Consider the following 72,089-nt stretch of genomic DNA (forward strand, 5'->3'; position numbering starts at 1 on the left):
ATAGGAAGCTCATGACATCTATGAGTATATAAGCAAAATCTAATCCTAACTAGCAATCAAACAAACAATCAATCAAGAAGAAAATGCAAATATTCACATATTAACATATTCACACTAACCAATAGAATGACACACATAAGGAAATCCCCGGCAACGACGCCATTTTGATGAACCGAATATTCTTATGCCGGTTAGAAATTAGTAATGAATTCAATCGTGAGTATAGTCTAACCAACACGCAAACATTGCATCAAAAAATTCTAAAATCTATGATTGAGAGTGTTGATCCCGGGTCGTTCTCCCTAGAAATTGCCTTAAAATGCACATCATTGATTAGGAAAGCTTTTATGGTTTTGAGAGTTAGTGCAAGAATTCAAGCTAACAAAAGCAAACAACAATTAATTGAGATAAAGGCCTTGGCTAAGGGTGAGCATTGGAAGTTCCATCATTATAGTTTCCTTCAATTATGATAAGAATTCATTATTGCTTCACTTAGTTAACCCCCTAACAATGGAGGAAAGTCAAGTGAAAGTAACTAACTTAAGTCACAAGTCCTAGTCTCACCCTAGGAAAGTCTAGCTTTAGTGCACTCCAAGTCAATTAGCAACTCTCAATTCATAATCTACAATTGATATCCACTATTCAAGTGTCTCCAATAACTCAACCCCTAAGCCAAGTAAGGGAAATCTACTCCATAGCTAGGGTTATCATTATCACAAACAATTGGTAGGCAATCATAGAAGACATGATGTAATTGAGATAAGAAAATTAAATCAAAGCTACCTAATCCACACAATCATCAACAATCAAGCAATTGAATGAAATGACACAATTCATTAATCCAAAATCAAAGTAACAAAGTCAAACAAATCTAGATCTAAGAGATTGAATCAAAAGAGCATCAATTAAGAGGAAAAGAAGAGTAGATCTACAACTTGTATCAAAGCAAAAGTGAATTAGCAATGGATCTCACCAAGAATTCAAAGAAAACTTGCAATGGAGGAAGTGAAAACCTAGAGAGAAGTTGGAGTTTCTCTCTCTAAAAACAAAATGTAACTAATTTTCTAAAAAAATCTAGAATTATGACTAATTGTCCTAACACCCCTAACCCTTGGTCTTCTTAAGCTTTTTTGTCCAAAATTCTGCTCCAAAACAGGGCCTGGGACTCCTTGAAATCGTTGGTCATGTATTTTGATTAAAAAATCACGTGCGTTCATCGACGCGTACGCGCACAGCACGCGTACGCGCCCCTAGGGTCTTTTGCTATCTGCGCGCAGGCGCACCCGAGCATCTGATGATCGGACTTTTGTGTGGTTTAGAATTCACAAATGAATCCTCGTTGTAAAGATAGTTTCTAAACCAACATTAATCCTTTCATACAAAAATTTGTTTGTCACAAGTAACAAACCCCTAAAATATATAAACCGAAGTATTAAACCTCGGGTCATTCTCCCTAGGAATTGCAATAAAGTGTCTTGTTATTGGTTATGAGTTGTATTTTGGGGTTTTTGGGATAAGAGACATGAAATGTAAATGGCAATAAAAATAAACTAACAACTAAAAAGCTCTTGGAAATGTTGTGAGAATTAGAAGTCCTATCCTAGTTATCCTCCTCAATTGTGACCACAATTATCCATTGCTACCACTTAGTTAACCTCTAACTATGAAGGAAAGTCAAGTGGATGAATCAACTTGATTCCACAAGTCCTAGCCAACACCCAAGGGAAAGACTAGCTTTAGTGGTATCCAAATCAATTAGCAACTTCTAATTATCAATCAACAAGGGAATTAGATAACTCAAACATCACTAATTACTCTACCATAGCCAAGAGGGACAAAATCTACTCTAAAATCCAACCAAGCATTTTATCAAACACTTGGAAGGCATAAAAGGAAAACATAGTAAAAAGTGCAAGGAAAGTAAATCTACACTACTCAATTGCAAGAAATTAAACAACAACAAATCAAATGAAAAATAAAGGAACATGAATCATAAATTGCATTGAAATGAAAATAGAAGAAACAAAAGTGCATGAACATAAAAGTAGAGAATTACAAGAACTAAATGCTAAACTAGAGAGAAGAGATGTAGAAGAAGAAGAATTGCAAAGAGAAAAGTAAATCAAAGCATGAATTAAACCTAGATCTAAGAAATTCTAAACTAGATCTAACCTAATCCCAATCCTAGAGAGAAGTGAGAGCTTCTCTCTCTAAAACTAACTAAAGCATTTGAAAACTAACATAAAACTAAACTAATGGCTAGATGTCTCATCCCTATTCAATCCTTGGGTCAAATAGTATCAGAAATGAGTTGGATTGGGCCCACAAGGCTTTATAAGTCGCTGGCCACGTATTGCTTTAAGTGGATCATATGGCAGCAACGATGCGTGAGCATACAATGCGCGTACGCATCACCATACGTATAGCAACTATGGCAAATCTTATATCGTTTCGAAGCCACGGATGTTAGCTTTCTAACTCAACTGGAACCGCATCATTTGGACCTCTGTATCTCAAGTTATGGTCGTTTATGTGCGAAGAGGTCGGCTTGACAGCTTTTGCGATTCCTTCATTTCTTCATGAGTTCTCCATTTTTACATGCTTTTCCTTCATTCTCTTGATCCAATCTTTGCCTCCTAAATCTGAAATCACTTAACAAACATATCAAGGCATCTAATGGAATCAAAGTGAATTAAATTTAGCTATTTTAAGTCCTAAAAAGCATGTGTTCACTCTTAAGCACAATTAAAGGAGAATTTATAAAACCATGCTATTTCATTGAATAAATGTGGGTAAAAGGTTATAAAATCCCTTAAATGATGCATAAGATAAACCCTACAAATGGGGTTTATCAGCGTCACAGGAGATATGGCCTAGCCATATAAGTGCGCCGGCTCCTCGCTCGGCTCCACTGCGCTGGCTCTGGGTGTACGCATCCACGCGTACGCGCACGGTGCGCGTGCGCGTGCATGTGCAAACTTTAAATCTTTAATTTATTCCATGCTCCCTCTATTCATGCATGCTTCCTTCACTCCTCTTAGCCATTTTTGCCCTGTAACTTCTGAAACCACTTAACAAACGGATCAAGGCATCGAATGGTAATAGAAGGAAATTACAATATATCAATTTTGATGTAAAAGAAGCATATTTTCATCTATGAGACAAAATGGGGAAAGGAACACAAAATCACGCAGTTTTATATGAATAAGTATGGAAGATTATCGATAAAACTCTTGACTCTATGCATGATAAACCCTAAAAAGGGGTTTATCAAAGCTGCACAAAGATTTTTATTAATTTTGATTAAAACTTTATTTTATTTTAAAATTGGAAAATATATTATTTAGTTTTAGAAAATATATTTTACATTAATTAGGATTAGATATAAAAGGGAAAAGAATTAGCCCTTTGGGCTCAATCTCTTTTCTCATACCTCATTCCGCACTTTACAGTTTTACGGAACCCTAGTTTTCTCTCAGAACAATGAGCAGCTAAACCTCCACTGTTAAGGTTAGGAGTTCTGTTTATTCTATGGATTAATACTATTACTGTTCTATTTTAATTCATGTATTGATTTCAGTTTCAAGAATTGTTTTCGTTCTTTATCTTATGAGTCTGGGTGGAACGGAAGTATGACCCTTGTTCTAATTGAGTTCTTGTAAAACTTGGAAAAGCTCTTTGCTTGAACAATAGCTTGAAAACAATTTCTCCTAGATTTCTAATTATCTGGACTTAACGGGATACGTGACATATCATCCTCTTATATTTGGATAATTAAGATTTCTGTGGCATATAAACTAGAATTGAACTTAACCCTCTAATTGGAATCGAGTGACCAAGGAATTGGTGGTTGATGAAGGTTAGAGGAGACTAAAAAGGTCTAAGGAATTAGGGTTTAGTCACATACAGTTTGCCATGAATTGAATCTTTCATGATTAAAGTAGTTGGTAAGAAAAGTTAATCCAAAAAATAAATATCTCTGAAGCCTTAACTGTTTTCTCCATATATTTCACAAATTATTTACTACTCACTTTCTGATATTCTGAATTTACTATTTGATGCAATTGAGACCTAAACACTATTTTCTATTTGTCTGACTAGGTAAATTACTTTATCATTGTTGCTTAATCCATCATTCCTCGTGGAATCAACCCTCATTCACTTGAGGTACTACTTAGTACGACCTGGTGCACTTACCGGTTAGTTTGTGGTATTTAAATTCCACACCAAGTTTTTGGCGCCGTTACCGGGGACTAACTGTGATTGACAATTATAGGTTGTTTGATTTCTTACATTAGGCGTTTTTGCTTAAATTTTATTTAACTTATTTCTTTAAATTTAAAAAAAAATATTTTGATTTATTTGATTTAATTTTTTTTCCTCTTAATTTCTGAAATTAAGTTTAGTGTCCCCTTAGTTGTTTTATTCTTCCTAGTTATTTCACTTATTGAGTTTGAATTTTATACTCCTTTTTGCTTATTAGTTGTTTTATTTTCTTAATTATTCAGTTTATTTTTTTTATTTTATTTTTCTTTTATTTTTGTTTTTTATATTTTATTTTATTTTTATTTTTATTTTTTTTTTATTTTTCTTTATGTTCTTTCTTCTTTGCTTGCCTGTTTACTACATGGTGCGTTTAATTCTGTTTGGTGTTTTGTGCTAAGGAAAAATAATGCAAAGAGATCACATGGATTACTACTCACACCCAATGAGTGATTCATATTATTGTGGATGGAGGAACTACACGAATTTTGGTTAGGAAAATCAAGACCAAAGAAACTTCAGTGCTCCATGTTCCATCTATCAAGAACCACCATCTCTATATTCATATCAATAACCACCACCTCTCTATTCATATCAAGAACCACCATCTCCATATACATACCAAGAACCATGCTCCTCTTTTTATTCATATCAAGAGCCACCATCTCCTTATTCATATGAAGAATCATCTTCTTTTTACTCATATCAAGAGCCACCATATCCTTATTCATATCAAGAACCATCAGCTCTTGAGCTTCTTATGAAAGAATGCATACATGATATGAGGATGAGTGTCAAAAATATAGAGACACATGCGGAGTTTATAATCAAGCACCTGGACAAAATACAAGTAAATTCCTTCCCAAGAGATACAATGCAAGATCCTATGGAAGAAAGTGAGAAAATCAATCAAAAGAGTTCTTTGATGAGTCCATATTTGATGGTATATTTTGACTCAATTTGGATGGATGCTAGCACATGAACTCACACTTAAGCACCAAAATAGCATACTTTTGTGTTTTGTCCCCAATTTGATCCTAAATGTGAAAACATACAATTTTGTGCTTGAAATGAGCAATTTAATTCTACTTTTATTCCATTCGATGCCATGACATGTTTGCTGAGTGTTTTCAGGCCTTAGAGGCAAGAATGGATAGCCAAAAGTGGAAGAAAGCATGTACAAGGGAGAAAACATAAAGAAAACAAGGAAAAGCACACACAGCAAAGTGTGCGTGCGCACAAGCAAGCGTGCGTACGCACAAGATCGAATCAGCCAAGTGTGCGTGCGCACAAGCCAGCATGCGTACGTAGAAGAGGAAATTACCATGTGTGTGTGCGCACAAGTACCTGTGCATATGCACAGGAGCCAAAACAGCAAAGTGTGCGGACGCGCACATCTGTGCATCCACACAGGTCCCTGCACGTGATTTTATTAATGAAACGCGTGCTATGCATTTTCTGAGGGCTTTTAGCCCATTTTGGAAGACTTGGATGCTGATTTTGGAGTGCTATATAAGGGGAATTCAACACATATGAGAGGAAGCTTTCATTAGGGTAGATTAGGTAGAAAATGCATTAGGAGTAGGAGTAGAGTAGAGAATGCTCTCTTAGGGTTTAATTTTCATTTCCATTGTAGCATTTTATAGCAAGCTTTTCTTTGGATTTTTGCTTCTTTTATTGTAAGTACTCTTGATCTTCTCTTTAATTACATTGCTTTTGCCTTTATTTTCTTATGGTTCAAGTTACTTTGTTTATAATTGCAATTTTGAGTTTCTTGAAGTTTTGTTTGATGAATTTAATGTTTCATGCTTTCTTTATGTTTGTTTGGATGTTTATTGTTGATTTTGTACATAGTTGGTTATAGCTTTCTATTTTACTTTGCAATTTTCCATGTTTTAGTTTTATGCACACAAGGTGTTTGTAAAAATGCCAAATATGAGTTTTGAGTAGATTTTTCCACCTTGGCTTGTGGTTTGAGTTCATAGGATACTAGAGTCATAATGTCCGACATTTAGTGGTAATTCTTGGGTAGTTAGTTGACTCTTGTTTCCATTGACGCTAGCTTTTTATCAACTAGTTTGGTAAGTTAGCTAGGACCTATGGATTAAGGTCAATTATGCTTGCTTGACTTACTCCTCGATGGTTGGGGTTGACTAGGCGAGATTGACTCATCATAATTACCATAGTTGTGGTTATGGCGATGATAGGATTCCTTGGATCTTCATTCCCAAGTCAAGGCTCTTTCATTGCATTTATAGCATTTTCCCTAGTTTTGATCTTGTTTTCTCTTTACTCGCATTAATTCACAATTTTGCTCATTCCTTAGTTCTTTGATTTCTTAGTTTCTTTAATCTTTCGTTCTTTAATTTAAAACACTTTTGTCCTCTTAACTACCGAAAGAGAAACATTCCAATTGCGTCCTAGGGAGAACGACCCGAGGTTGAAGTACTCTTGATCTCGGTTATTTGATTTGAATTTAAACATTTGATTTGGGGAATCAATTGTTGGTCTAAACTATACTTGCAACGAACATATTCTATTTTGAGAAATTCTGGATCGACAATAGTTCTTCTCATCAAATTTGGCGCTGTTTCCGGGGATGCAATTGCGTGCTATCTTTTAGTTGTTGTAAATATGTTGATAGTGTAAATATCTTCCTTTTTGGTTGTTCGGTTATTTTTGTTAATGGTTAGGTTCTTGTTTTTCTTGTTTGTTAATGTCTTTTATTTTTATTTCCTACTTTCTTTATGAGCTATCACCCTTGTTGCTTGGAGCTTCGTTGTAAGTATTTTGTAGGGTATGATGAATTCAAATTGGAATTGCTTCATGGAATGGGAGAACCAATTTAGGGAGGAACCAATTGCGTTTGAGCAACACTCATGGCAAACACCCCCCTCATGCTACAACAAGCCAAATCCTCCCCTATGTGAATACCAAATCCAAAGATATGAAGGATACCCCATACAAAACCCTCAACCACCAAACTTTCAAGTACTACACCCTCCACCTCCATGGAATCAACATGTCTATGCACCTTGTTACCAACCATATGAACCATCACCACATTATACACCACCTCAAGACCCTTACCCACATGACACACCTCCCACTTATACAACCTTCATCCCAACTTTTGAACCTTCTCTTCCACCTCAATGCGAAGTTTTCAAACTATTTCCCCAAGAAGAACAAGATCTTCAAGCATTCTTCCAAGAGCAAGAAGGATTCCGAAGGAAGCAAGGGGATTTTATGGCTACCATAGCCAAAGCGGTAAACCGCTTAGCCTCACTACGCTCAAGCAATCAAGACATTCCCCTTGAGGAATGTGGAGGAGAAACGAAGGAGTGTAGTGAAGAGGAGAACATGGAGCTTCAAGGGAAAGAAGAAAAGCTAGAACAAGAGTTGCAACATGAGGAGGAAGGTAGAGCTAGTGAACCGGAAGAGTTAAATGGAGAATTGAGGGAGTTTGATCAAGAAGTGGATTGCATCATCAATGATTTTTTGTCCACCTTGGTCAACCCCCTCAATGACTTTGAGGAAGCTTTCCCCTTAGAGTTTGCGAGAGAAGGGGAAGAGCTAGAAAAGTGTGGTGAGGAAGAGGTGATCACCCATGAAGTGGAAGCAAGAGTGCAAGAGCTTAATAGGATAACTCCACCCCAAGGACAAATTGAGTGGGTAACAATTTCTTCAATGAGCTTCATAGGCCCACATCAATTTTCTCTCTTGGAAATGGATTATCAACTTAAAGTGCTTCTTGGAGTGTTGAATGGTGAAAGATTGGGTGTTGGTTGTCAAAGAAGTTCAAATCATAAGTGGTGCAAGGTTCAATTTGGAAGGATCCAAGGTTCAAGTGGGTGCTTCAAAGGTACTTGGGAAGGTTGTTCATCCAAGGGTACAAGTGAAAATCAACAAGAGGGTGATAGAGAAACCAAAATGCAGGATCCGGGCATACATCTTTATAACCAACAATTATGGATCCCAATATCTCGCTTGAGGTTGCTTGGGAGCTTAATGCACTTTGTTTGGGATCCCGGGGGATTTTTGAAGAACAAAGATGGGTGGCAACTCAAGGATGAGTGGAAGCATAAGCCACCATGACACAAGCTTTACTCAAAAGTCCAACTTGAGGACTTAAAACCAAAGTGCTAGGTGGGAGACACCCCACCATGGTAATATCCTTCTAGATTTCTCTCTTTTACCTTTTGTTTCATGAATAATTGGCTATATTGCTTGATTGGTTAGATTTATGTTGATGTTTGTTAGGTAATTCTAGTAGAATAATGTGTCTTTGGGAGTTTTATGATGATTTGGGACTTGAAAACCTATTTTGGATGTCATGTTTGATGCCTTAGAGGAAAAGTTTTTGTTGCAAAAATAGAGACCTGTGTGTACGCACAGCCTTGTGCGTCCGCACAGTTCCCCTGTTTTTCGGTTCTTGTGCGTGCACACAGCTACGTGAGCACGCACACCCTTAAACACTCCCTCTGTTCCTAGCATGCGCACAGCTTGGGCGTGGGAACACTACCCCCCTCTCTCTCCTTCTGTGCGTCCGCACACCCTGCGTGCGCCCGCACACCTCCCCTTTCTAAAAAAAAAAAAACCTCTGTGCATGCGTGCAGTCCCGTGCACATGCACACGTCTTGACATCCCCCCTGCTCGTAGCCCACGCACCTCTTGTGCGTGGGCATAACCCACTTTATCTCTCTTGTGCGCGCGCACACCACTTTGTGCGCCCGCACAGTCTGCAACACCTCTTCTGGTCGCAGTGCTCGCACGCTGCAATGTGCTTGCATACCCTCTTTTTTCCCTAGTATGCGTACGCATACTACCCTATGCGTTCGCACATATCAAATTCTGGGCGATAATGTGAAAGAGTGCCTTGTTTTACCGTTCTCTTTCTTCTCTCTTTTTTCTTCTCTTTTCTTCTTCTTTCTTCTTCTTACTTCTTTCTTCTTTCTTTTTCTTCTCTTATTCTTCTCTTCTCCAGCGAAGCACCACCACCGTGAGCTTCGCAGTGGCTAACACAAGTGCCACTGTTGCCTATTCCTCTCTTTTCTATTCTTCATCTTTTTAATTTTCTTGTTTTAATCTTCTTTGTTATGTTTAGTTGCTTGCTTAATTTTTGGTTTCTTTATTTAACTTTGGTTATTTAGCTTAACTTTTGCTTAAGCGCTTGTTTGTTGCATTGCAAGTGTTCAAATTTTTCATTTATGGGTTGTTGATGTTTGAATTTTTGCTTGAATCAATGAATATGTGCACTGCACTCCATGTGTTTGACATAATGCCTACATGAACTTTTTGTTTAATGCATGTGTTGTCGCGACCATGTGTGTTGGACTATATCCTTGTTTGGCATTCTAATCATGATTATGAAGATATCTTGGATTGGAATTTCAATAATGTACTTGTTGTTTGTTGCTTTGAGTTGCTAACACCAAATGAATATGGACATTGATATTTATTTTCTTGTTTGGTGAAATTTTTAACAAGTATATATTGAATTCAGTGAATTGAATGGAATTGCCTGTTCATCATGATTTTTAAGTCAATATAATCACATCACAAAGTATTTGCTCCTTGTTAATGCTTTGCATTTGTTTGAGTTGACTTGACTTGTTTCTTATCAAGACTTGTCACTTTTTGTCGCAAGCACCTTCCCATGTGATTATTTGATTATTCTTAAGGATGAATAGGTAGTTTTCTTCATCATTGCATTGGTTATTGTTGGTTATGCTATTTTATATTAATGTTGCACTTTCATTTGCACAATTTCAATATCCAATAATTTCTACATTCAATTCACTCTTGTTGCAATTGCCTAAGCTTGCTTGTGTTTTAATTGATGCTCATCTCTTAGTTGTATCTTAGGCCATTTAGTTGAGGAACTTGATGAGAGAACTTTTACGTGGTCTAGAAATTTATGGATAAATCCTCGTTGCAAGTATAGTTTCTAAACCTTCAAAAGTCATTTCATACAAACGTTTTGGTTGTCACAAGTAACAAATCCCTTTAAAATTGATAACCGAGTATTTAAACCTCGGGTCGTCTTCTCAAGGAATTGCAGGGAGGTGTTCTTATTGTTGGTTATGAGTTTGTAAATTGGGGGGTTTTAATGTATAAGATAAAAAGCAAGAATAGTAAATGGCAAGAAAGTAATATTGTATGAAATTAAATAAATAATAAAACTCTTGGCGAGGTATAAGAACTGGATGTCCTATTCTTGTCAATTGCGATGAGAATTGGGTTTTAATCCCACTTTGTTAACCTCTAACTATGAAGGTAAATCAAGTGGATTAATTAGCTTAATCCTCAGGTCCTAGTCAATCCCTATGGAAAGACTAGAGTTATTGGAGCAACTCCCAATTTCAATCACTGCTTTATTTGACAGCTTAAGCGTTACCAATAAATCAACCAAAGCCAAAAGGGAAAAATCCAAATTATTTATATAATAAAAAGGAGCAATCATAAGTCTGAAATACCTCAAGATATATTAAATAGAAAATCAATCTAAACATAGAGAGTCATAAACAAAAGTGAGAAAATAAATAAAAATAAAGAACCTGGGATTGAGAGTCACTCCTAAAACTAAGAGAAATCCTAAATCCTAATCCTAAGAGAGAGGAGAGAACCTCTCTCTCTAAAAACTACATCTACTCCTAAAATTGTGAATGTGAGAGCCCCTTTTGAATGGATGCAATCCCCCACTTTATAGCCTCTAATCTGTGTTTTCTGGGTCGCAAACTGGGTCAGAAATAGTCCAGAATTCGCTGGTTTCGAATTTTAATGCGCTGATTTCTGTCACTGCGACGCAGCCGCATGAATCACGCAATCGCGTCACCTAGCATCAGAGGAACTATAACATATTATATATCAAATCGAAGTTCCGGATGTTAGCTTTCCAACGCAACTGGAACCGCGTCGTTTGGACCTCTGTAGCTAAAGTTATAGCCGTTTGAGTGCAGAGAGGTCAGGCTAGACAGCTTAGCAATTTCTCCAACTTCTTGCATTCCTTCCACTTTTGCATGCTTTCTTCCCATCCTCCAAGCCATTCCTGCTTTATAATATCTGAAAACACTTAACACACACATCAAGGCATCTAATGGTAATAAGAGAGGATTAGTAATAAGCAAATATAAGATCAAAGAAGCATGTTTTCAATCAAAGCACAGAATTCGGAAGGCAAATGTAAAACCATGCAAATAATACGAATAAGTGGGTAAAGAGTTAATAAAAACCACTCAAATGAGCACAAGATAAACCATGAAATAGAGGTTTATCAACCTCCCCACACTTAATCATTAGCATGTCCTCATGCTAAGCTCAAGAGAAACTATAAAGATGAAGAGGAATGGTAGGATGTATGAAATGCAGCCTATCTATATGAATGCAACTATATACAAAAAAATGTTTCTACCTACTTGGTTAAAAGTAAATAAATTCTCCAAGACAAATATGAATCAAATTCCACTAATTCAAATCATACAGTGAAAACAAATAAACTTGTAAGAAGATAGCATATGAAAGCAGGGAACATAGAATTAAGCACTGAACCCTCACTGGTAGTGTATATCACTCTAATCTCTCAAGTGTATAGGGTAATTCACTCTACTCTTCCCTAATCATGCTTTCTAAACCTTGTTCTTCATCTAACCAATCAACAAAAATTTAGTGTACCAATGCAAACATCATGAGGCCTTTTTCAAGGTTGTAATGGGGCTAAGGTAAGGGTAAAGGTATATATATGGCTAAGTGAGCTTTATAAATTGAATCTTTAATTAACCTAAGCTCTCACCTAATATACATATACTCTATATAATTTTAAATTCATGCCTAGCTACCCATAATTCCCACTTTTGTATAATTCCCATACTCATGTACCAAATTTTCTTTAATTTTTATCACATGTGCATTGATCTTTTCTTAAACTTAATATTTGGGGTAATTTTGTCCCCTTATTTATTTATTTATATATATTTTTTTTCTTTCTCTCTCTCTCTTTTTTTTTTCGTAGAGAAATAAACATAACTTATCAATGCACATGGATTTTTCTATTATTTTTCTATTTTGGTTTTTCATGAGTAGGTTTCCAAATTCCTAATATTCAAATAAATTAGAAACATGTTACATTCCCTTATCAACCCATGTTCCCAAAATTTCCCCACACTTATTTGCTACACAATCTCTATTTTAAGCTAACCAAAGATTCAATTGGGATAATTAATTTGTTTTCCGCTTAAGGCTAGTGATGTGGTTATAGAACAGAAGGGGATTAAAAACTCAAGGGGCTAACAAAGGTGATGTAAAAGGTAGGCTTATTTGGGGTAAGTGAGTTGATAATCAAATATGGCCTCAATCATACGCAAGCATGTAAATATACTAAACAAAGGACATATAGACTAGAACAAAATACAGATTACAATCATAGAGAAGGAAATACACAGGAATAAAATATTTATGGTTAAATAATGTAACCATGTAAATAAGCTCAAAGTCTCACAGGTTGTGTGTTCTTTAGCTCAAAAGCCATGTTCCAAGTACAACTTCCAAACAAGTTTAACACATAAAAATTTTTAAAATATTTTTTTATTTAAATTAGTGAAATTTTTTAAAAAATAGGATCTTAAAAAGAGATTTATTATTTTAACCAAGTAGTAACTAAATGCACAAAATCAAATAAATATGCAATCAAATATGCAGATGCAGTAATGAACAAATAAAGAAAATAAGATTATTGGTGTTGAAAAAAAAGTACTAACCCACGGAGATCGGTATCGACCTCCCCACACTTAAAGGTTGCACCGTCCTCGGTGCATGCTAAGATGTACAAGTGGACGGCCTGTTCCAACTGATGCTTTTCGTCAAGGATTGTGCAGATGGGCTTGTTTGTCTCTCCCATTAAGAAGCTTTTCCTCTCCCTTTGTGGTGGCCATCCTGAAAGAAGAGGGAAAAGAAAAAGTAATCCAAAAATAAAGATAGAAAATAAATAAAATATGGGTGTTAATGCCAGATAATAAGGGTCTCAATTACATGGTAGCTACAACATGTAAGTGAGAAAACAATAGAAGTACATGGCAGATCAAGAGTGCAAATAAAACATTTGCAACAATGGGGAAGGAGAGTGGGTAATGAAAGGCAATGTAAGTTCATGGCAATGCAAATGAAGTTCATGTATTATAAAAGATTGGCATTGGCAGATAATCAATATCATCCCACAGTGTAAAACAAGTTACCAAAATAAATTCAAGAAAAGATGCAACAGTTGAAATTTTTTTTAACACCAATAGAAAAATAAAAAAAATTCAGAAAAGAAAAATAAAAATATGCAAAAATTCAATGAATGAAAATATGTAAATAAATTAAAAAAAATAGAATGGAGGTGAAAGAAAATAAGAAAGGAAGAAGAAAGAAATAAGAAAAGATATGAAGAATACGGATTCGGAGAAGAAAAGATAAGAAAATTGGCTGATTTGGATATTCTGTGCGCTGCCTGTGACGCGGACGCGTGAGTGACGCGGTCGCGTGGTGCGTGATAAGGTCAGGTGACGTGGACGCGTGGGTCAAGCGATCGCGTGGCCTGTTTTGTGCGATTGGCGCGAGTGCAGCCTCGTGGTCGCGCAACTCTCTGTTCGAAACTCTTTTTGCCAAAATTCTGGGCGATGCGATCGCGTGGGGCATGCGATCGCGTGAGTGACCATCATGGGGATATGATGTGGACGCATGGGGCACGCGTTCGCGTGGTGAGGCTTGGGCTACCAGCACGAGTCCAGCCCAACTTCAGCTCAACTTTCGGCCATACACCCTTTTTACGCCGATTTAAGGTCACGCGGCCGCGTGGGTCACGCGGTCGCGTGGGAGGCCAGTATTCCCCTGCGACGCGGACGCATCAGCGATGTGGTCGTGTGGGACGAATTGTGCCACTGGCACGCCTCCAGCCTTGCTCCAGCGTGACTCTCTGTTCATTTTTATTTTCTCTTCTCTCCTTGCGACGCGGACGCGTCGCTGATGCGGTCGCGTCGCGTGCTCGCTTTTTTTTTTCTTAATCTGAAAAATGCAGAATGTAGTGTTAATATGAATGTGATGCAAAACTCCAGGTTCAATATAACAAAATAAAATAAAATTCAAAAATAAATAAAACTAATTAATGAAAAGGGAACGATCATACCATGGTGGGTTGTTTCCCACCTAGCACTTTTAGTTAAAGTCCTTAAGTTGGACATTTGATGAGCTTCCTGTTATGGTGGCTTATGCTTGAACTCATCTAGGAATCTCCACCAGTGTTTGTGATTCCAGTAACCTCTGGGGTCCCAAACTAGGCATGTAAAACCCTTGAGCAGCTTCAAAAAGATTCTTAGGCTCCCGGGGTGTTGGATGTCAGAACAGATTCCAGGATCCCAAACCTTGCTTTTACACCCATTTTTGTCGGGATCTGTATTTTTCCAACTGGGTGATAAGTGATTTGAATTCTCACTGCAGCTACCAAACAGCGTCCTAGACCCATTCAATTGAGCTCTACACCAACCTTTGCATTTAAATTTAAAGCTTCCAACCATAATGAACCTTGCAGGACAATTCTTACCACTAGCCATCTTCCTCTTACTCTTAATGCCACAAAGAGCTCTAAGTTGACCATCCGTCTCCAGTAGCCCATATTCAAATGGGATTAGAAAGCTATGGGAGATGAATTTTACCCACTTGAATGTTGTGAAGGATGATGGCAACTTAGGGGGAGGGGTTTCCAATAACTTTGGCAAGGTAATTTCAAGCTCCACTCCCTTATGCTCTTCTTTGACATCTTCTACCTCTTGATCAACCTCTACAAAATCTCCAACCGTGATCTGCCTTGGAGGTTGTACGCTCTTCTCAACATCAACATCAAACACCGTGGAAGGAGGCTCTGTGACTGGACTTTCCAATGGAGGTACAGCATCTCTTAAGTCTGCAACCACTTCTTCTTTTTTAATAATTGCTGCTTTGTCCAGTTGTTTAAGTATAAAATCGTATTCATCCTCGATGTTTTTCTTTCTATGACAACTCCTTTCAACTATTCTTTCATCTTCAAGGGTCTCTCCTACCCTTACCCGTAGGGCCTCCTCTAGCTCTTTATGAAGTATGGATTCGCGAAGATGATTCCTTCTTTCCTAATCCATATCAATAGCATAATTGGGATCATCTTGCTTTTGGATTGATGGAGGTGGGTGCTCTTCCATGGATGGTGGTGATGGGATGGAGAGATTATTCTGTGGTTGACAAGGAAGTGCACTAGAGCTTGAGGGTTGATTGTTGAAGGTATTTGGTGGTCTGATTTAGGTGAAGAGAGCTTGTATAGTAGAGTTTAGATCGGCAAGTGCTTTCTCCATGTAGGTTTGGAGTGGATAGGAGGGTTCATTTGGCTCATAAGATGGTTGGTATGGTGGATATGGGTTAGGGTCATATGGAGGTGAATGGTGTAAAGGGGCTTGTGAGTATGGTGGTCCCAAGTTGTATTGAGGAGGTTCATAGGCATATGATGGTGGTTGTTGATAGTCCATTGGGGGTGGTTGTTACCATGAGGGTTGATCAAATCCTTGTGGCTCCTCCCATCTTTGATTGTTCCAACCTTGATGCCTGTTCTCATTGTAATTTCTTCTTCCTGCAACATAATTTTAACCAGACTCATAGCCAAAGGGGTGAGAGTTCATAGTAGCAAAATAAAAATTAAAAATGAAAATAAATTTAAATTAAAAGGTTATTTAAATTTTGAATTTGAAAATTTGAAAATTGAAAATTTTTAAATTTAAATTTTGAAAATTTTTAAATTTGAATTTTGAAATTTGATTTTTGAAATAAGATAAGATAAGATAAAAAATTTAAAAATAAAAATCTGAAATTTTTTTTTCGAAAAAATTAATTAAAAATATTTTTGAATTTAATGAGGAAAGAGAAAAACAATAAAATGACACTCAAATAATTTAATTAGTATTTCCGCCTGTCACGTGGACGACTCGGGTTCGATCCCCGGCAACGGCGCCATTTTGATGAGAGAACTTTTGCGTGGTCTAGAAATTTGCGGATAAATCCTCGTTGCAAGTATAGTTTCTAAACCTTTAAAAGTCCTTTCATACAAACGTTTTGGTTGTCACAAGTAACAAACCCCTTTAAAATTGATAACCGAGTATTTAAACCTCGGGTCGTCTTCTCAAGGAATTGCAGGGAGGTGTTCTTATTGTTGGTTATGAGTTTGTAAATTGGGGGGTTTTAATGTATAAGATAAAAAGCAAGAATAGTAAATGGCAAGAAAGTAATATTGTATGAAATTAAATAAATAATAAAACTCTTGGCGAGGTATAAGAACTGGATGTCCTATTCTTGTCAATTGCGATGAGAATTGGGTTTTAATCCCACTTTGTTAACCTCTAACTATGAAGGTAAATCAAGTGGATTAATTAGCTTAATTCTCAGGTCCTAGTCAATTCCTATGGAAAGACTAGAGTTATTGGAGCAACTCCCAATTTCAATCACTGCTTTATTTGACAGCTTAAGCGTTACCAATAAATCACCCAAAGCCAAAAGGGAAAAATCCAAATTATTTATATAATAAAAAGGAGCAATCATAAGTCTGAAATACCTCAAGATATATTAAATAGAAAATCAATCTAAACATAGAGAGTCATAAACAAAAGTGAGAAAATAAATAAAAATAAAGAACCTGGGATTGAGAGTCACTCATAAAACTAAGAGAAATCCTAAATCCTAATCCTAAGAGATAGGAGAGAACCTCTCTCTCTAAATACTACATCTACTCCTAAAATTGTGAATGTGAGAGCCCATTTTGAATGGATGCAATCCCCCACTTTATAGCCTCTAATCTGTGTTTTCTGGGCCGCAAACTGGGTCAGAAACAGTCTAGAATTCGCTGGTTTCGAATTTTAATGCGCTGATTTCCGTCACTGCGACGCGGCCGCATGGATCACGCGGTCGCATCACCTAGAATCAGGGGAACAATAGCATATTATATATCAAATCGAAGCCCCGGACGTTAGCTTTCCAACGCAACTAGAACCGCATCGTTTGGACCTCTGTAGCTAAAGTTATAGCTGTTTGAGTACAGAGAGGTCAGGCTGGACAGCTTAGCAATTTCTCCAACTTCTTGCATTCCTTCCACTTTTGCGTGCTTTCTTCCCATCCTCCAAGCCATTCCTGCTTTATAATATCTGAAAACACTTAACACACACATCAAGACATCTAATGGTAATAAGAGAGGATTAATAATAAGCAAATATAAGATCAAAGAAGCATGTTTTCAATCAAAGCACAGAATTAGGAAGGCAAATGTAAAACCATGCAAATAATATGAATAAGTGGGTAAAGAGTTAATAAAAACCACTCAAATGAGCACAAGATAAACCATGAAATAGAGGTTTATCAGAACTCATGCTTACTTTTTCATTGTGTGGATGCCACTTTAACCGGCCGTTGTGTGTATTCCACACTACTATGCAAAATTCCTCAATTAGATGCTTATTTACTCTCTCTTTTACCTTTTTGTCCTACTTGCGTTATGATTCCTGATTATAATTTATTCATTCTTTTTGAGGATGAGCCGTGAAGTCAAAGAGCCGGTAGAGAAGAAGGACACCGAGGATGGAGATGCCGAGCATGCTTTGGACTTGGCAATCCCCACACAACCCAAGCCCCCACATCTACCAACCGAGGATGGAGGAACTTAGAGACATTCTCCCCGGATCGTGTTCGTGCACGGAGTACCATGCAATGCTTAAGTGTGGGGGAGGATTCATCATATTGGGGTGTAAACTTTCTTTTTCGAACACTTCACACTTTATTTTTGTTTCTTTTTATTAGGTTTTTTGTATATATTTGGAGTGCTTTTAACTGTTGCATTGCATTCTCTTTTGGTATATATATCATAGTTATATCTATTGCATTTTGCATCTTTTGCATGATATATAGCTTATAGATAGAAGCTGCGATTGGATGATATGAATAGCATAGCACCTAGTTCAATTATATCCTAATTGTTCATGTTAATTTTTGCTTGTTAAAAATTAGAAAAAGAACTAGAAAATTTTGAAAAAATTTTGCATCCATAACAAACATACATACATATAGGAATTAATTTTGGTGAAAAACAAGAAGGATTTTCAAGAATTCTGTTTAAGGGAATTCTATTGAATTGATTGAAAAATTATTTTTCAAACTTGTTTGAATGATTATTTTGGAACATAGATGAGTAAAGAACAAATACCTTGTGAGTTTCTGAGCTTGAATAAGTGGTTACATCTTTTAACCACTAATTTTGTTCATTGTGTGATATCTCTCTTCTATGATTATAATCTTGGTTTTGCTTGATTCTTCATTTCCAATGATTGATGTTTTGAATTGCATTGAGCATGATTGAGGCCATCTTTGAATTAAGCTTACTCACCCATATAGCCTTACCCTTGCATCTACCCTTGTTAACCACTTTTGAGCTTTTTAATCCCTTTTGTTCTAATCATTAGCACATCACAATCCTAAGCGAAAAACTATGAACTACCTTGGATTGCATCTTTGATTAGCTTAGGTTGAGATGTGTGTGTCATTTAAGTGTGGGGGGAAATTTTGGGAAGCATTGGGTAGAGAAAAATTCTGTTTTGGGTACTTATTGAAAAATTTAGAAAAATGGGTGCACATTCATGTTTTAATTTGCTTCAACCATATGCATTTGTCATAGAGAAAAAATAAATAGAAAAGAAAAAAATATGAAATGAAAGAAAAATATAGTAATAAGATGGGACAGAAGTTATCCCAAAGAAAAAGAAAAAAAAAAGAAATGAATAAGAAATGCATACGTGTTTTGAATAGAAACTAAGGCATGAATGTGTGTGAAAAGAAGTAATAGGTGGTTAGAATGCATTTTTGTGATTTGGTTGATATAGGTTGAGTGAGATACTTGAGCTAATCAAAGATCCAATTCTTTAGTCCACCTAGCCATATCTATCCCACCTTAACCCTAGCTCTATTACAACCCTAATAAGTCCTCATGATAATTACATTCATTCATCATATGTTTGTTGATTGTTAGACGAAAGACAAATCCTTGAAAGCATGATTAGGAGGAGACTTGAGTGATTAAACCCAAAACACCGAGTGATGAGAGTGTATACACACCAAGTGAGGGTTCGATCACTCAATTCTATGTTTCCACTTCACTCATCATGTATTCTTGTAAGTTGCTTCATGTTGAAACTTGAATTAATTCTCTAGATTTTGCTTGCATCGAATTATCTCTTTGCCTTGCCCAAATTGTCTATACTTGCTTGGGAATTTGATTGTTTGTTTTCACCAATTTCATATAGATACTATAGACAGATATATAGATATAGATAGTATATAATATACTTGCATGCATATAGATAGTTGCATTTAATAAGTTGAACCCCTCTTGATTATTTTCCTTGTTGGTTTAGTATGATGACATGCTATTGTTTAAGTGTGTGTGAATTGATGAGTCCATATTTGATGGTATACTTTGACTCAATTTGGATGGATTCTAGCACATGAACTCACACTTAAGCACCAAAATAGCATACTTTTATGTTTTGTCCCCAATTTGATCCTTGATGAGCGAATAATTTATACAGTTTTTGACATTGTTTTTAGTATATTTTAGTTAGTTTTTATTATGTTTTTATTAGTTTTTATTCAAAAATCACATTTCTGGACTTTACTATGAGTTTGTGTATTTTTCTGTGATTTCAGGTATTTTTTGGCTGAAATTAAGGGACCTAAGCAAAAATCTGATTCAGAGGCTGAAAAAGAACTGCAGATGCTGTTGGATTCTGACCTCCCTGCACTTGAAGTAGATTTTCTGGAGCTAAAGAAGCCCCATTGGCGCGCTCTCAATTGCGTTGGAAAGTAGACATCCTGGGATTTCCAGAAATATATAATAGTCCATACTTTGCCTGAAATTTGATGGCCCAAACCGGCGTTCTATGTCAGCATAGAAATTCTGGCGTCAAAACGCCAGAACTAGCATAAAAGCTGGAGTTAAACGCCCAAACTGGCACAAAAGCTGGCGTTTAACTCCAAGAAAAGTCTCTACACATGAAAGCTTCAATGCTCAGCCCAAGCACACACCAAGTGGGCCCGGAAGTGGATTCTGCATCATTCACTCATTTCTGTAAACCCTAGGCTACTAGTTTTCTATAAATAGGACCTTTTGCTATTGTATTTAGATACTTTTCATAGAATTTCATCTTTGATTAATCGTATGCTATCTTAGACCTTTATGGGGCTGGCCATTCGGCCATGCGTGAACCTTCATTACTTTTGTATTTTCAACGGTGGAGTTTCTACACACCATAGATTAAGGTGTAGAGCTCTGCTGTTCCTCATGAATTAATGCAAAGTACTATTGTTTTTCTATTCAACTCAAGCCTATTTCTTCTCTAAGATATACACTCGTTCTTCAACATGACGAATGTGATGATCCATGGCACTCATCATCATTCTCACCTATGAACGCGTGCCTGATAACCACTTCTGTTCTACTTGCAATAGCTTGAGTGCGTATCTCTTAACCTCCTGATTCATGATGCATGGTTGCCTCGCCTGACAACCGAGCCTTCCATTCCATGGGATGAGAGTCTTTGTGGTATAGGCTAGAATCAATTGGCAGCATTCTTGAGATCTGGAAAGTTTAAACCTTGTCTGTGGTATTCCGAGTAGGATCTGGGAAGGGATGACTATGACGAGCTTCAAACTCGCGAGTGTTGGGCGTAGTGACAGACGTAAAAGGATCAATGGATCCTATTCCAACATGATCGAGAACCAACGGATGATTAGCCATGCGGTGACAGTGCATTTGGACCATTTTCACTGAGAGGACGGGAGGTAGCCATTGACAACGGTGAAACCCAACATAAGCTTGCCATGGAAAGGAGTATGAATGATTGGAAGAAGGCAATAGGAAAGTAGAAATTCAGAAGGAACAAAACATCTTCATACGCTTATCTAAAATTCTCACCAATGAATTACATAAGTATCTCTATCCTATTTTATGTTTTATTTATCTTTTAATTATCAATTCTCCATAACCATTTGAATCTGCCTGACTGAGATTTACAAGATGACCATAGCTTGCTTCAAGCCGACAATCTCCGTGGGATCGACCCTTACTCATGTAAGGTTTATTACTTGGATGACCCAGTGCACTTGCTAGTTAGTTATGCGGAGTTGTGACAAAGAGTTGAGATTACAATTGTGCGTACCAAGTTGTTGGCCCCATTGATCATCACAATTTCATGCACCAAGTTTTGGGCGCCGTTGCCGGGGATTGTTCGAGTTTGGACAACTGACGGTTCATCTTGTTGCTTAGATTAGGTAATTTTATTTTATGTTTAAGCTTTTTACTTTTTATTTTCGAAAAAAAAATAATATTTCTATTCTGTTCTTCAGAGTTTTTAAGAATGAATTCTAGAGTTTTATGATGATTTGTTGAAGTCTGGCTGGTTGTGAAACCATGTCTAAACTTTTGGACCGAGGTTTCAACTTATCATCACAAGAGCTTGTTGATTTCTATCAATTTTGCTGTTGAAAGTAATGATCTACTAAAGCTTGGCTGGCCATTGGCCATGTCTAGTGTTTTGGACCGAAGCTTTCACTGAAAGCTTGGCTGGCTAGTAAGCCATGTCTAATTCTTGGACCGGAGTTTTAGACTAACATTGCATGATTCCTGGAATTCTCATTAAAAATTTTGAATCTCTTTATTTTCTTTTTCATACAATTTTTGAAAAATCACAAAAAAATTAATAAAATCTTAAAATCAAAAATATTTTATGTTTCTTGTTTGAGTCTAATGTCTAATTTTAAGTCTGGTGTCCTGTATATTTTTAATTTTCTTGCATTTTTCGAATACATGCATTATGTTCTCCATTAATCTTCAAGTTATTCTTGATGATTCCCTTGCTCTGATCCTTAAATTCTCTTGTTTTGTGTGTTTAGTTGCTTCTCATATGCATTCTCAATTTGTTAGTGTTTCTAATATGAAAATTTTTAAGTTTGGTGTCTTGCATGCATTGTTTGTTTGATCTTAGTTTTCATGATTAGTTGCATTTTGATTATTTCTCATCACCAAAAATTCAAAAAAAATTTCAAAACCATGTCTTTTCAAGTCAATAATACAGATAATTGAAGATTCAGAACATTCAGTAGAGGAATTAAACAGGAAAAGCTGGGCGTTCAAAATGCCCAGTGAGGAAGGAAAACTGGCGTTTAAACGCCAGCCAGGGTACCTGGCTGGGCGTTAAACGCCCAAAAGGGTAGTATTTTGGGTGTTAAACGCCAGAATGGATACCATCCTGGGCGTTTAACGCCAGGATGGCACAGAAGGGAAGATTTTGTTTTCAATTCAAATCTTTTTCAAATCATATCTTTTCAATCATATCTTTTCAAAATCAATTTCTTTCCATTTTCTATTTTTTTTACTATTTTCGAAAATCCTTGCTACAATTAATGATTTAATTCAAAATTTTCAAGTTGTTACTTGCCTATTAAGAAAGGATCAAATTTTAAATTCTAGAATCATGTCTTTTAATTCCTTGTTGGTCAAGTAATCAACTTTAATTTTAAAAATTTATTTTTTTTAAAATTGATTTTCAATCATATCTTCTCAATCATATCTCCTCGATCACATCTTTTTCAAAATAATTTTCAATCATATCTTTTTGATTTCTAATTTCAAAATCTTTTTCAAAAATCACTTAACTAATTTCTCAATTCTAATTTTCGAAAATCATCAATCAATTTTTCAAAATTTCTTTTTTATTATTTTAAAATCTTTTTAATTTATTTTCGAAAATCACTCCCCTCCTAAAATTTTCTATTTAAAGGACTAAGACTCTTCCTCAATGTGAAATTCGAACCCTATCCCTCTTGATAAGTTCGGATTCTCTCCTCTCTACCTCCTCCTTCCATTCATCTTTTCCTCTGACACATCAAGGAATCTCTATACTGTAACATAGAGGATTCCATACTTTCTTCTCCTCTCTTTTATATGAGCAGGAGCAAGGACAAAGGCATTCTTGTTGAAGCTGATCCTGAACCTGAAAGGACCTTGAAGAGAAAGCTAAGAGAAGCTAAAGCACAACTCTTTGTAGAGGACCTAACAGAAATTTTCAAACAAGAAGAAGCCATGGCAGCCGAAAACAACAACAATGCCAACAATGCATGGAAGGTGCTTGGTGACTTTACTGCACCTACTCCCGACTTCTATGGGAGAAGCATCTCAATTCCTACCATTGGAGCAAACAACTTTGAGCTGAAGCCTCAATTAGTTTCTCTAATGCAACAAAATTGCAAGTTTTATGGACTTCCTTTGGAAGATCCTCATCAGTTCTTAGCTGAATTCTTGTAAATCTGTGATACTGTTAAGACCAATGGGGTTGACCTTGAGGTCTATAGACTGATGCTCTTCCCTTTTGCTGTAAGAGACAGAGCTAGGACATGGTTGGACTCACAACCTAAAGAAAGCCTGAACGCTTGGGAAAAGCTAGTCAATGCCTTCTTGGCAAAGTTTTTTCCACCTCAAAAATTGAGCAAGCTTATAGTGGAAGTCCAAACCTTCAGACAGAAGGAAGGTGAATCCCTCTATGAAGCTTGGGAAAGATACAAGCAATTGATCAGAAGGTGTCCTTCTGACATGCTTTCTGAATGGAGCATCATATGTATCTTCTATGATGGTCTGTCTGAACTATCCAAGATGTCATTGGACAGCTCTGCTGGAGGATCTCTTCATTTGAAGAAGACACCTGCAGAAGCTCAGGAAATCATTGAGATGGTTGTAAATAACCAATTCATGTACACTTCTGAAAGGAATCCTGTGAATAATAGGGCAAATCAGAAGAAAGGAGTTCTTGAGATTGATACTCTGAATGCCATATTGGCTCATAACAAAATATTGACTCAGCAAGTCAATATGATTTCTCAGAGTCTGTCTGGCATGCAAGCAGCAACAGGCAGTACCAAAGAAGCTTCATCTGAAGAAGAAGCTTACGATCCTGAGAATCCAGCAATGGAAGAGGTGAATTACATGGGAGAATCCTATGGAAACACCTATAATCCTTCATGGAAAAATCATCCAAATCTCTCATGGAAGGACCAACAGAGGCCTCAACAAGGCTTCAACAAAAGTAATGGTGGAAGAAATAGGTTTAGTAATAGCAAACCTCTTCCATCATCCTCTCAGCAACAGACAGAGAAGTCTAAGCAGAGCCACTCTAACTTAGCAACCATAGTCTCTGATCTAATTAAAACCACTCAAAGTTTCATGACTGAAACAAGGTCTTCCATTAGAAATTTAGAGGCACAAGTGGGTCAGCTGAGTAAGAAAATTACTGAACTCCCTCCTAGTACTCTCCCAAGCAATACAGAAGGGAACCTAAAGAGAGAATACAAGGCTATAAACACGTCCCACATGGCCGAATGCATAGAGGAGGAAAAGGCAGTGATTTTAACTGAGGAAGACCTCAATGGACATCCACTGGCCTCCAAGGAGTTCCCTAATGAGGAACCATGGGAATCTGAGGCTCATACAGAGACCATAGAGATTCCATTGAATTTACTTCTGCCATTCATGAGCTCTGATGAGTATCCTTTCTCTGAAGAGGATGAAGATGTTACTGAAGAGCAAGTTGTTAAGTACCTTGGAGCAATCATAAAACTAAATGCCAAGTTATTTGGTAATGAGACTTGGAAGGATGAACCCCCTTGCTCACCAAAGGACTGGATGACTTGACTAGGCAAAGATTACCTCAGAAGAGACAGGATCTTGGAAGGTTCTCAATACCTTGTACCATAGGCACCATGACCTTCGAGAAGGCTCTGTGTGACCTAGGGTCAAGCATAAACCTCATACCTCTCTCTGTAATGGAGAAGCTAGGGATCCTTGAGGTACAAACTGCAAGAATCTCACTAGAGATGGCAGACAATTCAAGGAAACAAGCTTATGGACTTGTAGAGGATGTCTTGGTAAAAGTTGAAGGCCACTACATCCTTGCTGATTTTATAATCCTAGACACTGGGAAGTATATGGATGAATCCATCATCCTTGGCAGACCCTTCCTAGCCACAGCAAAAGCTGTGATTGATGTTGACAGAGGAGAATTGGTCCTTCAAGTGAATAAGGACTCCCTTGTGTTTAAAGCTCAAGGATCTCCCTCTGTAACCATAGAGAGGAAGCATGAAAAGCTTCTCTCAATGCAGAGTCAAATAGAGCCCCCACATTCAAACTCTAAGTTTGGTGTTGGGAGGCCATCATCATGCTCTGAGTATCTGTGAGGCTCCATGAGAGCCCACTGTCAAGCTATTGACATTAAAGAAGCACTTGTTAGGAGGTAACCCAATTTTATTTAATCATATCTATTTATTTTCCATTGTTATTTTATGTTTTCTGTAGGTTGATAATCATGTGAAGTCACAAAAATAACTGAAAAAGCAAAAACAGAATGAAAAACAGTATTAAAAACAGCACACCCTGGAGGAGAAGCTTACTGGCGTTTAAACGCCAGTAAAGGTAGCAGAATGGGCGTTAAACGCCCAGTCTGGCACCATTCTGGGCATTTAACGCTAGAAATGGGCATCAGACTGGCGTTTAACGCCAGAAAATGGCACAGAGCTGGCATTAAATGCCAGAAAGGTGAGAAAAGCTGGCGTTAAACGCCAGAAATGGGCAGCAACCTGGCGTTTAACGGCAGGATTGGCACAGGAAGGGGCGTTTACATGCCAACATGGTGCATGGATGAGAAATTCTTGACACCTCAGGATCTGTGGACCCCACAAGATCCCCACCACCTCTTCTCTCTCTCTCTTCTTCACACCTTCCCATAACACCCTTCCCCAAATACCATTCACCAATCACCTCAGTACCTCTTCCCCAAAAACCCCTCACATATCAAAACCTACCCTCTTCTCCATAATCTCTTCACCAATCCACATCCATCCATCATAAAACCCCACCTACCTCACCATTCAAATTCAAACCACTAAACCCCTCTCCATCTCCTCTGATTCTTCTTCTACTTTCTTCTTTCTTCTTTTGCTCGAGGACGAGCAATCCTTCTAAGTTTGGTGTGGTAAAAGCATTGCTTTTTGTTTTTCCATAACCATTTATGGAACCAAAGGCCAGAGAAACCTCTAGAAAGAGGAAAGGGAAGGCAAAAGCTTCCACCTCTGAGTTATGGGAGATGGAGAGGTTCATTTCAAGGGTGCATCAAGACCATTTTTATGAAGTTGTGGCCTGACTAGGGGATGGTTGGAGTTCATCCAACGCTCAATCATTCCCACTAGCAACCAGTCTGAAGTTACTATAGATCGGGCTATCATGATCCATAGCATCATGATTGGAGAGGAGGTAGAAGTTCATGAGATTATATCCCTAGAACTCTACAAGGTGGCAGACAAGTCCTCCACTTTGGAAAGGTTAGCCTTCCCTCATCTCATTTGTCACCTCTGCAATTCAGCTGGAATTGACATAGAGGGAGACATCCTCATTGATGAGGACAAGCCTATCACTAAGAAAATGATGGAGCAAACAAGAGAGCCCACTTATGAACCTCACCAAGAGCATGAGGAAATTCCTCATCATAAGATTCCTGAGATGCCTCAAGGGATGCATTTTTCTCCACAAAACTATTGGGAGCAAATCAACACCTCCCTAGGAGAATTAAGTTCCAATATGGGACAACTAAGGGTGGAGCACCAAGAGCATTTTATCCTCCTCCATGAAATTAGAGAAGACCAAAGAGTCATGAGGGAGGAGCAACAAAGGCAAGGAAGAGACATTGAGGAGCTCGAGCACTCCATAAGATCTTCAAGAGGAAGAACAAGCCGCCATCACTGAGGTGGACCCGTTCTTTAATTTCCTTGTTCTTATTTCTATGTTTTTTGAATTTTTATGCTTTATGTTTATCTATGTTTGTGCCTTTATTAGATGATTATTAGTGTCTTAGTGTCTATTCCTTAAAGTTATGAATTTCCTATGAATCCATCACCTTGCTTAGATGAATTTTGAATTTTAAAATAGTTTAATTATTTTGATGTGGTGGCAATACTTTTTGTTTTCTGAATAAATGCTTGAACAGTGCATATTTTTGAATTTATTGTTTATGAATGTTAAAATTGTTGGCTCTTGAAAGAATCATGAAAAAGGAGAAATGTTATTTGATGATCTAAAAAATCATAAAATTGATTCTTGAAGCAAGAAAAAGCAGTGAAAAGCTTGCAGAAAAAAAATATATATGGGAAAAAAAAAAGAGAAAAGAAAAAGAAAGAAAAAGAAAAAGCAAGCAGAAAAAGCCAATAGCCCTTTAAACCAAAAGGCAAGGGTAAAATAAAAAGGATCCAAGGCTTTGAGCATCAGTGGATAGGAGGGCCCACATGAATAAAATCCTGGCCTAAGCGGCTAAAACCAAGCTGTCCCTAACCATGTGCTTGTGGCGTGAAGGTGTCAAGTGAGAAGCTTTAGACTGAGTGGTTAAAGTCGTGGTCCAAAGCAAAAAGAGTGTGCTTAAGAGCTCTGGACACCTCTAATTGGGGATTCTAGCAAAGCCGAGTCATAATTTGAAAAGGTTCACCTAGTTATATGTCTGTGGCATTTATGTATCCGGTGGTAATACTGGAAAACAAAATGCTTAGGGTCACGGCCAAGACTCATAAAGTAACTGTGTTCAAGTATCAACATACTGAACTAGGAGAATCAATAACACTATCTGAATTCTGAGTTCCTATAGATACCAATCATTCTAAACTTCAAAGGATAAAGTGAGATGCCAAAACTATTCAGAAGGAAAAAGCTAATAGCCCCGCTCATCTAATTAAGACTGATCTTCATAGATGTTTTCGGAATTTGTTGTATATTCTCTTCTTTTTATCCTACTTTGTTTTTAGTTGCTTGGGGACAAGCAACAATTTAAGTTTGGTGTTGTGATGAGCGGATAATTTATACACTTTTTGGCATTATTTTTAGTATGTTTTTAGTATATTTTAGTTAGTTTTTATTCAAAAGTCACATTTCTAGACTTTACTATGAGTTTGTGTGTTTTTCTGTGATTTCAGGTATTTTCTGGCTGAAATTGAGGGACCTCAACAAAAATTTGATTCAGAGGCTGAAAAAGGACTGCAGATGCTGTTAGATTCTGACTTCCCTGCACTCGAAGTAGATTTTCTGGAGCTACAAATGCTCAATTGGCGCGATCTCAATTGCATTGGAAAGTAGACATCCTGGGCTTTCCAGCAATGTATAATAGTCCATACTTTGCCCGAGATTTGATGGACCAAATAGGCGTTCTAAGTCAGCATAGAAATTCTGGCGTCAAAACGCCAGAACTGGCATAAAAGCTGGAGTTAAATGCCCAAATTGGCACAAAACCTGGCGTTTAACTCCAAGAAAAGTCTCTACACGTGAAAGCTTCAATGCTCAGCTTAAGCACACACCAAGTGGGCCCGGAAGTGGATTCTGCATCATTCACTCATTTCTGTAAACCCTAGGCTACTAGTTTTCTATAAATTGGACCTTTTGCTATTGTATTTAGATACTTTTCATAGACTATCATCTTTGATTAGTCGTATACTATCTTAGACCTTTATGGGGGCTGGCCATTCGGCCATGCCTGAACCTTCATTACTTTTGTATTTTCAACAGTGGAGTTTCTACACACCGTAGATTAAGGTGTGGAGCTCTGCTGTTCTTCATGAATTAATGCAAAGTACTATTGTTTTTCTATTCAACTCAAGCCTATTTCTTCTCTAAGATATACACTCGTTCTTCAACATGACGAATGTGATGATCCGTGAGACTCATCATCATTCTCACCTATGAACGCGTGCCTGACAACCACTTCCGTTCTACATGCAATAGCTTGAGTGCATATCTCTTAGCCTCCTGATTCATGACGCATGGTTGCCTCGCTTGAAAACCGAGCCTTCCATTCCATGAGATCAGAGTCTTTGTGTTATTGATGACATGTCAACATGTCATGTTTTTCTATGCTTTTTCATACAAGAAATTGATGATTTGTGCTTAAAAATTGAATGATTTTGTGCTTAATTGGTATATTTCTTTGATCTTTTAATTTTATAAATCTTGTAGGAAATAAGAAGAAAAAGAAGCAAAGAAGCACAAAATAAGCTAAAAAGGAGAAAAAAAGAGCTTTGGGATACACTTTGAAGTTGGAGCACACTTTAGAGCCTTAGGCCACGCTTTTAAAAGCGTGGCCCATGACCAAATAAAAGGAAAATAGGCAATCAGCACAAAGCTCAGCTCACAAGGTGAGCAGAGCGCCACAAGAGTGCAAAATGAGCTTGGAAAGCAAAATTTTGGCTAAGTTAAAATCTGGGCGCTCACAGCATGACCATGCCTCCTTTCCAGGGCAATAACTTGAGCTACAGATGTCCGATTGATGTGATTTTAATTGCGTTGGAAAGCTGACATTCAGAGCTTTCCAACGATGTATGGCAACCTATATTTGGCATGAAATAAAGGCACGAATGAAATGCATCTTTAAAGGCTAAAAATAAGCAAAAAAATCAGCAAATGCTTCCACCAAGGTTCGAAGGGGAAGACACAAGGAAAACAAGGAAAGCAAACTAGCGCTCAGCTCACTTAGAGAGCGCTGTAAGTGAGCATTGTCGTGCTTCTCTTCATGAAAAATCAAGAAAAATTGCTCCCCAAGTGCTTTCACCAAGGCTTGAACTTGGTACCTCCCCTTGGAAGCCAATGCTCAGCTCACAAAGTGAGCTGAGCGCTACCCATGGGCATCACACAAGCAATTTTGACACGGCAAGGGGCAACACAGCGAGCAACAAAATGGCACCAAGGCACCAATGCTCAACTCACTTTGTGAGCTGAGCTTTCCCCTGATGCTTCCCCAAGCAATTCTTCACATGGGCCAAAATTCAATTAAATTTCCTTTTGAACTCAACTCTTCACCAATTGAACCAAGGCCATCTAGGCCCACTCTTCCTCAAATCCAAAGCAAGCTAAGCCCATCATCATCACTCAATGGCACAAGGATTAGATAGATTAGGAATTTCATTTAATTGTAATTTTTTTTTTCATTTCATTTTCATTTTCATTTTGTAAAGCCTATATAAGGCATCATTTTCATCTTTGTTAAGAGAGCTCAATTGTATAGAGGCTGGCTCCATTAGGAAGAATAGGGAGCTCAATTGTATAGAGGCTGGCTCTACTAGAGAGCACTAGGGGGAATTGGGAAGGAGAATTGATCTCTCTTCTTCCTTGTTCTTGCTTCTACACTTTTACTTTTCTTGCTTTGAATTTTGGGTGGAGAATTGAAGAAATTTTGTTTCAATCTCACCTTGAATTCTCTCTTGTTCTTTTACTGCATAATTCAAATTTCATTTGCTATTTTAAATCTTCTTCTTCTGCAATCTGTTCTTTTACTTTTCTGTAATTATTCTCTTGTTGGATCAAGGAAGGACTTGAGATCTAGACTTGTTTTCTAGTCTCTTTGATTTCCTGAGATCTTCAACCACTTTTAAATTGCTGTAAATTAAGCATTGCTTTCTGTTTTTTTTTAATTCTTCAAGCACTTTTGTTTAAAATCTGCTGCATTTGATTTCACATTCTGGTTCTCGGATTGATTGCTCTCTGATCTCCTTGTTCCCGATTTACTTTCCTGCACTTTTGTTCCTCTGCACTTTACAGTTGAGTTGTTGTGATCTTGATTTATTCTTCCTGCAATTTAAATTTCCAGTTGCTTGATCTATTGCTTTCTTTAATTTTCAGCACCCACTCCCCTTTATATTTCATGCAATTTATATTTCTTGTCATTTAAGATTCTTGCAATTTACATTTCTTGCTCTTTAAGTTTTCTGCCCATTTACATTCTGCAACTTTAAATTCATTGCCATTTACTTTCTGTTGGATACAATTTCACACAATTCACTTCAATGTTAGCTTGACTAAACTAATCACCCACTAAAGTTGCTTGATCCATCAATCCCTATGGGATCAACATCACTCTAAGTGAGTTTTACTACTTGATACGACCCGGTACACTTGCCGGTGAGTTTTTGGTGTTTTGGAAAATTCATTTTTCCACAAAAATACCATCAAGTTTTTGGCGCCGTTGCCGGGGATTGATTTAGATCAACAATGATTAAGTGGGTGAGAAGTCTAGATCAAGCATTTTCTTTATTTTTTTTCTCTGTTCTAAGTTGAAACCAAGGTGTTTGAGTTATTGCCTCACTAAGAAATTCATCTCTGAGATATGAATTTCAATTTTCCTTGGTGTTGTGTTTTACAAAATTCAAATGGAGTTCAACTCATCTTATGATCAAACAAATTTTATGGGATATTACCCACCATCACCAATCTCTAATGGTGGCTGGGAATATCACCAAGAGAATACACATTCTGAGCACTCCAATTCATGGAGATTTGCTTCAGAGACACAAGATGAGCAAGAAAATCATATGGGATACCAACCACCACCACAAAATGATTCATATCATTATCCTCATGGTGGATGGAAGCATCACCAAAGAATGGAAGAGCATCCACCCTCACGTCCCAGTTTCTCATTTGAAAGATCTTCATCACTTGATTATGCCTCAACACAAAGTTTCCCCCAAAATCTATACAAGTCATCCTATCAATCACACAACTCATCCCACACCCCTCAACACAACTTCACCACAATACATCCATGTCACCAAAATTATTCTCAACCTTCATCTCTTGAACCAACAGATGAGGATTACCTTCAAGCCATTGAAATACATAGAAAACTAGTGGAAAGATACACAAAATCCCCATCCTGGAAAGAAATCGTCTTCAAGAAGATGAATGGGCCCTTAGAACAAACAAGGGGAAACTTAGAACCATCAAACAGTAAGGATGAAGACCAATTGATGGTTGTGAAGGATAAAGTGGAAGAGCAAGATGAGGAGGCTACTGCATCAAGTGAACTTTCAATAAAGAATGAGGTGGTTGAAAATGAAACTGCACTTGAGGTAACAAAGGAACATTCACAACCCTCACAAACTTCCCTTGAATCTGTGATCGAAAAATATGAAGAAGAGATGAAGAAATCTTGGGAAGAACAACAAACCTCCTCCATAAAAGAACTATTAAGTCAAATGTTCGGTGCAAAGAAAGGAGTGGAGGAGCATGAAAGTGAGGAAGTCATTCCAGAGAATTCACACTCAAGTGAAGCAGAAAATTACATGAAGGAAGGGCTCATGGAACCACCAATACAAGAGACTCTTGATGAAAAGAAGACTCCAACAATCACACAACCACCAAGACTTGGATTCAAGGAAGTGAAGGCAATTAACAAAAGCACCAAGAAGAGGATTGTGACCAAGCTACCAAGGACAACATTCAAGAGGAGGTCAACCACAAGCAATCCAACCCCTGGACCAATAGCAAGCAAGCTCAATCAAGCCATGTACAAAAGAAAGCTTGCTGAGAGGAAACGAAGACAGGGGGCAATAGCTGAATCTTCTCCTCTCTTGAAATTATTCCTCTTAACAAATTGGAAGAAGAGGAAGAAAGTGAAGAGCAACATGCCAACAGTAGGTAATGTTTCTCTTCCTTGCTTTGCTTTCTTTCTTTGCTTTGTTTAAATTCAATAAATTGGCATATGGTTACATTCTAAGTTTGGTGTTGCCTTGCAACAAATTGTTTTCAATCTTTTTGGATGATTGCATCAAATCAAAAATGAAAGTGACACACCAAGATTCTAAGTTTGGGGTGCCACTTATTTTCTATGCAATTCATTCAAGCAACACCACTTGTCTGCGTAATCATAATGCCTCTGCAGTTTTATTTTTCTCTTTTAATTTGACACTTTTTCATTCTACTTTCTTTAGTCATTTTTCTGTTTTAAAATGCTTTCATTTTAGTTTGCTTATTTACTGTGTTTGTTAAGACATTACCAAGAGAGCTTTATTCATGACAGATTCTTGGCTTGGTGATTATACTTAACACATAACAGTTTCACTTGCTTAGTTTTAATTCAAATAAATTGACATATGATTGCATTCTAAGTTTGGTGTTGCTATGTAACAGAATTTGGTTTAAATTCTTACAAGATACTTGCATTAATTCCAAGTGAAAGTGTCACACTAAGTTTGGTGTGCCACTTATCTTTTATGCAATGTATTGTGGTCACCTTCTTAAGTTTGCAATAACAATGTCTCTGTCTCTTGTGCCTTGATTATTATCTTTATTTTGCTTGCTTAGAACACATGTACTACTAACTTTTCATTGTGTAAGATATTCATGATCCATCTTAGCCCCATAGCCATTGTTCTAATTGTTGCTTGAGGATGAGCAAGCATTCTGAGTTTGGCAAGGGAAAGGGAAGAATAAGAGGAAAATGACAACAATAGAGAAGATGGACTATAAGGTTGTAGGGTTGGATTTGAGTATATTGCTCAAGCTCTTCTCTCCTCCCTCTTTCAAATTCTAATGTGAGTGTGTGTTTAATGTGTTTTGTGGCTACATGGGTTCATAAAATGAACCTTATATATGTTGGGCTTGGGCCCAACTTGGGCCCGGTCCAACCCGTTAGTGTTTTTAGCCTGTTTGGCCCAACTTCGGGCCAAACCTTAAAAATTAACGCTTGGTTTTCCATTTCTAATATTTTTCTAAGGTTTTTGACAGTTTTTACTTTTTCTCCGCCCTCTTTCAAACTCTCACTCTAACTTTTCAGAATCTACTTTGGGCAATTAATCACTTAATTAACCGGTTGAGTAGTTGCGGTTCTTACAAAGGGCATCCCCAATCGTCCAACTTAAGGACAATAAACAAAAGTGTTAGGTGGGAGACACCCCACCATGCTAACATCTTTCAAAATTTTTGTTTATAGCTTTAATTCATTACATTTTCTTTCTTTAAACTAGCTTAGGGTTAGTTTAATTTTGAGCTTAGTTAGATTAATTTTTTTGTATGGATCTTGTATTTGTGAAATTCTGGGTGTTTTGGGGTTGAAACCATTTGTTTAGATCAATTTTGGTACCTTAGAGTTTGGAAAAAAATTGGAGAAACAGAGCAGTTTGCGTGCGCACACACCTGTGCCTACGCACGCTAAACCCAAATCCTGCCTCTTGTGCGTACGCACTCAGATGTGCATATCCAAACTCAATTTTGCACCCTTTGCTGGTAGCGCTCGCACCTGCTTGTGCGTTCGCACCCTAGCCTTTTACCCTCTCTGTGCGTACGCACGCCCATGTGCGCAGGCTCACATGATCCTTTTTCATGTTAAAAAAAAATTCTTAGTGTGCCTACGCACACCTTTGTGCATACGTATAAACTGATTTCACCCTCTGGCAGGAGCGTCCGCACATGATTGTGCGTGCGCACCACCCCAATTTTACACCTTTTATGCGTGTGCACGGACATGTGTGCATACGCACAATTGCTTTATTACCACCACCCCACTTCTTTTCTTCTTCTTCCTTTTCTTTTTTTGTTCTTCTTCTCCCATGTCTCTGCTTTTCTTTTCTCCCACTTAATCATCACTCGCCTCTCACCACCCTCTTCATTTATTACTTATTTAGTTTAAATTTTCTATTTTTGGTAGATTAGGTTGTTAGCCTAGGTTACATTTTGGTGATAAGTGTTGGATTACTGATTTTATTTGCTAATTCTATTGAGATATTGCTGCTAATTCCTGTCATGACGCTCTTTTAGCATCATTGTTGTTGCTATTTATTTTTAGATATCTTTATTAAGGCCATACTTTACTGCTTGGCCTTGAATTTTGAATGTTGGACATTTGTGCATACCAAGTACTTATGACATTGCTTTTGTAAGAATCACGATTAATTAACCGTTTAATTAAATAATTAAATTTCCCAAAATAGGATTAAAAAATTTAGAATGTGAATTAGAAAAGTTAAATATAATTTTTGGACTCAGTAGATTTTTTTGAGTCAGAAAATATAATTTTCTACGAAAATCGCATAAAAACTCGAACCGACAGATGAATCGGCCAAACCGGTTTAAGTCTATCCGGTACTATGCGAGAATAATTAAACACAGTAGCAAGCCTTAGAAAAATATTTAAATTCGAAAACCGGGCGTTAATTTTAAAAGTTTGGCCCGAAATTGAGTCAAATGGACCAAAAAATGTGAACGGGTTAGACCGGGCCCAAGTTGGGCCAAAGCCCAACATATATAAGCACTTAAATGCACTTGCTTCAGCTCATTTCACACTTTCAAGAGAGGGAGAGCTTCTGAAGTGAGAAGAGAGTGAGGGTTTACAAGAAATACTATTTATCTCATCACTCAATTGACCATAACTCGAGCCATGGTGCTCCAATTCGTGTGCCGTCAGCGGCTACGAGAAGCTCTTGCTAAGCCCGTCACTTCTACATAAGCATTATGGTAAGCTTCTCGAAATTTCCTGTCCAGTTTCAAGTCCTTGTGAAATTCAAAAATTTGGTTTTGGTTTTGAGTGAAATCTTGTGTTTTCGGGTGTTTAGGTACACTCTAGCACTTGATTCCTATTCGGTTTTGACTCAATCAACGTTGGGTTAGGTGAGTTTATTCTCAAGCTTTGGAAAATTGTGATTATATTAAACCCTAGGTTGATTAGCTATGAATTATGTGTATATAGCTTGAATTGGTGTTATATGGAGAATGTTGGTGACTTGAAAGTGGACTTGGTGGCTTGATTGAGTATGAGAGAGAATGTGGAAACTTGGTGGAGTCAATTTGGTGATTTAGTACATATTGGGAATCGGCCAAGGTATGGTTTCGGTTTCCTCTATGTAATATATAATATTTCTGGATGCTTAGGCTAGTGACCCATAGGGTAGGTTGGATTGAATTGGTTGTTAAATTTGTTAAATGATGTTGTATGATGATTTGATGACTTTGGGTTATTTTGATGCAAGTTGGTATTGATGTTGATAAATGATGTTGGATGCTGAAATTGAAGTTGATTTCTCATGATTAGTGGTAATAGAATGATGATTGATGAGTTTGTTATGTGAAAAATAGTTTAAAGCGATATAATTGATAATTGGGTTTGAGAATTTGATGATATGAGTGGTAGAATGTGATACACATGGTAAGAACTGATGTGAGTTGAAGTTAGTGTGGTTTTGGTTTGGTTTTGGATGAAAATTTTGGTACATTGAGAAATTAGTGAACTTTTGTAAAAATGGATATTTGATGAAGTTCAACGGATCATATCTTGAGCTACAGTTTGTGAAATGGAATGAATTTTATATCAAATCAAAGATAATTTAAAGACCTTTAAAATGGTATCAATTTTGTAGAAATCCAAATTTTATAAAAACATATAATCGTTGCAAGTTGGTGTCTGAAATTTGAATTATGTGAATGCTGCAGAATTTGTGATTTATGGTTTGTGTGCACACGCACAACCTTGTGCGCATGCACACCCCGTTTATTTCTGAAAATGCACATACGCACACTCTTGTGTGCACGTACACAAGGGGATAGGGCTGCTGTTGGGAGCGCTAGCACGCTGTGCGCATACACAACCAACGAAGTTTTGCAAGCCGTATACATGCACAGCCTTGTGCGCACGCACACTCTGGAAGGTGCACTCTGTTGAGGGCATTCGCACGCAATGTGAGAATGAGCAAAATGGAAATTTTTACTTCCTGTGCGTACGCACACCTCTATGCGTACACACACTTCTTGAAAATCCTCCTGGGTGCGCGTACGCACAACCCTATTCATACGCACACTGCCCTGTTTTTCAATAAAAACCTTGTTTTTTACTGTTTCACCTTCCTGGAAAGCTTATAAACTTCCATGAAACTTATATAAGACTCTTTGGCTTGTTTTTGGATGTCAAAACACAGAAAAGGTCCTTGGCGATCTAATTCGGTATTTCTGGTAAAAAGTTAGAGAACGGAGGCTTAGGTTTCTAGAGTACTGAGGATGGTTTTGGTTGAATGAGAAAGCAGCATATGGTATTGGTGATTATTGATAATGAATTGTGAAAGTGGTGAACTGATGAGTTCTAAATGAATTGTGAAAGTGGTGAACTGATGAGTTCAGAATGAATTGTGAAAGTGGTGAACTGATGAGTTCTGATGAATTGTGAAAGTGCTGAACTAATGAGTTCGGAATGAATTGTGAAAGTGGTGAACTAATAAGTTCTGAATGAAATAATTTTTGAAAACCACTGATGAAATATTTTAATGAGATTGTTGAGACGTTATGCGCCTGGCAGGGACGATAGGTTAATCCCGCCTGTCGAGGTCGTAATGATATATTATTTGATGAGATTGACATTGAGACACTATGCACCTGGCAGGGACGATAGGTTAATCCCACCTGTCGAGATCGCAACGGCGGCGTAAGGACGGTAGGTTCATCCCGCTTACGTTGAGATGTGAGGTCTGTGGCAAGTGTGTCCCGCTCGCATCCCTTCAGAATCACTATAGTGTGTAGGCACTGACATCCTAGACCATGATCCGGGCACAAAATCTCGGGGGTTCCCAATATGAGACCGAAGGGCGACATCTCCATGGAGATGTGTCGGGTTGGCAGTTGAAACCGACAATGTGATATCACAGCTAATAAGACAGGCATTCATCATGTGCATCTTTTATCTGTTTGCTTGCTTTGCCGACTTGTATTGCTTGCCTAATTGTATAACATGCCTAATTGCCTATTTGAATTACTTGACATATATGCTTATACACGTGCTTTACTTGCATCATGTTAATTGTGTATTCTACTGGGTTTGAGGAGGTTCGGAAGGCAGTGGCAATGGGATCGCATGGAGGATAGGTTGGTGAAGGCTGTGGGACAGCGGAGAGTTGTTAGTTTTGAAATCCACTAAGTTAGATTACCCCTTTATTGTTATGGTTTTAAGTGATGTTTTAATGTTTTAGTTATGCTTTAAGTTGAATCTTGTGATGGATATGAAGTTCTAGGATTGCCTCTAGTGTCCCAGAGTCTTATATCTTACATCACTGGGCACTGTTACCATACTGAGAACCTCCGGTTCTCATACCATATTCTGTTGTTATTTTTCAGTTGCAGGTCGCAACCCACCTCGGTGAGTTGCTTGGTGGTGACAGAGCGGAGGATCGCTATCTTGTTTGAAGTCTTTTTGATTATTTTGTTTAAGATCTCTCACTTTTGTATTTATTTTGCCTAGAGGCTTGCTTTGAAAGGAAGTTTGTATAAGCTGTTTTAACTGTTTAAACTCTATATGTTTGTATGTAACTAGCCGGCTTAAACTCCGCGAGCAGTGGCGAGATCTCTATATTATTATCTTTTGATATATCTATATACATATATCTTGATATCTGTACGTATATCTTGTGCTTCGTTTAGTATAGCTTCGTGAGTACGTTTTGCGTTTTTCAAACTCTATTTTTGAGCTTAATTCTTCATCGAGCTTCTAGAATATATTATTTCCTTCTATATAAATATGTATAAGCTTTATAATTGTCGTAACCTTTGATTAACCTTTGCTTTATGACGCGAGGTAAGGCTTAGGGTAATTAGGGTGTTACAGCTTTCAAGAACATTATTGGATTTCTAAATTGCATGTTGTAGCTAGCCACCATGTAATTTGAATTCAATATTTAAAAATTGTATGTAGTTGATGTATGTTTTGTTAGGTGATGCTTGTTATGATTTATTTTTAGTTACATCACCTAGTTGATGCATTAAAATTGAGGAATTGTGAAATTGGAGCATAGGCTCACTTAGTGACATTTTTTGAGCTTTTCAAGCTTTGTGGACCATGCTTGCTATGTGATTAATCTCATCTTATATCTCTCTTTTCCTAAATTGCATAGCAACCATGTTTCCCACTTCATGTCAATTAGGTGATGCAAACAAATTTCAAAATGTGTCATTGCTTGGTGTGGGAGTTCTATATTTCATTGGTTCATTGAATTCTCTTGCACATCACCCAATTTTCATCTATCATCCTTTAACAATTATTTTATTCTTGCTTGAATACTTTTATGCTCCTTTATTACTTGTTTGTTTATCTTAACCCACAAGTTTCTTTTAAAGTATCTCAAGCACACTAGAATGAGTGAAGTGTATGCTTCTTTTGTGTAATTGTTCCATAGCTTTCTATGCTAGTGTGTGTGTTCTAAACCACGCGCAACTTAGAATTCACACTTATTTTCATCAATGTAACAAACTAATTCCCTCACCTCATTTTAGTGATCATTAAGTCATTCCAACAATCTGTGCTTCCTTGCTTTTGCATGTCCTCATCTTACTATCCTATTTTTTATCTTTCATGGATGATTCACTATAAGCAAAACAAAGGATGCGAAAGAAAGAACATGCAGCAAGCGATTGACCCACCAGCTGAAGGTGACAATCCGTATAGTCGTTGTACCCCCCTTGCTCATCTCTGAATGCACTGAGGACGGTGCAAACCTTTAAGTGTGGGGAGGTCGTCCGACTGATCGCCAATCTTGGGTGAAAAATTCTAATCCCAAACACATTCACATTTTATTTTTTTGTAGTCTGTATATATTTTAAAGCTTTAATTGCATTCTTCTTAGTTTATTGCCTTTCTTTTCATATATACATATACAATAAGCCTATTTAAAGTAATGAAATTTTCCAAGAAAAACATTCTTAATAGGGCATTAATATCCTAATTGATTTAAGTCGATATTTGATTCATTGAAACTTGCTTGAAATATATTATGGAACATAGTTTTTGAGCTAAGAACACACAATCATGTAAATTTTGAGCCTAATTGTGTGGTTACACTATATTAACCACTATTTCATTCTTGTGTGTATTATTGACGAGGGCCAAGAGTGGGTTCAAAATTTCACAAATAGAATTGGTGTTGCAAGTATAGTCCAAACCAACAATTATCCTTAATCAAAGTTTAAATAAAGATTTGTCACAATTCAAATCAAATAACTGAGAGTTTTAAATCCTGGGTCGTTCTCCCTAGGAATTGTAATGAAGTGCTCAATTATTGGCTATGAGGGAATGGGGATTTGATGGTAAGAGGCAAGAAATGTGAATAGCAAGAAATTAAAGAAACAAACAATAACTAAACACCAAAAGGAATCAAACTCAAGGCAATTAATCAAAAGAAAGAAAAATTCAAATGCTAGAAACCTCTTGGCAAGGATTGAGAGTTAAGGTCACTTATCCTAGCCATTGACCACAAACATAGATGATTATGAAGAGTTAGTCCTACTTATTCAACCCTAACATTGAGGATAAGTCAAATAGGCATATTTGATCTCAATCCACAAGTCCTAGCCTACTCACTAATTAGCTTAGTGAAAGACTAGCGTTAGTGAAAACCAAATCAACTAACGACTCTAATATATCAATCAAGAATGGACTCAAGGTTACCTAGGTCCTCAATTCCAAGCCAAGAGTTTGAAAAGCTACACTAAAACTAAGCCAAATGCAAGATAGCAATAATAACAAGTCAATTAAATAACAATAAACAAAGAAACATTAAATTGCATTAATAGAAATTCAAATTAACAAGAGTTGATCAACAATAAAATAACCAAATAAAAGAAATAACAAGTAAAACTAAAAGAAGTAAGATTCTAGAATAAGAAATAGTAAAAGAAACTAAATCAAGATAAGAATTAAGACCTATATCTAAGATGAAATTAACTAAATCTAACCTAATTCTAGAGAGAAGAGAGAGCTTCTCTCTCTAGAATAACTTAAAGCATGTTACGAAACTAAACCTAATTGCTCTCCCTTTGTTCCTTTTTGAATTAGGGTTGAAATAGCTTCAAAAATGAGTTAGATTGGGCTCTTGAAGCCCATAATTTTCCCCCATCATTTTACATTTAATGAAGTCACGTGCTGCACGTCACGCGTATGTGTGGGTCACACGTACGCATCGCTTGACGAACTCTGGTCACGCGTATGCGTGGGTCACGCATACGCGTTGCATGGCAGATTTTCAAAACTTAATTTCTTCATGAATTTTTCACTTTACATGCTTTTTCTTCACTTCTTCAATCCATACTTGCCTTATAAACCTGAAATCACTCAACAAACACATCAAGGCATCAAATGGAATTAAAGTAAATAGAATTTAGCAATTTTAGGGCCTAAGAAGCATATTTTTTGCTATTAAGCACAAATTAGGAGGAATTCACAAAACCATGCTATTTTAGTGAATAAATGTAGGAAAAGTTGATAAAATTTACCAAATTAAAGCTAATAAATACCATAAAATGTGGATTTATCAGTTATTCTCTTTTTATGATTACAATCTTTGATTTTTTTTATTCTTTCTGTCCATTATTTGATGTATATATGCATTTATATGATTGAGGCCATCATTTTTTTAGCGCACTTACCCAAATAGCCTACCCTTTTATCCACCTTTGTTAACCAATTTTGAGCCTATTTTAATCCTTTTTTGTTTTTTATTTTAACACATCACTACCTCTAAGTGAAAAATAATAAATGTCCTTAATTTGAATCTTTGATTAGCTTAGGCTAGTGAGAGTGTGTATCATTTAAGTGTGGGAAAGTTTAGGAACATTGGTAGAGATAAAAGTATAATTTTGTATTTTGTTGAAGATCTTGGGAATTCAGTACATACTCATGCATTAAATGTTCAAACCATATGCATTGATACTGACAAAGAGAATTCTTGTATAATTTGTAATCAATCAAAACAAGAATCAATTTGTTGGTACCATAGTCCAAACCAACAATGAATTCTCAAGATCAAATATTAAATCCAATACAAAATATAAATCGAGAGTCTTTCAACCTCGGGTCGTTCTCCCTAGGATGCAATTGGAATGTTACTCTTTCGGTTGTGAAGGCAAAAAGGGGGTTTGCAAATCAAAGAACTAAAGATTAAAAGAAGTAAGTAATAAAAGAACTAAGCAATGATCAAAATTGAGAATTAAGGCAAGTAAAGAGAAAACAAGATCAAAACTAGTGAAAATGCTATAAATGCAATGAAAGAGCCTTGACTTGGGAAGGAGGATCCAAGGAATCCTATCATCGCCATAAGCACAACTATGGTAATTATGATGAGTCAATCTCGCCTAGTCAACCCCAACCATCGAGGAGTAAGTCAAGCAAGCATAATTGACCTTAATCCATAAGTCCTAGCTAACTTACCAAACTAGTTGATAAAAAGCTAGCGTCAATGGAAACAAAAGTCAACTAACTACCCAAGAATTACCACTAAATGTCGGACATTATGACTCTAGTATCCTATGAACTCAAACCACAAGTCAAGGTGGAAAAATCTACTCAAAACTCATAATTGGCATTTTTACAAACACCTTGTGTGCATAAAACTAAAACATGGAAAATTGCAAAGTAAAATAGAAAGCTATAACCAACTATGCACAAAATCAACAATAAACATCCAAACAAACATAAAGAAAGCATGAAACATAAAATTCATCAATCAAAACTTCAAGAAACTCAAAATTGCAATTATAAACAAAGTAACTTGAACCATAAGAAAATAAAGGCAAAAGCAATGTATTTAAAGAGAAGATCAAGAGTACTTAAAATAAAAGAAGCAAAAATCCAAAGAAAATCTTGCTATAAAATGCTACAATGGAAATGGAAATTAAACCTTAAGAGAGCATTCTCTACTCTACTCCAACTCCTACTCCTAATGCATTTTCTACCTAATCTACCTCATGAAAGCTTGTTCTTCATATGTGTTTAATCCCCTTATATAGCACTCCAAAATTTGCATCCAAGCCTTCTAAAATGGGCCAAAAGCCCTCAGAAAAAGCATAGCACGTGTTTCATTAACAAAATCACGTGCAGGGACCTGTGCGGACGCACAGATGTGTGCAGCCGCAAACTTTGCTGAATGTTGACCTGTGCGTACGCACAGGTAGTCGTGCACACGCACACTTGGCTAATTCGGTCTTGTGCGTACGCATGCTTGCTTGTGCGCATGCAGACCTTGGTGTGTGTGCTTTTCCTTGTTTTCTTCATGTTTTCTCCCTCATACATGCTTTCTTCCACTTTTGGCTATCCATTATTGCCTCTAAGGCCTGAAAACACTCAGCAAACATGTCATGGCATCAAATGGAATAAAAGTAGAATTAAATTGCTCATTTCAAGCACAAAATTGCAAGTTTTTACATTTAGGATCAAATTGGGGAAAAAACACAAAAGTATGCTATTTTGGTGCTTAAGTGTGAGTTCATGTGCTAGAATCCATCCAAATTAAGTCAAAATATACCATCAAATATGGACTCATCAATTTTCCCACACTTAAACAATAGCATGTCCTCATGCTAAACCAACAAGGAAAACAATCAAGAAGGGTTCAACTTATTAAATGCAACTATCTATATGCCTGCAAGTATATATATATATATATATATATATATATATATATATATATATATATATATATATATATGAAATTGGTGAAAACAAAAAATCAAATTCCCAAGCAAGTATATACAATTTGGGCAAGGCAAAGAGATAATTTGATGCAAGCAAAATCTAGAGAAATGATTCAAGTTTCAACATGAAGCAACTTGCAAGAATACATGATAAGTGAGGTGGAAACATAGAATTGAGTCATCGAACCCTCACTAGGTGTGTATACACTCTCATCACTCGGTGTTTTGGGTATAATCACTCAAGTCTCCTCCTAATCATGCTTTCAAGGATTTGTCTTTCATCTAACCATCAACAAACATATGATAAATGAATGAAATTATCATGAGGACTTATTAGGGTTGTAATGGGGCTAGGGTTAAGGTGGGATAGATATGGCTAAGTGGACTAAAGAATTGGATCTTTGATTAGCTCAAGTATCTCACTCAACCTATATCAACCAAATCACAAAAATGCATTCTAACCACCCATTACTTCTTTTCACACACACATGCCTTAGTTTCTATTCAAAACACATATGCATTTCTTATTCATTTTTTTCTTTTTCTTTGGGATAACTTTTGTCCCATCTTATTACTATATTTTTCTTTCATTTCATATTTTTTTTCTATGACAAATGCATATGGTTGAAGCAAATTGATACATGAATGTGCACCCGTTTTTTCCAAAATTTTCAATAAGTACCCAAAACAGAATTTTTCTCTACCCAATGCTTTCCATCCCCCACACTTAAAAGACACACACCTCAACCTAAGTGATAAACCACTATTTTATGGTTTATATTGTGTTTAATTGTGTGGTTTTATCATGATCCTTACCCACTTATTCATTAAATTAGCATGAAATTATAATTCCTTCCTGAATTTATAACATGTTTGAAAACTGCTTCCTAGAGACTTTAATTATGTATTTTTAATTCTCCTTTATTCCATTCGATGCCGTGATCTGTGTGTTGAGTGTTTCAGACTTTATAGGGCATGAATGAGTTGGAGATTGGAAAGGAAGCTAGCAAAAATGGAAGGAACACAAGAATTTGAGGAGGTAACCAGCGAGAAGTGACACGGTCGCATGGCTCACGCGACCGCGTGAAGGAGAGCAAATCGCAGTGACGCGGCCGCATGGTTCACGCGGCCGCGCGGATTGGAAAAGCTCAAGCGACGCGGTAGCGTAGATGACGCGAACGCGTGGCAAGGAAAAGCGCGAATGACGCGTCCGCATGGATGACGCGATCGCGTGACATGTGCGATCTGCATAATCTGCAGAATTTGTTGGGGGCAATTTTGGACCTTATTTTGACCTAGTTTTCGGCCCGGAATAGCAGACTAGAGCCAGAGAATATGCAGAAACAAAAGACAACATTCATTCTAGACAGTTTTTAGATCTAGTTTTACTCCCTTAGGTTTCTCTCAATAGGTTTTAGAATTTTAATTTTCAATTGGTCTTAGCATTGGAACATTGGGAAGAGTTATTTTTCCTCATCAAGACTTTGTTATTCTAGTTCATTTTCTTAACTTGGTTTTATTCTTCCATGTTCTTTGCTTTGTTCAATTTTGTCATTTGAATACTTTCATGATTATTTAATATAAGGATTATTTCTTCCATTTTAATTTATTTTCCATTCCAATAATCATGTCTTCTTTTAATTCCCTTTCATGTGTTATGGATTTATTATTTACAATGAGTGAGTAGTTCCCTCACTTGATGGGGAGTTGATTGAAAGGAACTCTTGAGTTGGAAGGATTGAAAGAAAATTTGTAATTGGGTTAATTGTTGGATTGTTATCTAATCACTAACACCAATCCCTTTGAATTAAGTGGATTGCAACTCGTGAATAGATCCAGCATTCCAACTTATTTGACTTTCCTTTACCTAGTAAAGGATAACTAAACAGAACAACCATTAATTATAAATTCATCTTAAAATCATCCCATCAATAATAGAGATTCCAACTAATCAACTCCCAGCCAAGGCTTTTATTCATACTATTTAATTTTCCTCAATTTAATTTCCCCTTTACTTAACTCAACTTCTTGGAACATCTGATTAATAAAATAGCACACTTTCCTACAACTCGTTGGGAGACGACCTGGGACTCCAACTCCCAGTAATTTTTAATTTAAACTCTCTGTGACATATTTCTAAATTGATAGGCAGATTTTTGGTGAGTTAAGAACTATATTTGCAACGTAACTATTTTAATAATTTTTAATTCACCAACTTCTGCGTCCCATCAATTTTTGGCGCCGTTGTCGGGGAGTTGCAATAGAGTGCTAAAGTAATTAATTAGAAATTATTTATTTGCATTTTATTTTATTTTGCTACTATGAGCTGCATGGTTCTTCCGTCAAATGACGCGTTCACTTCCTGATCCGTGCTTGCTAATATTCGACCCTGAAATGGAAAGAACTATTTCACGAATAAGGCGAGAACAGCGTCAGTTAGTCCGCTCTGAGGGCGGATCTGAAAGTGAACTTGAGGAAGAAACCAGTCCCCATTCTACTGATTCGGTTGTTTTACGTGCAGAAGACATGGCAGCTAGGAGAGTTACCATCCAGGAGGAAGGAGCCCCTGATTTTACAATGCAACCATTTCAAGCGCATCATCCAGCGGTAGCTACAGATTTTAAAATAAAGACCGCTCTGCTAAATTTGATGCCCAAGTTTCATGGCCTACCTGCTCAAGAGCCTATCAAGCACTTGAGAGATTTCCAAGTAGCCTGTTCTACTGTCAGGCGTGATGGTACTGATGAAACTTCAATTTTGCTGAAAGCTTTCCCGTTTTCTCTTGAGGGAAAAGCAAGAGAGTGGTACTACACTCAACCTCTGGCAAATGTATCCAACTGGGATATACTCAGAAAGGAGTTTTTGGAGAAATTCTTTCCATCTGAAGTTACTGATAAACTGAGGAAGGATATTTCCACAATTGTTCAGGATGACAATGAGACTCTCTTTGAATACTGGGAGCGCTTCAATAATCTTCTGGAAGCATGCCCCCACCACAGGATTGACAAGATAGTGTTACTTAGCTATATCACACAGGGCATGAGGCCCCAAGATAAGTCCACATTGGAAAGTGCTAGCAATGGGTCTATGAAGAAGTACAAGACCACTGATGAGGTTTGGCAATTGATCAGTGATTTAGCTGAATATACTAGGAACCACAGGCAAAAGCAAGGCCGTTCAAGAGCTGTTGCAGAAGTATCCTCTAACAGAGAGACTGCTGCTCTAGCTCAGAGTATATGTGAGATGACCAACTTGCTGAAGCAGATGCAATTGAATCAACAACACGCTCAGCAAGCTCCTCCACCACAGCAACAACGAGATGACCAACTTGCGGAATCTGTGCTGATTATAGCCATTAAACTGACGAGTGCCCGCAGCTCCAACAAGAAGACAACATGGTGGCATCCACTCATAACTTCTATGACCACCCCAACCATGGGTACAATCAAAGTGGAAATAATAACCATGGATGGCAGGACAAATCTAACCAGAATTGGAGGGACAACAATAACAGAGGAGGCCGAGATAATCAGGGAAATCAGAGGTGGAATAATAACAACAACAGGCAGTAGAATCAACCTTACAGAGCACCTCACCTGAGGCAAAACCAAGGACCACAGAACAATCAACAGCAGACATCTCAATTTACTCATTCTTCTTTATCTCCTAATGAAGAGTTGCTACAATCTTTTGAGCGAAGACAACAGACCATGGAAAATAACATGAATAGTATTAACGCCAGTCTGAATGGTTTCACCTCTACTTTGCAAGCTCTTATGTCACAGCTCGGATCAACACAAAATTCCAGTAACCAACCTTCAAGTTCCACTGGAATCCCCTCTCAACCATTACCTAATCCAAAGGGAGGCATTAATGCCATCACCCTAAGGTCTGGAACCACACTGCAGGAGAGGAATCGGGAGGAACCAAGCCCACCAGAACACACCTCAGCTAAAGAGGTAGTAGAAATAGAAGATGTTGAAGAGGAAGAGGACATACAGGACATAGCTGAAGAAGAAATAGCTCAACCAAAGGAGGAAGCACCAAAAGGCGCAGACACCACAGAAAACACTACTCCTATTCCATTTCCACAACTTGCAAGGAAGCCCAGGAAGCAGCTGGAACCCGACCCCAAAATGGTAGAAATATTCAAAAAGGTTGAGGTAACTGTTCCCCTTTTTGATGTTATTCACCAGGTACCTAAATATGAAAAGTTTCTAAAAGACTTAGGTATCCATAAAGACAAAATTAATGAATTAGAAACTATTCCTTTAGGTAGTTCTATATCTGCTTTAATGGGAGGATTACCTGAAAAATGTAGTGATCCAGGTTCTTGTATAGTTAGCTGTACTATTGGTGGTGTAGTAATTTATGATTGCATGTGTGATTTAGGAGCATGTGTTAGTATAATGCCTTTGTCTATATATGATATTTTGAGGCTCCCTCCCTTAAAAAGGTCGGCAGCTCGTTTTGTGTTAGCAGATAAAAGCATTATTACAGTGGCTGGAGTTGCTGAAGATGTTTTGGTAAACATTAAAGGGCTTACATTTCCCACTGATTTTTATATCTTGGAGATGCCCCATAATAATTCAGATAAGCCATCATCAATCCTACTTGGAAGACCATTCCTGAAGACATCAAAATTCAAATTGGATGCTTTTTTAGGAACATACTCCTTTGAAATAGATGGCTGCATAGTAATCTTCAATATGAATGGAGTCATTGACAACCCCCTAGAAGATCGCTCTATCTTTCAGTGTGATGTCATAGATGAAAGTGTAGCTAAAGTTCACAAGGAAGAATTAGAAGAGAGGCACACTGGACAAGGTCCAAGTGTGGGGACCCTCTTAACTGACAATGAGGGCACTTCGTCATTTTCACAAGCTCCAGATAATCCAGAGCCTACCCATGATCAAAAGTTAGAATTGAAACCCCTCCCTCCAAATCTCAAATATTCTTATCTTGAAGATGAGCAGAGGTTTCCAGTTATCATTGCAAGGGAACTTACTTCTCAACAAGAAGAGCAGTTACTTGATGTGCAGAGGAAGCATAAGAAGGCAATTGGGTGGAGCTTGGCAGACATAGTAGGCATCAACCCTCAAGTATGTGAGCACAGAATACTTTTAGAAGAGGTAGCAAGACCTGTCCGCCAACCCCAAAGAATATTGAATCCCACCATCTTGGAAGTTGTCAAAAAGGAAGTGACCAGACTATTAGAAGCCGGTATCATATATCCCATTTCAGACAGTGAATGGGTAAGCCCAGTACAAGTGGTGCCCAAGAAGTCTGGAGTCACTACAGTGAAGAATGAGCATGGAGAGCTCATAGCAACTAGAGTTCAGAATGCTTGGAGAGTCTGCATTGATTACAGGCGTCTCAACCAAGCTACCCGTAAGGATCACTACCCACTTCCATTCATTGATCAAATGCTAGATCGCCTGTCAGGTAAATCACATTATTGCTTTTTAGATGGTTACACAGGTTATTTCCAGATTCATATAGCTCTTGAGGATCAGGAAAAGACTACTTTTACATGTCCTTTTGGGACTTATGCTTACAAGAGAATGCCCTTTGGCTTGTGCAATGCACCAGCTACTTTCCAAAGGTGCATGATGAGTCTTTTCTCTGATCTTATTGAGGACTGTATGGAAGTTTTTATGGATGATTTTAGCGTTTATGGTGATTCTTTTAGCCTTTGCTTAGATGGATTATCTAGAGTATTAGATAGATGTGTTAATACAAACCATGTATTAAATTTCGAAAAATGTCACTTTATGGTAAAATAAGGAATTGTATTAGGACATGTGGTATCTAATAATGGCATTTCTGTAGACCCAGCAAAGGTGAATGTTATTTCTAGTCTACCTTACACCTCTTCTGTGAGGGAAGTCTGTTCGTTCCTTGGTCATGCAGGTTTTTACAGGAGATTTATTAAGCACTTTAGTAAGGTCGCACTTCCCTTATCCAGCTTACTGTAGAAGGATATTGAGTTCGAGTTCAGTGAGGATTGCAAACAAGCGTTTGATAAGCTGAAGACTGCTCTGACTCAAGCTCCAATTGTGAGAGGACCAGACAGGAGCCAGCCATTTGAAATCATGTGCGATGCTTCCAACCATGCAGTAGGAGCAGCGCTGGCTCAGCATGAAGGTAAGGATCCTTTCGTTATTGCTTATGCATCTAAGACTTTGGACACTGCCCAGTCCAACTATACTACTACTGAGAAAGAGCTTCTTGCTATTGTTTTTGCTCTGGATAAATTCCGAGCTTATTTACTTGGTACTAGAGTAGTAGTGTATTCGGACCATGCAGCTTTAAAGTATCTATTAGCTAAAAAGGAATCCAAACCAAGACTTATACGTTGGATACTACTGTTACAAGAGTTTAATTTAGAAATAAAGGATAGGAGTGGTAATCAGAATTTAGTGGCAGACCACTTGAGTCACCTTGAGCATATTAAGGATGATTCTACTCCTATAGATGATAGTTTCCCTTTTGATAACCTGCAAGCAGTATCTGAGGTAGTCCCTTGGTATGCACCTGTTGCTAATTATTTAGTTAGCCGCACATTTCCTCAAAATTTTTCTAAGCATCAAAGAGACAAGCTGAAAAGCGAGTCTAAATATTATATATGGGATGACCCATATTTATGGAGATGTGGCACTGATCAAGTAATTAGACGTTGTGTGCCTCAATCAGAATTCCATTCCAATTTAGAGGCCTGTCACTCATCTGAGAGTGGAGGACATTTTGGCCCTCAAAGAACAGCTAGAAAGATCTTAGACTGTGGATTCTGGTGGCCTACTCTTTTTAGAGACGCTGCTGAGTTTTGTAATTCTTGTCTCTCATGCCAAAAATTGGTAATATATCCAGGAGGGATGAGATGCCTCAACAAATTATGCTATTCTGTGAAATTTTTGATGTTTGGGGCATTGACTTCATGGGTCCATTCCCAAATTCTAATGGATATTTTTATATATTGTTAGCTGTGGATTATGTTTCCAAATGGGTGGAAGCAATTCCTACCCGCACTGATGATGCTAACACTGTTGTTTCCTTTGTGAGAAACCATATTATATGTCACTTCGGATCACCACGAGCAATCGTGAGCGATCAAGGCACCCATTTTTGTAACAGGAGACTGACAGGATTAATGAAGAAGCATGGGATAATTCATAAATTTGCAACAGCTTACCATCCCCAAACTAATGGGCAAGCCGAGGTGTCAAACAGAGAAATTAAGCATATCTTGCAGAAGATAGTAAAGCCTCATAGAAAAGACTGGAGCACCAGGCTACAAGATGCATTTTGGGCATATAGAACAGCATACAAGACACCCATTGGGATGAGTCCTTTCCGCTTGGTTTATGGAAAAGCTTATCATCTCCCAGTTGAAGTAGAACATAGAGCTTTTTGGGCAGTTAAGGAGTGCAACATGGGAATTAAGAAAGCCGGAGCTGAAAGGAAGTTGCAACTGCAGGAAGTGGAGAACCTTCGCCTAGAAACTTATGAAAACTCCAGAACATACAAGGAAAAGATGAAGGCTGTACATGATCAAAACATCAAGAAGAAAGAGTTCCAACCTGGGGATTTAGTCCTCCTTTACAAATCTCGACTAAGGCTCATGCTAGGCAAGTTGAGATCAAGATGGGAAGGTCCATACAGAGTAGAGAAGGCCGAACCGTACGGAGTTTATCACCTAAGCCATCCTTCAAGCTCTGAACTTATTAAGGTTAATGGACAACGCCTGAAGTTATACCATGGTGAGAAGGAACAGAAAAACAAGGAGCTTGAGATCTTCCTCTTGGAAGATCCTCACATAGCAGAAGATTGAGCTAGTGGGGCGTCCAACTTACAGATGTTAAAGCAAAGTGCTAGGTGGGAGACAATCCACCATGGTATGATCGTTCTTTTCTTTATTTTTTCCTATTCAATAACTCTTCTCTTTATTGGTACTTTCGTGCATCTGCATTTACATGTTTTTATTTTCAATAAAAAAAAAATTTTGCTACACGATGCGATCGCATCAGCGACGCGTCCGCGTCACAGGGAGAGTAAAGAAAAATAAAAATGAACAGAAAGTCACGCTGGAGTGTGGCTGGAGGCGTGCCAGTGGCACAAATCAACCCATGCGACCGCGTCACTGACGCGTTCGCGTCGCATGGGAATCATGGCCCCCCACGCGACCGCGTGCCCCACGCGGCCGCGTGCCCTGCGTTTTTGACGTAAAAGGGTGCACAACGAAATATTGTGCGAGAGTGATGCTGGATTGGTGCTGGAAGCGCAATCCTTATCACGCGACCACGTCTCCGACGCGGCCGCGTCATCCATTTTCTGGCGCACACTCACGCGATCGCGTCACCCCAATTTTGGCAAATAAATTAATTTGAACAGAGAGTTGTGCTGGAGCAAGGCTGCACTCGCGCTAGAAGCATAATATGGGTCACGCGACCGCGTGACCGACGCGATCGCGTCACCTTACTTGAAGCGCATTCACGCGAACGCGTGCCCTACGCGGCCGCGTCGTGTGCGCCGCACAGCTCAACCTAAATTGCCAAATTATCTTATCTTTCTCTCCTCCAAATCCTAGTTTTTCTTTTCCCTCCTTATTTCTTCCTTTCCCCCTTCCCCCTTCTATCTCACCTTTCACTCTCTATCTCTCTCACCTCCATTAACAAGGTTTTATTTTCTTCTTCCCTCTTTCTTTTTCTATCATTCTTATTATTTTATATGTATTTTCTTTTCTTTTCTTTTTCTTTTTATTATTCATATTTTCTTTATTTTTCTTTTCCTTTTTACATGGTCTTAGAAATTTTTTGAGTCATTATCCCTCATTATATGCTTGTGGATTGTTGCAAATTGTTTGACAATTATTTTTATTCTATTTAAGGGATTGCTTGCATGTTTACCTTCATATTTTCTATACCTTATTCACCATGCATGCTATATGTTTGTGAAAAAGTTCAAATGGCATTATGCACTTCTCTATGTTGTTATACTAAGTCAATGCTTGCTTTTCACAACTTTCCTTTACTATTGTATTAATTGAATTTAATTGTCGATACAAACGTGATGGTTTGTTACAAAGTATTGCTTGGTCTATGCTACTCATGCCCTTTGCCGGCATGCCAATAAACACCTTACATTCACTTGTCTTTACATGCACTAGCTATTTCCCATTGTTGGCTTTACACATGTACTCGCGAGCATGTGATAATGTCAGTATATCTTAATGTGCATCCATCACCCTCTTTTTCGTTTCCTTCCTTGCTGTATATCTTTTTGAATTTAATTTACTTTCTCTTCCCTTCTTTCAGGATGGCCACCAAGAAAGGAAAAGAGAAAGCTACTTCTAAACAACCAGCAAGAAGAGGAACTAAAAGAGCATTAGTGGCAGAGCCTTCTTCAACCGCAGTCAAGCCCTCAACAAAAAGAGTTAAGAGGATAATAAAGGTTGATGAAAAGGAGAAAGCCTTTCCAGCAAAGGACACTGCACGATTTCTCAATCGCTACTGTGAGCAGATGTTCCCTATCCTGGCAGAAAGAAACTATAACAATGAATACCTTCTTATCCTCCCATCCAATATTGCTACCTTTGTTGAGTCGCAAATTGAACAAAGACAATGGGGTTTCTTACGGAGATAGCCAAGGCAGGTCAATCTTTCTTCGGTAGTTGAGTTCTACTCTAACTTCTACATGCCAACCCTGCCGTCTGTTTATGTCCGGTAGAAGCAAGTCCCCATCACAAAAGAGGCCATTCAGCAAGCTCTGAGTCTTCCCCCTATTCCAGAAGGAATGGACGCCTTCCAAGAAGCCGCACTTAAGCGCCAGAGGTACCAATTTGACTAGGACTCCGTTCTCGGAGTTATCGCATTACCTGACAGCCGTTGGATCTACGGATACCACCGTACCCGCCCTAAGAGAATCTTGGCTTCAGCACTTACCTTAGAGGCTCACGTATGGGCACAGATCATGTCCCATTACGTCTTTCCGAGCACTCATGCGTCCTCCTTCACCGCGGACATGGCTGTTCTACTTTGGTGCATCCTTACAGACCAACCTCTGAATCTCTCAAGACATATCCGGAATGCTATGGGACACGTACAAATTGCGGGCAACTTACCTTTCCCCGCCTTGGTCTCAGATCTTTTCTCAGCAGCCGGAGTCTCCTACAGAGCTGGGGACACCAAAGCCGTGCTTCCACGGGATGATCAGTATGTCCCTTACGAAAAATACCTCAGACTTTCAGCAACCACTACAAGTCTTCCTACTGCTCCAGTTGAAGATAATCCTTCTTCAATACCACAAGCACCTACAACTGATGAATTGCTCCAGCAGATAATCACAAGGTTGGATCGGCAAGAACACAAAGCTAAGCTGAGAGAGTGCCGTAACGAGCGCCGATTCAAACACCTCAAGGAGCTACTCAAGGGACACTTCAATGACTCAGATACCCCGGACTCCACTTCTTTTACCAGCACAGGGAGCCATGACAGTCCCGATTGTGGAGATACTGCTACCAGCCCACCCCTGTTCCTGACAAACGGCACCGAGGACGGTGCAAAGCCTTAAGTGTGGGGAGGTCGGTCAGTACCTGACTTCCGGAGGTAATTTCTTTTCCCAAGTACCAATAATTAGGATATTTTAGTTAAATTTTCTTTCTTTTATAGAATAGAATAAATTGCATAGGTTAGGATAGTTGCATGCATGTTCTACTTGATCGAAAAGACAATAAGTTTCTTTTAAAGACTCTATCTTTGGAACAAAATTTCACTAATTTTTCAAAATTTTATGATAAAATTGCTTAAGTTGTATTTGGAACATGATATTTGAGCTAAAGAACACACAACCTGTGAAAGATTTGAGCCTTTATGTATGGTTACATTATTTAACCATAATTATTTCATTCTTGTGTGCTTACTTCTCTATGATTGTAATCTATATTTTGTTTTATCTTATATGTCCAATATTTATTATATTTGCATGCTTGCACATGATTGAGGCCATTATTTGTTTAAACTCACTTATCCAAATTAAGCCTACCCTTTTCAACTACCTTTGTTAACCACTTTGAGCCTTTAAATCCCATTTGTTTTATATTTTACCACATTACTAATCTTAAGCTGAAAAACAATTGTATATCCCAAATTGAATCTTTGGTTAACTTAAGATAGAATTGTGTGTGCTAGTTAAGTATGGGAAATTGTGGGAACAAAAGTTGTTAAAGGAATGTGTCATAAGAATTTAATGGAAATTTGGATACCTACTCATGTGAAACTATAAGAATTAAAAATCTATGTGCATTGATAAGCTATATTTATTTTAATGTCAAAAAAAAATTAAAAAAAAAAGAGAAAAAAAAATTATAAATAAATAAGGGGACAAAATTACCCCAATGTTAAATTCAGAATTCAAAGATCAATGCACATATGATAGAACCAAATATAAAGTTGATACATGAGTAAGAATAGAAAAAGGGAATTCTGGGTAGCTAGGTATGAACTTTAAGATTACATTAAAAATATATAGGTTGGGTTGAAGCTTGGGTTAATTAAAGATTCAATTTATTAGCTCACTTGACCAAATGTATGCCCCTACCTGTACCTTAGCCCCATTACAACCTTGAAAAGACCTCATGATGTTTGCATTGGTATATTAACTGTTGTTGATTGGTTAGGAGAAGAACAATAGTTAGAAAGCATGATTAGAGAAGGATAGAGTGATTACCCTATACACCAGAGATTAGAGCGTACATACATTATCAGTGAGGGTTCAATGCTTGAATTTTCATGTTCCCTGCTTTCATGAGCTATCTTCTTGCACTTTTATCTGTTTTATTGTATAATGATAGAATTAGTGAAATTTGATTTGTAATTGTTTTGAAGAGCTTATTTACTTTTGTTCAAGTGGGCAAGAATCATATAGTTGCATTTATATATATATATATATATATATATATATATATATATATATATATATATATATATATAGGCTTGCATTGCATTTCATGAGTTTCTACATGTTCATACTTATTTCCTTATCTCCTTCAATTAAGCATGAGGACATGCTAATGTTTAAGTGTGGGGAGGTTGATAAACCACTATTTTATGGTTTATATTGTGTTTAATTGTGTGGTTTTATCATGATCCTTACCCACTTATTCATTAAATTAGCATGAAATTATAATTCCTTCCTGAATTTATAACATGTTTGAAAACTGCTTCCTAGAGACTTTAATTATGTATTTTTAATTCTCCTTTATTCCATTCGATGCCGTGATCTGTGTGTTGAGTGTTTCAGACTTTATAGGGCATGAATGAGTTGGAGATTGGAAAGGAAGCTAGCAAAAATGGAAGGAACACAAGAATTTGAGGAGGTAACCAGCGAGAAGTGACGCGGTCGCATGGCTCACACGACCGCGCGAAGGAGAGCAAATCGCAGTGACGCGGCCGCATGGTTCACGCGGCCATGCAGAGAAAGCTCAAGTGACGCAGTAGCGTGGACGACGCGAACGCGTGGCAAGGAAAAGCGCGAATGACGCGTCCGCATGGATGACACGATCGCATGACATGTGCGATCTGCATAATCTGTATAATTCGTTGGGGGCGATTTTGGACCTTATTTCGACCCAGTTTTTGGCCCGAAACAGCAGACTAGAGCCAGAGAATATGCAGAAACAAAAGACAACATTCATTCTAGACAGTTTTTAGATCTAGTTTTACTCCCTTAGGTTTCTCTCTCTAGGTTTTAGAATTTTAATTTTCAATTGGTCTTAGCATTGGAACATTGGGAAGAGTTATTTTTCCTCATCAAGACTTCGTCATTCTAGTTCGTTTTCTTAACTTGGTTCTATTCTTCCATGTTCTTTGCTTTGTTCAATTTTGTCATTTGAATACTTTCATGATTATTTAATACAAGGATTATTTCTTCCATTTTAATTTATTTTCCATTCCAATAATCATGTCTTCTTTTAATTTCCTTTCATGTGTGATGGATTTATTATTTATAATGAGTGAGTAGTTCCCTCACTTGATGGGGAGTTGATTGAAAGGAACTCTTGAGTTGGAAGGACTGAAAGAAAATTTGTAATTAGGTTAATTGTTGGATTGTTATCTAATCACTAACACCAATCCCTTTGAATTAAGTGGATTGCAACTCGTGAATAGATCCAGCATTCCAACTTGTTTGACTTTCCTTTACCTAGTAAAGGATAACTAAACAGAACAACTATTAATTATAAATTCATCTTAAAATCATCCCATCAATAATATAGATTCCAACTAATCAACTCCCAGTCAAGGCTTTTATTCATACTATTTAATTTTCCTCAATTTAATTTCCCCTTTACTTAACTCAACTTCTTGGAACATCTGATTAATAAAATAGCAAACTTTCCTGCAACTCGTTGGGAGACGACCTGGGACTCCAACTCCCAATAATTTTTAATTTAAACTCTCTGTGACATATTTCTAAATTGATAGGCAGATTTTTGGTGAGTTAAGAACTATACTTGCAACGTAACTATTTTAATAATTTTTAATTCACCAACTTCTGCGTCCCATCACTAAGATAATCAAAGATGCAATTCAAGGTTATTCAATGTTATTCATGGTTTTTCACTTTTAATTTGATTGATGATCAATAGTTGGGTTTGGACTATACTTTCAACATCAATCCTATTTTTAGTACGAAAATCCAAACCCATGCTTTTGATCATTGTCAAATTTTGGCGCCGTTGCTGGGAAACTAGCGTCATGAGTGCTATATTTTGGTTGTTGTAACATAGTGTGAATAGATACTTTTTGGTTTGATCATTTTTGCTATTAATTAGGATTTTATTTCTTTTGTTACTTGATGTCTTTAGTTTTTATTTTCTATTTTCTCTATGAGTTATCACCCTATTGGTTTGGAGTTTGGTTATTATCATTTTGTAGGGTTTGATTACTTCAATTTTGGATTTCATCATGGGATTGGAGCATCAATTTTGGAAGGAGCCACCTCCTCTATACTACAATGAGCAAGACTCTTCCCAACTTGCACACCCAAATCAAGGATATGGTGGATTGCATAATAATTACATACTTTTACCACCATATGCCTATAACCTCTACCCTCAACATAACCCTCAATCGCCACATTTTCAAATACCACACCAATACCAACAACCACATTCTTACATACCACATCAAAACACCTACCAACATGAATCACCTCCTACATATACAACCTTCCTCCCAAACTATGAGCCTTTTTTTTCACCACAATATGAAGCTTTCCCACCTTTAGCCCAAGACAATCAAGACCTTCAAGCCTTTTTCCAAGAGCAAGAAGGATTCCGAAGAACACACGGGCAACTCATGGCTACCATAGCCGAGGCGGTAAACCACTTGGTCCTACTTCGCTCATCTGATCAAGACACTTCTCTTGAAGAAGGTGGAGGATCAACTAAAGAATGGAGTGAAGAGGAGAATGTGAAGCCTCAAAGGAAAGAAGAAGACTTCGGTCATGACATGCAACAAGAGGGAGAAAGGGAAGTATGTGAACCAGAGGAGAGAAACAGAGAATTGAGGGAGATTGATCAAGATGAGGATTCCATCATTGATGATTTTTTATCCTCCTTGATCAATCCCTTAATGATGCCAATGAGCCTCTTCCCATTGAGTTTGAGAGAGACATTGAGGTAGACTTCTCACAACCTCCTTGTTATAATTTGAGTGATGGGGAAGAGGAAGTTGGTGAGGAAGTAACTCCATTCCAAGAGGACATTGAGTGGGTGGCAATTTCACCACTGAACTTCATTGGTCCCCATCAATATGCTATCTTGAAAACAGATTACCAACTCAAGGTCTTTCTTGGGTTGGTACATGGTGGAGGAGCGTAAAGCTTCATTCTCCCTGGCAACGGCGCCAAAATTTGATAGGAGACCAAAAGCATAGGTTTGGATTTTCACACTAAAAATAGAATTTGTCTGTTGCAAGTATAATTCAAACCCAACAATTGATCATCAATCAAATTATCATCCTAAATATTGTCACAATTCAAACCAATTTAACCGAGAGTATTTAGACTCCCGGGTCGTTCTCCCTAGGAACTAATGCCAATAAGTGCACAATTTTGGTTGTGAGAATAAAAGGGGTGTTTTCAATAATAAGAAAGAAAACAAATAAAGTGATAAAAGAACAAGACAAAATTGTAATTAATGAAGTAATAAAAGAACGAAAGAACTATATATGTAATATGGACAAGTAAAACTATAAAGTTATGGAAAAGTGGTTTAAAACATAAATGAAACCTTGACTTGGGAAGAGTTATGGAATCCCTTCCTTGCTATAACCACAACTATGATAATTATCATGGACTAATCTCACCAAGTCAACCCTTAACATCGAAGGATAAGTTAAGTGAGTATGATTGTTATTAATCCACAAATCCTAGCTAACTTACTAATTAGCTTAGTAAAAAGCTAGCGTTAGTGGAAACAATAACAACTAGAAACCCAAGAATTATCACTAAATGTTGGACATTAAGGCTCTAGTAATCCATAAACTCATTTTCCAAGCCAAGGGGTGGAAATCTACCCCATAATCAAAATTTGCATTTCATCAAACACATAGATGGCATAAACATAAAATATGGCAAAATTGGGAAAATCATGAAAGCTATGAAGCATAAATGATAACAAGCAACAAAAGCAACTCAACAAACATAAAATAAGCATCAAACATCAAATTCATAAATCACAACTCAAAATTGCAAAACTATGTAAATGTTGACAAGAGGCATGAAAGTGTAAGAAAGTGTAGAACAAGCAATGTAATAAAAGAGACAATTAAAGGGATACTTACAATGTAAATTGCCAAATCCAAAATCAAACTTGAAGTATAAGATTCTACAAACCCTAATTAAAACCCTAAGAGAGAATTACCTAATCTACACAACTCCTACTCCTACTATGTGTTTTCTATCTAATTCTACCTAATGTCCTCATATGAGATGTTGCTCCCTTCATATAGCCTTTGATATCAGCATCCAAGCCTTTAAAGATGGGCCAAAAGAGCCCCAAAACACGAGTGCACATGCATTTTTAATGGAGGCATGTGCGTCCACCTGTGCGGACGCACAGACGTGTGCGTCTGCACACTTCGCTGAATTTTCCCTTGTGCGTACGCACAGAGGGTTGTGTGCACGCACACTTCACGATGCTCTGGATTCGCTCTGCTTGGATTCTTGTGCGTACGCATAGGTGGTTGTGCGCATGCACGCATGTTGATTTTCATCTTGTGCGTACGCACGCATCCTTGTGCGCACGCACGCATGGCTGTGTGCTTCCTCCTTGTTTTCTTCATGTTTTCTCCCTTTTTGCATGCTTTCTTCCACTTCTACCAAACCATTCTTGCCTCTAGGACCTAAAATTACTCAACAAACATTTCATGGCATCGAATGGCATAAATGTGGGATTAAAATCACTAATTTAAGCTCAAAATCGCATGTTTTCACATTTAGGCACAATCTATAGAGAAAACACAAAAGTATGCTATTTTGGTGCTTAAGTGTGAGTTTATATGATGAAATCCATCTAAATTGAGCTAAAATGTATCAGAAAATATGGAATCATCAATTCTTCCACACTTAAACAATCGCATGTCCTCATGCTAAACCAAACAAGGAGAATGATAAAAGGGAAACAACTTATTGAATGCAACTATCTATATGCATGCAAGTATGTATGTATATATATATATATATATATATATATAGTTCCTATTAAGTTGGTGAAAACAAATAATCAAATTCCCAAGCAAGTATATAGACGTATAGGGCTAAGCAAAGAAGTAGCTCATTGCAATCAAAATCTAAAGAATTGATTTAACTCATCAAAAAGAAGCAACTTACAAGAATGCATGATAAGAAGGGTGGAAACATAGAATTGAGTGATCGAACCCTCACTAGGTGTGTATACACTCTCAACGCTCGGTGTTTAGGGTTTAATCACTCAAGTCTCCTCTAATCATTCTTTCAAGGATTTTCTTTTCATCTAACAATCAACAAGTATTTGATGCATGTATGCAAGTATCATGAGGTCTTTTAGAAGGTTGTAATGGGGTTGGGGTAAGGGTAGGATAAGTATATGGCTAAGTGGACTAAAGGATTGGATCTTTGATTAGCTCAAGTATCTCACTCAACCTATATCAACCAAATCACAAAAATGCATTCTAACCACCTATTACTTCTTTTCACACACATTCATGCCTTAGTTTCTATTCAAAACACATGTATTTCTTATTCATTTTTTTCTTTTTCTTTGGGATAACTTTTGTCCCATCTTATTACTATATTTTTCTTTCATTTCATTTTTTTTCTTTGACAAATGCATATGGTTAAAGCAAATTGATACATGAATGTGCACCCGTTTTTTCCAAATTTTTCACTATGTACCCAAAACAGAATTTTTCTCTACCCAATGCTTCCCAAAATTTCCCCCACACTTAAATGACACACACCTCAACCTAAGCTAATCAAAGATGCAATTCAAGGTTATTCATGGTTTTTCGCTTAGGGTTGTGATGTGCTAAAAATTAGAACAAAGGGGATTAAAAAGCTCAAAAGTGGTTAACAAAGGTAGATGCAAGGGTAAGGCTATATGGGTAAGGCTATATGGGCAAGCATGCACGCAAGCTTATGCGCATGCCCACTTGGCTGATTTGGTCTTGTGCGTACGCACGCTTGCTTGTGCGCACGCACACCTTGTTGTGTGTGCTTTTCCTTGTTTTCTTCATGTTTTCTCCCTCGTACATGCTTTCTTCCACTTTTGGCTATTCATTCTTGCCTCTAAGGCCTGAAAACACTCAACAAACATGTCATGGCATCAAATGGAATAAAAGTGGAATTAAATTACTCATTTCAAGCACAAAATTGCATGTTTTCACATTTAGGATCAAATTGGAGACAAAACACAAAAGTATGCTATTTTGGTGCTTAAGTGTGAGTTCATGTGCTAGAATCCATCCAAATTAAGTCAAAATATACCATCAAATATGGACTCATCATATACTCTTGTATATATTCTATTTTGAAAAAAAAGGAGAGAAAAAGAAAGCAATAAAAAAGGGACAAATGTTAATTCCAAAGTAAAGTAATAAGAACAATGCATATGTGTTGTGATTAAAAAGAGAATGCATGAGTGTGTGAAAAAGTGAAGAATGGGTAGCTAGTTTTGCATTAGAATTAAATAGGTTGTCATAGGTTAGGTAGAAGGTTTAAGTTAATCAAGCATTCAAATTTCAAGCTCACTTGACCATATGCATCCTTACCTTAACCCTAGCCCAATTACAACCATGAAAAGTCCTCATGATATTTGTATGCATGCATTTATAATTGTTGATTGTTAGATGAAAAATAAATTTTGAAAAGCATGATTAGAGGAGAATTGAGTGAATTAACCTTATACACTTGAGCAATTAGAGCGTATACACATCCGGTGAGGGATCCGATTGCTCAATTGTATGATTCCATCAGTTATTATTTCTTATCTTGCAAAGTTGTAAATTCTTTTCAATAACTCTAATCAATTGTTGGATTTGACTTGGTTGTGATTGCCTTAGCCCTTCTTTTCATATATGTATTCATGGAAATTGATTTATTTTTTACCAAGTAGTTACATGCATTTAGATACTTTTTATATAGGTAGTTTACTTGGATTGAATAAATATTGGTACCTCTTTCTTGTATCCTTCTTGATGTATAGCATGAGGACATGCTATTGTTTAAGTGTGGGGATGTGATAAATCCACATTTCATGGTATTTATTTGCTTTAATTGAGTAGATTTTATTGACTTTTTCTACATTTATTCACTAAAATAGCATGGTTTTGTGAATTCTTTCTAAATTGTGCTTAAAAGTGAAAACATGCTTTTTAGGCCCTTAATTGCTAAATTTTATTCACTTTAATCCCATTCGATGCCTTGATGTGTTTGTTGTGTGATTTCAGGTTCAATAGGCAAGAATGGCTTGGTGGAAGTGGAAGAGAAGCATCCAAAGGGTAGAACACATGGAGAAACAAAGAAGAAGGGGCATTTCAAAGTATGCGTACGCATGGACCTATGTGCGTACACACAAGTACTGGCACGTGACTTCATTAAATGAAAAATGGGGCAATGATTTTTGGGCTTCCAGAGCCCAATCCAAAATTGTTTCCATTCCTCAAAGTCTTCCGGAGCTCCCTGACACATACTGGAAAACCTAAATAGCTCCTCAAACTTGTCAGTATACTCAGATACAGACATAGCACCTTGCTTCAGCTGCAGTAACTCGAGTTCCTTGGCTGTCCTAGCAGAATTCGGAAAGTAGTTTTTATAGAACTCCTCCTAGAAGGCATCCCAGGTGATAGGGTCATCACCCTGCGGAAGGAGACGTCAAACTCCTTGCCACCAATGCGATGCTTCCCCAGTGAGCAGATACGTAGCAAACTCAACACACTGCCCTTTAGGTACCATCTGCGCTTGCAATGCTCGCTCCATAGCCTGAAACCAGGTATTGGTTTCAGTCGGGCTAGTGGTTCCCTTGAACTTAGGTGGATTAACCTTCAAGAAGGTTACGAGTGTCATCGAGCCCTGAGCTCCACTTCCATCATTGCCATGGTTGTTCATCTGTTGCCCAAGGGCCGTAGTAGTGGCCTACATAGCAGCAGTCATATTCCAACGCTGCCATAAAATCTACCGGGTTATTTGGGTTAGCTCCCGGTCCCTAAGTACTAGTAAGACCTCTCCCGTGACCTCGACCGGATCCACGAGGCGCTATCTGGTTCCTATACACACCAAACAATCGATATTAAGTTGATCAGTCTCAATATCGGAAGTCTAGTGCTTCAAAGTCCCAAATGCATGCTCATGAACGTTTATGCCAGGTATATCAGTTAGATATTCTAATAGCACAAAAACACAGACACAGAGAATGCACAGAAGCATAGTCAATCCGTCCCTCAGGCTCTACAAAAATGAACTGCTCTGATACCATAATATAACACCCTACCACACAGAGCCTTTTGCTTAAGTCATAAGACAAAGGTAGCGAGGTATTTCGACCTCTAAAAGTAAAATTTAGTACATATAGTATTGTGAAAGATGTTTATAGCTAGGAGCCTTAAATAAATGGGATAAATCAAAATCGCTAGATAGAAAAGCATAACACTCCAATCAATAACGTAACGAAACACATAGAGGGTAAACCAATGCGAGAATATATATATATATATATAAAGAGTGCCAAAAACACAAATAACCAAAACTCAGGATCTGGTTGCGAAGAAAGCCGTCCCGAGCATAGAAGTATATACAAGTATGTATATATATATATATATATATATATATATATATATATAGAAAGGAACCCAAAGGGTGGAATACAAAACCTATTCTCCAAAAACAACCACTAACAGGAGTCAAAACCGTATATTTATATACATTATTTAGTGGAGATAAAAGTATCTAAGTGAAAACATAAAACCAAAGTAAAGTCCCAAGAAACAAGGATCTTCGCTAATCTAGAAGTCTCCAGCGTGCCTCAGCGAGAAGCCTCACGTCCTGCATCTGAAAATCACAAAATCTGCATGGGTGAGAACTGGAGGTTCTCAGGATGGTAACAGTACCCACATATCTAACATGTAATATTATGGGAAAGCCGAAGGCAATTGATGACAAGTCATCTTAGCCTGGTTTCACTAGCCTTTTTCTTTATTTTTATTTGGTTTTATACACTTTCTTGCATTCTAAGTAAGTAATTTGGAATGGAAATGTATGACTTCTTTGAATCAAACAACCACCATTTAATTGATGCTAAATCATGAGGTTTAGGCTAAATTTAATTAATTTTTAATGATTTATAAACCTTGTGAATTTGGTGATACTTTGATTGGTTGTTTTGATTAATTATAGGTGAAGAAAATAAGAGAAGAAGAAAGCGTGGCCCAAGGAAGAAAAAGTGTGGCCAAGGAAGGAAGAAGTGTGGCGCAACAATGAAGGAAAACCATGAAGCTCACTCCAAGAGCACCATGCTCACCAAGGGAGTGCTACATTTTCTCTCAAGGAACCAAGGCACAAAGCTCTGCTCACTTTGTGAGCTGAGCACAATATGAGGCCAAGAAACAAGGAAAGGAAAGACCAAGCTCAGCTCACCAAGTGAGCATTATCGGGCTTCATCCAAGAAAAATCAAAGGAAATAAGTTGCCAATGCTTGCTCCAAGGTTTGAACCCATGACCCAAGGGAAAGAGGGGAACGCTACTCCTTGCAAGAAAAATAAGCCAAAATTGGCGAAAATGCTCCCAGCAAGTTTCGAAAACGGAGGCTTCAGCAAGGAAGGTGCGCTCCTAGCACCACTTGAACGCTACCCTGATGATGTCCAAGACATGGCACGCAAAATATTTCAAGGGACCAAGACGCCCCACACACAAGGCCCCAATGCTCAGCTCACTTGGAGAGCTGAGCGCTACTCATGGTGCACCACACAAATGTTTGACACGGCCAGGGGCACACAGCGCGCAACAAAATTGGCACCAAGGCACCAATGCTCTGCTCACTTTGTGAGCTGAGCTTTCCCCTGATGTCTTCTCCAAGCAACGCTACGCAAGGCCTCCCCACACTAAGTCTTAATGCTCGGCTCACTTTTTGAGCTGAGCATCCTCCTGGAAGCAAATTCTCCATGGGCTGAAAATTCAATTAAAAATCCAACTTAATTTATTTCTTCACCAAATCAAAAGCCCATCCAAATTCCAAAATCCAAGAATAGATAGTGTATAAATAGGAGCTAGTTTGATGTAATTAGGACCTTTCTTTTTACCTTTGTTTTACCTTTTTGACACCTCTAGACTTTACTTTGAATTTTCTTTTCTAGCTTTCATTTAAATTTTGAGCTTTTACTTTTGAATTTCTTAGAGAATTAAGAAGGAGAATTGATCTCTCTTCTTTCTTGTTCTTGTTTGAGCACTCTTTACTTTTCTTGCTTTGGATCTTGGGTGGAGAATTGAAGAACTTCTGTTTCAATCCCACCTTGAGATCTCTTGTTTTAATTTTCCGCATAATTGAATTTCAATTTCCATTTACTGCCTCAGCTTCTACTCTTTCTGCAATTTACTTTTCTTTACTTCCTTTGCAATTGTTCTTGTTGGATCAAGGAAGGATTTGAGATCTAGACTTGTTATCTAGTCTCTTCCACTCCTGAGATCTTCAACCATCTTTTATTTTGCTGCAAATTAAGCACCCTTTCTGTTTAATTCTCAAAGCATTTTACCCTTCTGTTTGAGATCTACTTCAACTCAATTCATCTTCTACCTTCCTGTTTAATGCAATTTACTTGTTCTTGTTTAAATTCTACAATCCCAATTCCCAATTCCTTTTATAATTCAAGCAATTTACATTTCTTGCATTTTAAGATTCAGCCATTTACATTTCTTGCAATTTAAGTTTCTGCAATTTACATTACTTGCACTTTAAGATTCAGCACTTTTACTTTCTTTGCTCTTTCATTTACTTCAATTTCCCCTTCTCCCTTTACATTTCAAGCAATTTAGTTTCTGTCAATTACAAACAACTCAACAAATACTTGATTCGCTTGACTAAATCAACCACTAAACTAAAATTGCTCAATCCTTCAATCCCTGTGGGATCGACCTCACTCATGTGAGTTATTATTACTTGTTGCGACCCGGTACACTTGCCGGTGAGTTTAGGTGTTTGGAAAATTTGTTTTTCCACAAAAAATACCATCAAGTTTTTGGCGCCGTTGCTGGGGATTGATTAGATTGACAATGATTAAGTAAGGTGGTGGTCTAGATTAAGCACTTTTTCTTTTGCTTTTTACTAAGCATACTAACTGTTTGAATTTTTGCTTAAGCTAACACTAACTTCACTCTAGCAATAGAGTGTTTAATTCTGGTTCTTGGATCTGTGTTTATGTCAGGAGGAAGAAGCGATGAATCCACACCTTTTGATCTTGAAACACTTTGGGGGTTGAGAAGAGAACCAAGAAATGGAGGAAAATCCAACAAATCCACAAGTGGGAGTGGCCAACGACAATGGTCAGCCCCAAAGGAGAGTATTGGCTTCATATACATTTGCTAATCCAAGGCATTGTGGGAGTAGCATCCTTACCCCAAATGTCGATGCAAATAACTTTGAATTGAAGCCCCAACTCATCACCTTGGTGCAGAACAACTGTTCTTATGGAGGAGGACCACTTGAAGATCCAAACCAACACTTATCTACTTTCTTGAGGATTTGTGACACTGTCAAAACCAATGGTGTGCACCCTGACAGTTACAAGTTACTGCTATTTCCATTTTCTCTCAGAGACAAAGCCACTCAATGGTTAGAATTCTTCCCAAGAGACAGCATCAACAATTGGGATAATCTAGTAACCAAGTTCCTTGCCAAGTTTTACCCACCTCAAAGAGTTATTAGATTGAAGACTGAAGTACAAACATTCACACAAATGGATGTTGAACCCTTGTATGAGGCATGGGAACGATACAAAGCTCTAATTTGGAAGTGCCCACCTGGAATGTTTAGTGAGTGGGACAGATTGCAGAATTTCTTTGAAGGCTTGACATTGAAATCTCAAGAGGCTTTGGATTATTCAGCAGGAGGCTCTTTGCAACTCATGAAAACTGCAGAGGAAGCCCAAAATCTCATTGATATGGTGGCCAACAACCAGTATTTCTTTGCTCACCAAAGGCAATGCCAACCATCACAAAGGAAATGAGTGATGGAGTTGGAAGGAGTGGACTCAATTCTGGCTCAAAACAAAATGATGCAGCAGCAAATTCAACAATAATTTGAGCAAATGGCCAAGAGGATTGATAGTCTCCAAGTTGCAGCAGTCAACACAAGCCAATCATCAACCAAATGGGGGCAAAATGAAGAAAACCAAGAAGATCAGCAGCAGGAACAACCTCAATATGTGCACAACCAAAGCTCCGACCAAAATGAAGTCTATGGTGACACCTACAATCCATCCTGGAAGAACCATCCAAACATAAGATGGGGAGATAACCACACTCAAAACTAGCAACCATGGCAACGAAATTCAAACCAAAACAACTCAAGAAACAACCAAAACCACAACCAGCAAAATACTAACCCCAATCCATATAGAAAACCCCAAAACAACCACCAAAATTCTAGCTACTATCCACCCAATAACCAAACCACTAACCAAAACACTTACCATCAACCTTCAACAACCCACAACCAGCCACAAACATCACAAGACACTCAAAGGATCTCCAACTTGGAGATATTGATGGAAAAGATGATGAAGCACTAAGAGATAATGATGGAGAAACTCATGAGAAATCAAGAGATGGCAAGACAAGATCAGGAAGCAGCACAGAAGGATCAAGCCATAACAAGTAAAAACCAAGAAGCTTCAATTAAAAACCAAGAAGCTTCAATCAGAAATCTTGAGAGGCATATGGAACAAATGGCTAAACGAATTACAGAGATGGGTGAGAAACAATCAAATGCATCCCCTAGTGCCACTCAAGACCACCCAAGGGACAAAGGAAAAGCTACAAAGTGGGAGGAGTGCAAGGCAATCATAGTGGGAAGTGAGAAGACTGGAGGGAAAGAAGTCATCAATCAGGAAGACCACAACAGAGAAGTTCCACAAGAAGAGACAGAAGAGAGAAGAAAAAATGATAGAAAGACCAAGAATGCAAAAAGCTCAAAGAGAGACAAGAACATCCTTGAAACACAACTACAGGAGAAGAAGGAAGGGGTGAAGCCAGATGTCCCCAAACTTCCGTACCCTCAGAGGTTCAAAAAAGAAAATGAGGATAAGCAATATTCAAAGTTCCTGGACATATTCAAGACACTTAGCATCAATATTCCTTTCTTATAAGCACTTGAACAGATGCCATTATATGCCAAATTTATGAAAGAAGTGCTAACAAAGAAAAGACCCTTGAAGGAAGGACAAATTGTTGAAAGGACAATGGAGTGTAGTGCTATTCTCCAAAGAGGTCTACCAGAGAAGAAGGATGATCCTGGAAGGTTTTATATACCTTGTACCATAGGAGACATAACTATTGAGAAATCATTTTGTGACCTTGGTGCAAGCATAAACTTGATGCCTCTATCTCTTATGAGGAAGCTTCAAATTTTTGAACTGAAACCCACTCGAATAGCTCTTCAAATGGCTGACAAGTCCATTCAGCAAGCACTCGGTGTTGTAGAGAATGTGCTGGTAAAAGTGGGAAAATTCCTTCTCCCAACTAATTTTGTCATCCTGGATATGGAGGAGGACCCTAACACTCCCATCATTCTGGGGAAGCCTTTCCTGGCTACGGGCAGAGCATTGATAGATGTTGAAAAAGGGGAATTGTTGCTGAGAGTGCATGATGAGCACCTAGAATTCCATATTTTTAAAACCCTGCATGAGCCCACTCAAGAAGAAGATTGTATGGAGGATAAAGCCAGGGATCAAAGCTTGAAAGAGGCATTCAATGAGTTAACTCCAAGACTTCCAAATCCATGCTTGAAAGAAGTAGAGATGGTGTAACAGACCAAAGAAATCAAGGAGGAACTAGATCCAAAACCCCCAAATGAGAACCTCAACACTCTAGATAAAGAACCACCAAGGCATGAATTATCTCCTAAGAAAGAAGAAAAGAAGAAGAGGCTAAAAGGGTGGAGAAATAAGAAAATCTCCACTGAAGGCTTCTCACCAGGGGATAAAGTGATGTTAAACACCCAACCAATGAAGGTGTCTCCACAATCATCTGAGTGCTATACTGTGAACCGGATCCTTTCACTTGAACACCTAGAGATCATCAAAGAGGAGACCGGAAGGAAGTTCACAATAAGAGGAGAAAAGCTGAGGCTCTATGATTTTTAACCCCCATGATAAAAGGATATGATGTCAAGCTAGTGACAATAAAAGAGCGCTTGTTGGGAGGCAACCCAACCTGAGGTAGTTCCCTTTTCATAGCTATTTTAATAAAAAGGTTACTTAGCTTTATCTATATTGCAAGAATCTAAGTTTGGTGTTGCACACCAAAACAATATAAGGGAGAATGAAGGATTCTAAGTTTGGTTTTCCACCAAAATCTCATCATAAAACACATTCTCACCTTCTGCATAATGCTAGCTTCAAGCATTTAGATAAACTAGTTAACTAATTTGTTGATTCCTAGTTTTCAGTTCTATTACTTTTGGCAAAGAAAAAGAATTTCACATATGGTTAACTTGATGCATGAGAACCACTAGCAAGGTACTAAGTTTGGTGTTCCCACACCAAAGTAAGTTCAAAAGCCCACAAGTAATTAATGCATGCTAACCATTTTTCAAGTGCTTGGGGAACAAGCAACTTTCAATATCACTGCAGAGCATCATACAAGCTTTTGGAAAGATTAAGCATCATCAATCAAAGAAATGAAAATGTGAAGACCAGCAATGATGATGAGGAGGAGGAGGAAAGCAAGTAAACTCCAAAAGGTTGTATTGTTAATTTTGCATCAGACACGGCTATGGTTGAAAGTGATATAATATCCCTGTCTCTCTGCATAGTATAGTTTTTCTGTAATTCAATAATTAAGATGCTTGATTATTCACAACACTACACTTTTCAAACTTGCGTGCACTCAAGATTTCAAAAAAAAGGCACCACATGATAGTTCTTTGAAAAGAAGGATTGAGGAATTAAACAATTTTGAGGCAAGCAAAAGATTAGGAGAAGTGGTGGTTCTGGTTGTGTGATTATGCATTGAGGTTGCATGCTTATGAAAACTTGCAAGGGAGCTCCTAGGCAGGACATAGAGTTCAAAGAAGTATTGTGGAGATTTTCAAACATTTATTGATCTAAGAAGCAGCAAACAAAAGAAAATAAAGAAGATATAAAAACAAAGAGAACATGGCCCAAGGCTCTGAGCATCAATTACTAGGCAGAAAAGAAGAAAGAAACAAGAACTCAAAGAGTTATTATCCTAGTAAATGCTTGTGGTCGAATTATGTCAAAGAGAGAGGCTTGAGCAAGTAAATCCTAAGGGGTGCTTCAACACCTAATACCTTAAAACCAACTGGTTTAGGAGTATTGATTCTTTAAATCCATTCTAATTGAAAGAACCTTTGAGCATAATTCTTTTCTTGCTTGGGGACAAGCAAGTTTTAAGTTTGGTGTTGTGATGACAAGTCATCTTAGCCTAGTTTCACTAGCCTTTTTCTTTATTTTTATTTGGTTTTATACACTTTCTTGCATTCTAAGTAAGTAATTTGGAATAGAAATGCATGACTTCTTTGAATCAAACAACCACCATTTAATTGATGCTAAATCATGAGGTTTAGGCTAAATTTAATTGATTTTTAATGATTTATAAACCTTGTGAATTTGGTGATTCTTTGATTGGTTGTTTTGATTAATTGTAGGTGAAGAAAAGAAGAGAAGAAGAAAGCGTGGCCTAAGAAGCATGGCCCAAGGAAGAAAAAGTGTGGCCAAGGAAGGAAGAAGTGTGGCGCAACAATGAAGGAAAACCATGAAGCTCACTCCAAGAGCACCATGCTCACCAAGGGAGCGCTATATTTTCTCTCAAGGAACCAAGGCACAAAGCTCTGCTCACTTTGTGAGCTGAGCACAATATGAGGCCAAGAAACAAGGAAAGGAAAGACCAAGCTCAGCTCACCAAGTGAGCATTATCGGGCTTCATCCAAGAAAAATCAAAGGAAATAAGTTGCCAATGCTTGCTCCAAGGTTTGAACCCATGACCCAAGGGAAAGAGGGGAACGCTGCCCTGATGATGTCCAAGACTTGGCACGCGAAATATTTCAAGGGACCAAGACGCCCCACACACAAGGCCCCAATGCTCAGCTCACTTAGAGAGCTGAGCGCTACTCATGGTGCACCGCACAAATGTTTGACACGGCCAGGGGGACACAGCGCGTAACAAAATTGGCACCAAGGCACCAATGCTCAGCTCACTTTGTGAGCTGAGCTTTCCCCTGATGTCTTCCCCAAGCAACGCTACGCAAGGCCTCCCCACACTAAGTCTCAATGCTCGGCTCACTTTTTGAGCTGAGCATCCTCTTGGAAGCAAATTCTCCATGGGCTGAAAATTCAATTAAAAATCCAACTTAATTCATTTCTTCACCAAATCAAAAGCCCATCCAAATTCCAAAATCCAAGAATAGAAAGTGTATAAATAGGAGCTAGTTTGATGTAATTAGGACCTTTCTTTTTACCTTTTTTTTACCTTTTTGACACCTCTGGACTTTACTTTAAATTTTCCTTTTTAGCTTTCATTTAAATTTTGAGCTTTTACTTTTGAATATCTTAGAGAATTGGGAAGGAGAATTGATCTCTCTTCTTCCTTGTTCTTGTTTGAGCACTCTTTACATTTTTTGGTTTGGATCTTGGGTGGAGAATTGAAGAACTTCTGTTTCAATCCCACCTTGAGATCTCTTGTTTTA

General features: G+C 37.7%; 1 non-coding gene across 1 annotated transcript; it reads right to left on the reverse strand.

Moving 5' to 3' along the window:
* Positions 1 to 46,534: 46,534 nt before the first annotated feature.
* LOC148568062 (small nucleolar RNA R71) lies at positions 46,535 to 46,641 on the reverse strand. Its single transcript, XR_015881927.1, has one exon. It is a non-coding gene; the product is annotated as a small nucleolar RNA R71 (small nucleolar RNA).
* Between the last annotated feature and the right edge of the window lie 25,448 nt (positions 46,642 to 72,089).

Source organism: Arachis ipaensis, chromosome B4, assembly GCF_059453495.1.
Source record: "Arachis ipaensis isolate K30076 ecotype BB chromosome B4, ASM5945349v1, whole genome shotgun sequence".
NCBI classification, from domain to species: Eukaryota; Viridiplantae; Streptophyta; class Magnoliopsida; order Fabales; family Fabaceae; genus Arachis; species Arachis ipaensis.